The sequence below is a fragment of the Somniosus microcephalus genome, unplaced genomic scaffold (genome assembly GCF_052327205.1).
Source record: "Somniosus microcephalus isolate GS21.2 unplaced genomic scaffold, FLI_Smic_1.0 unresolved_chr4, whole genome shotgun sequence".
In the NCBI taxonomy this organism is placed as follows: domain Eukaryota; kingdom Metazoa; phylum Chordata; class Chondrichthyes; order Squaliformes; family Somniosidae; genus Somniosus; species Somniosus microcephalus.
The window spans coordinates 13,200,381-13,272,469 of record NW_028225182.1 but is presented as its reverse complement, the minus strand read 5'-3'; the positions used below and the strand labels follow the sequence as shown (position 1 = coordinate 13,272,469).

The following is a 72,089-nucleotide window of genomic DNA, read 5'->3' as shown; positions in this document are numbered from 1 at the left end:
TGTCTGTCGATACAGTTTATATGAACAATCAAAGGAAACCTGTGGATATGGTTGGAATGAAGAAAGGTTAAATTGTACCATGGAAGTGACAGGCCCCTCAGATTTAAGAACTAGAACAGTCTACATATGGGAAGGGAGGTATTGTTTTACCACTTTAGAAAACTCCTATATTCATGGAACACTTGAATGTTCAATAACCCCAGGGACCTACCATATTACCCCTACAGAGTCTACGGTAATAGGAAGAAGAATTCGCCTAGTATTAGTATCACATGGCCAACCATTACTGCAAGTGGAAGGTGACTTAAAAATAAATCTGGAGGATTATATCACAAGATTCGATATGACATCCCTGAGTTAACTGAAGCATTAACCGAGCTAATAATGCAAGTGAGCACCTCTCAACGCCATTATGACACGTTGGTGCAAGGAAATAAAGATATAGTGGAGGAAATTCCAGACATCGAGATTCAGAGCCACTGGTGGGCTATAGGAACAAATATGGAAATTCCTCCTTGGATTAGAATAATTTCCCATGCACTGGTCATAGCCCAACACATAGTACTAATATGCTTACTCCAATACACCTGCTACCTGAGACACCTGATGTCAAATACCCAATCACGTTTAAGTACGATCACAACCCAAAATACCTTAGAGTTACACAAAAGAAAGAGAACTAATCCATATGTAAGAGTTTAGTTTTGAGGGGTCAGCAAATGCCTCGCCCTCAAGGTAGGGTTTTATAGGATAGGGTGTATCTGTATAATTTAGTAAACATTATTAAGATTCTAAAATCATTTTTGGGTAACTATAATATGTGAAATTGTATGTTAAAAACCTAAATGCCTGTATAAAATGGCGAGTGGCTGAGAACAAGGCAGGATGGGACAATTATGCCAACCTGACTAAAAACCTCTGTTTTCAATGACTGAAGAAATGAAATGTGGTGCTAAGTCTACGGAGACTGTCAGGGACGTGGTATTCGGTAATGTTGTGAAAAGAGATAAGAGTTACAGAAGAGAGATAGGGTTTGGAGGCATCCCTCTGTGATAACACAATAAGATGGATAGACTGTTTAGACAAAGTCTTGAGAAGCGGTCTTGGAAAAGAGAACATCTAAAGATAAGGGCACTTTGAAATGCACAGAGGGAGACCTAGTGGAATCAATAAGGTCATAAAATGTCAGGAGTTGACTGACGAGGAAAGGAGGGACATTTACGAGGTGACAGAGAGCTGATTGCTGTCACGTAGGCAAAAGGGAGCGAAAGGGTATAAAGATGCAGGTATTGAACACTGAAAGCAGCGCGCACCACGTAATCAGAGTTGGAGGAGCTTCAGTCAACAGAACACAGCAAGAACCCAGAGAAGCGAGCTTCAGTCAATGGAACACAGCAAGAGAATCAAGGGAACACGCCACAGTCACACGGAAGGAACGCCGAGGCTCAAATGAACAGAATGTGACTATTTCCTTGTTAAGTATTACTTCCTTTTACTGGATGTTTAATGTTTAATAAACCTGTTTTACTGATACACAATATACCAGGACCCTGAGTGCTTTGTTTAGTCATGGACTGTTTTACTGATACACAATATACCTGGACCCTGAGTGGTTTGTGTAGTCACAGACTGTTTTACTGATACACAATATACCTGGGCCCAGAGTGATGTTTGTAGTCACAGACTGTTTTACTGATACACAATATACCTGGACACAGAGTGGTTTGTGTAGTCACAGACTGTTTTACTGATACACAATATACCTGGACCCAGAGCGGTTTGTGTAGTCACAGACTGTTTTACTGATACACAATATACCTGGACCCAGAGTGGTTTGTGTAGTCACAGACTGTTTTACTGATACACAATATACCTGGACCCAGAGTGATGTTTGTAGTCACAGACTGTTTTACTGATACACAATATACCTGGACCCAGAGTGATGTTTGTAGTCACAGACTGTTTTACTGATACACAATATACCTGGGCCCAGAGTGATGTTTGTAGTCACGGACTGTTTTACTGATACACAATATACCTGGGCCCAGAGTGATGTTTGTAGTCACAGACTGTTTTACTGATACACAATATACCTGGACCCAGAGCGGTTTGTGTAGTCACAGACTGTTTTAATGATACACAATATACCTGGACCCAGAGTTGTTTGTCTAGTCACAGACTGTTATATTGATACACAATATACCTGTACCCAGAGTGGTTTGTGTTGTCATGGACTGTTTTACTGATACACAATATACCTGGAACAGAGTGGTTTGTGTAGTCACAGACTGTTTTACTGATACACAATATACCTGGACGCAGAGTGCTTTGTGAAGTCACAGACTGCTTTACATATACACAAAATGCCTGGACCCAGAGTGCTTTGTGTGGTCACAGACCGTTTTACTGATACACAATACACCTGGATCCAGAGTGGTTTGTGTAGTCACGGACTGTTTTACTTATACACAATATACCTGGACCCTGAGTGCTTTGTGTAGTCACAGGCTGTCTTAATTATACACAATATACCTGGATCCAAATTGCTTTGTGTAGTCACGGACTGTTTCACTGATACACAATATACCTGGACACCGAGTGCTTTATGTAGTCACGGACTGTTTCACTGATACACAATATACCTGGACCCAGAGTGGTTTGTGTAGTCACGGACTATTTTACTGATACACAATATACCTGGACCCAGAGTGCTTTGTGTAGTCACGGACTGTTTTACTGATACACAATTTACCTGGACCCAGAGTGTTTTGTGTAGTCACGGACAAATGATTACAAGAGATTTTTGAAGCTACACCGCCATCCCAGGAATCAATCACGTGAACATTTGTTGCACTCCCTCTATGGCATGTGTATCCTTCCTGAGGTAAGGCGACCAAATTTGTACACAGTACTCCAGCTGTGGTCTCACCAAGGCCCTATGCAATTGGAGTAAAACTTCTTTACTCCTGTACTCAAATCCTCTTGCAATGAAGGCCAGCATACCATTTGACTTCCTAATCGCTTCCTGCACCTGCACATTCACTTTCAGTGACTCATGTTTCAAGTACTCATGTACAAGAGCATCTGCATTCCGCAATCTTTCACCATATAGAAAATACTCTGCCTTTCTGTTTTTTCTACCAAATTAGATAACTTCACATTTATCCACACTATTTTCCAGCTACCATGTTCTCGCCCACTCACTGAGCCTATCGAGGTCCACTTGAAGCCTCTTTACATCCTCTTCGCAATTGACACTGCCATTTAGCTTTGGATCAACAGCAAATTTGGAAATGTTAGATTAATCAGCTCATCCAAATTATTGATACAAATTGTGAAGCACCGATCTTTGTGGTACCCCGCTAGTAACAGCCTGCCATCCTGAAAAAGACTCGTTTATCCCTACACTTTGTTTTCTGTCTGTTAACCAATTCTCAATCCATGCTAAGCACGGAATATTTAAAACTATTGTACCGACTGCTCATTACCGTTCCTGGTGGTGTAGTGGATAGGATTCGGCGCTTTCACTGCCATGGCCCACATTCGTATACTGGTCAGTGATACCATTTTGACTGAACAGTTGACCAAAATAATTCAACTCTGTCTGACACTTAAAAATGTGTTTAACCATCATTAAAAAACCCACAATTTTTGTTGCACACTGAACCAAATGCCTCTGCCCTGGCTTGCTCCATAGGTGGAGCATGAGACTCTTAAACGCCGGGTCATCGGTTTGAGCGAATATATTTGCTAAACTTTAATGTTGCTTTCCCCGCGTATTCTGGAGCCTACATTCGCTGCTTTCCACTGGAATTGAAAGAAAAATAAAGGCTTGCATTTACATCACGTCTTCCATGAACACCGGACGTCTCAAAGAGTTTTACAGCCAATTAAGTACTTTTTGAAGTGCAGTAACTGTTGCAACGTGGGAAACACGGCAGCCAATTAGCGCACAGCAAGCTCCCACAAACAGCAATGTGATAACGACCAAATAATCAGTTTACATGTTGCTTGAGCGACACTGAGGATGATTGGAGAATGCAGGGCCGTAATGTTGCTGCTTAAATGACAGCATTTAATGATCTCAGTAAATGGCGGACAGGCTCGAGGGGCCGAATGGTGTACTCCTGCTCCTATCTTCTATGTTACTATGTTTCTATGTTTCTATGGTAAAGTATGATTACTGAGAGACTGTCGAAACTTCAGTCATTTAATTTCCTCTTGCATGTGCTGAACTTTTAACCCATATCTCATTTTATACACCAGATTTCAGGAGAATGATTTAAAATGTTCATTGCTTGTGAAAGCAGGCTGCTGGGGCAACTTTTGTTAAATTCAACAGGACCGGCTGTTTCACAGAAGCAAAATATTCTCTGACATATTGTTTTCAGACCATAGACTGACCGATTTTTCTTAGACCCAAAGTGGATGATCTGACACTTGCCCACGTTGAACTCCATTACTCGATGTTCAGGGGAGATCTTATAGAATTGTTCAAAATTATGGGGGAAACAGTTTCCACTGGCAGCAGGGTCAGCAGGGCTATGGGGGAAGAGCAGCACTGTGGGACTAATTGGATAGTCCTTTCAAAGATACTGCATCAATTGTTCACTTTAATCTGTGATTGATAGATTTTTGTTAACCACAGATATTAAGGGATAATTCAAGTCAATGAGACTCTTTATAATTGTTTCAATCGTCAGTAATCAATCCACAACATTGTGTTGCTCACTGCAGGACTTTCTAACACGCTTACTGGGTGACAGAAAAACTGTCACAACTTAATATAGAATCATAGGATCATACAGCACAGAAGGAGGCCATTCGGCCCATAGTGCCTGTGCCGGCTCTTTGAAAGAGCGATCCAATTATTCCCACTCCCCTGCTCTTTTCCCAAAGCTCTTCAAGTGTTTTTTATTCAATTTCATACCCTTTTGAAAGTTAATATTGAATATTCTTCCACAACCCTGTCAGGCAGAAAAATATTGATATTGATGTTATCCCAGTCCCATTTCACACAGTACTTTCCCTGCTTTGCATGTCATGAATTTTTTCCCTTCTCATTCTACTTTCGGAGTTTGCTTAAAAATGTTCGGTGCTTGTGACATCAGCCATTTTTAGATTTAAAGGATTGCAGCCCCTTTCCTTGGGAATCTCTACCCCAAAGTGCTGTTGATGCTCAGTCGTTGAATATATTCAAGGCTGAGGTGCATAGATTTTTGGACTGTAGTGGAATCAAGGGGTATGTGGATAGGCAGGAAAGTGGAGTTGAGGTCGACGATCAGCCATTATTTGACTGAATAGAGGAGCAGGCTCGGGGGGGGGGGCATATGGCCTACTCCTGCTGCTAATTCTTTCGTTCTTCTGTTCTTATGTTTTTTCACATAAGAGCAAATACGCCCCTGGAGCTGCATGAGGAGCAAGTTCCAACTAAATGTTTCCACGACTGTGATAGCTCCTACACTGTGGAAACGTCTCCTCTTTCAGCACCAGGTCAGATGGAAATGATCAGCGAGCAGGGGAACCGCTGAATCCCACTTTTAAGGGATGTCTCAAAGCGTTTCACAGTGGCATCAAAAGAAAAGTGTTGCACTTAGTAATTAAATATAGGGAATGCCAGATTTGCGATTCTAACCCACGGCTTTCAGAGGAGATTGACAATTATGACTAGAACACCTTAGAACAATATGCTATCCTGACTGGTTAATATCAGTTTTAAAACTCATCGCTTTAGCAATTAGAAAGTTTCAGTCCGTGTGCTTGTTGAATTCTGCTTGAAATCTCAGTGACCGGGATATTTTGCTCTTGGAGGGTATGTAGCTGTCCTTGCATATTACTCCATGCTTTGTTGGAAACCACAATATGGGGATATTTAACTGGGGACACAATCACGTCTGGAAACCTTACTCCAATTAACCCCAACTCAATTATCCTGTGACATAAGATACATAAGAATCAGGAGCAGGAGTAGGCCATTCGGCCCTTTGAATCAGTACCTCCATTCAATAAGACCATGGCTGATCTTTGACCTATACTCCATTTTGTTGCCCGATCCCCATATCCCTTGATTCCCTTAGAAATCAAAAGTCCCGTACAATTGCAGCAAGACTGCTTTACGCTTGTACTCCAACCCACTTTGCAATAAAAGGCAACATGTCATTCGCCTTCCGAATTGTTTGTAGTACCTGCATGTTAACTTTCTGTGTTTCGTGTACAAGGACACCTAAATCACTGAATATACTCAATGACTGAGCATCCCGAACCCTCTGGGGTAGACAATTCCAAAGATTCACAATCCTCTGAGCGAAGAAATTTCTCCTCATCTCAGTCTTAAATGGCCGACCCCTTATCCCACGAGTATGCCTCTTAGTTCTAGACACTCCAGCCAGGGGAGCCTGCAGGCTCTCAGCAGCTACCCTGTCAAACCCAGTTAGAATTTTGTATCATTCAATGAGATCACCTCTCGTTCTACTAAACTCCAGAGATTATAGGCCCAATCTACTCAATCTCTTCTCATTGGTCAACTCTATCATCGCAGAAATCAAGCTAGTTGAACCTTCTTTGCACTACCTCTCAGGCAAGTATATCCTTCCTTAGGTAAGGTGACCAAAATTGAAATGCGGCTTAGATCAGTTGGTATGAAGCGAGGCAAAGGACAGGGAGATGTTGCATTTTGCTCAAGTTTCCCCTGCTGGTCTAGTGGCTCGGATTCGGCGCTTTCACCGCTGACCCAGCTTTGATTCCCAGTCAGGGAATTCAGTTCTGACAAAAATAGTTCAAGTCTGAGAGACACTTAATAATTGTTTTAATCAACCCACAACTTTTTTTGCACACTGAAGGAAATGCTAGCACATTTGCCGGGTGATAGTGAAACTTTAATAACTTTTTTATTGAATTATAGGTTCAGTGTAGAACGTGGCTATTTAGCACAGCGTATCGATGTTTATCAGGTTCACTTAACACGCAGAGAATATCTAATTCGAAAGCTGGCTGAAACATTTTGAAAATGTATTCAATTAAATAGAAGAAAAATTGAACAATTCGCATTTGTGATTCAATGTACAAAGTCCTGTTACATTTGTAGATTCTCTGTACATTTCTGTACAGATCAAACCTCCAGAGTGTCGCTCGCTTTCTCCCGTTTCCAGCCCTGACGGTGCAGAAAGCCCGTCTCAAACCTGCACATTCCGGTGCTTTCAGTTGATTTGTGAGAGATTATTAGAGGATCCTACAGCACTGCCTCGGTTCACAACAGCAGATCGAAGCTGCATTTCTGCAAACTATGAAGCATGTTCTCCAGAATTCTAAGGTTACTAAGGAAATCAAGCAACAAGATGTGGGCATCAGGCGCTTCTGTGCAGAACACTGCAGAAACAGTGAGACAGACCTTAGAGCAATGTCTGGTTACTGTATCCCCATCCTCAATGGTGGCGGAGTCCAGTGCGTCAGTGCAAATGCCAAGGTTAAAGAGTTTGCAACCAGCTTTTGCCAGAAATGCCGAATTGTTCTTCTTCTTGGGCAGCAGCGGGAGCGACGGACCTGCGAGGGAGCAGCGGCTGTGTGAGCAAATAAAGGTCGGTGGTTTTCCGTCACAGTAAAGAACGTGACACCAGCACAGGGGAAGAAGCTGATTGGTGATTACTGGGTGAGCGCTTTTTGTTTCAATTTTCAGTTTATTTCTTTTAAGGTAGTTCATAGTTATGGTAGTTCAGGAGTGCGAGAATGCGAGAGATTAAATTTGAGGTAAAAGTTTTTTAATTAAAAGTATGGCCGAGAATCTCAGTGCCATGCATTGCACGGCCTGCAGCATGTGGGAATTCCTAGACGCTTCTTGCAGTCAGGATAACCACATGTGCAGTAAGTGCCAACGGTTTGGCCAACTAGAGATCCGGTTTTTGGAGCTCGAGCATCAGCTGGAGGCACTGCGGTGAATCGGCGAGGTTGGGAGTTACGTGGAAAGCATTTTTTTGGACGTGGTCACCACGCGGCTTAAGAAAGTGCAGTCAATGGGTGACCACCAGTCAGAAGATGGGGGGCAGACATGTAGGCAGGAAAGCCCCAGAGTGCATCTCACTCAATAGCTGTTTTTTTGTGTTGGAAAACGGTGAAAATGACGGTTCCTCTGGGGAGTGCAGCCAGAGCCAAGTTCCCGGCACAATGGATGGCTCAGCTGCACAAGGAGGAAGGAGTAACAGTGGGAGGGCAATAGTGGTAGGATAGTGGGGGGTCCAGACAGGTGTTTCTGTGGTCGCATACGTCGCTTCAGGATGGTGTGTTGCCTCCCTGATACCTGGCTCAAGGATGTCATTGAACTGCTGCATGGAATTCTGAAGGGGGAGGGCGAACAGTCAGAGGTCGTGGTTCACATTTGTACCAACGACAAGGGTAGAAAGCGGGATGAGGTCCTGCAACAAGAATTTAGGGAGCTAGGTAGCAGATTAAAAAGCAGGACCTCAGAGGTTGTAATGTCTGGATTACTCCCGGTGCCACGTGCTAGTGAATATAGGAATAGGAGGATAGAGCAGATGAATGCGTGGTGAAAGAGTTGGTGCAGAAGGGAGTGCTTTAGATTCCTGGATCACTGAGCCGGTTTCTGGGGAAGGTGGGACCTGTACAAGTCGGACGGGTTGCACTTGAACGGACTGTGACCAACATCCTTGCGGGGAGGTTTGCTAGTGCTGTTGGGGGGCTGTGGGGGGGGTTACTAAATTGGCAGGGCGATGGGATTCAGAGTGGTACTACAGTAGACGGTGATGCACAGTCAAATATAGAGGACAAAACATGTCAGTCTGAACGGCAGAGCAAATATATATCGGCACAAGGGAGTATGGCAAGGCTGGATGGCATTTGTTTTATTGCAGTGAGTCTTACGAGTAAGGCAGATGAATTGAAGGTGTTGATGAACACATGGGAGTATGATATTATTGCTATCACAGAGACATGGTTGAGGGAGGGGCAGGACTGGCAGCTCAATATTCCGGGGTTAGAATCATCAGGCGAGACAGAGGGGGGTGTAAATGAGGAGGGGGTGTCGCAATATTAATCAAGGAGTCAATTACTCCTGTAAGGAGGGATGATATCTTGGCAGGTTCCTCTAATGAGGACATATGGATAGAACCTAAAAACAAAAAGCGAGCAAGCAGTTTGCTGGGCCTGCACTATAGGCCCCCAAACAGTCATACGGAGATAGAAGAACAGATACGTAGGCAAATCTCAGAGAAGTGTAGAAATAATAGGGTAATAATAGTCGGGTATTTCAACTTACCCAATATTAACTGGGATAGTCAGAGTGTGAAAGACTTAGAACGTGCAGAATTCTTGAAGTGCATCCAAGAGAGCTTTTTGAGCCAGCATGTAGAAAGTCCTAACAGAGAGGGGGCGGTATTGGACCTAATTCTAGGGTATGTAGCCAGGCAAGTGGTAGAAGTGTCAGCAGGAGAGCATTTTGGTGACATTGACCATAATTCGGTGAGATTTAAGGTAGTCATGGAAAAGGACAAAGATGGCCCGCAAATAAAGGTTCTAAATTGGGGGAAGACCAATTTTAATATGATAAGGCAGGATCTGGCCAAAGTGGACTGGGATCAGCTACTTGTAGGAAAATCCACATCAGAGCAGTGGGAGTCTTTCAGAAAGGGAATAGAAAGAGTACAACGCCAACATGTTCCCGTAAAGGTCAAAAGTGGGACCAACATGCCCAGGGAACCCTGGATGTTAAGGAATATACAAGAATGGATTAGGAAAAAAAGGGAGGCATTTGGCAGATACAAAGGACTAAAAACAATGGAAGTGCTGGAGGAGTATAGAAAGAGCAGGGGGGCACTTAAAAAAGAAATTAGGCGAGCGAAGTGGGGGCATGAAAAAAAACTGGCGGGCAAAATAAAGGAAAATCCCAAGGTGTTTTATACGTATATTAAGGGCAAGAGGATAACCAGGGAAAGAGTAGGGCCGATTAGGGACCAAAGTGGCAATCTTTGTGTAGAGCCGGAAGATATAGGTGAGGTTTCAAATGAATATTGTGCACCTGTGTTCACTATGGAGAAGGATGATGTAGGCATGGAAATCAGGCCGGGGATTGCGATATACTTGAACAAATTAGTATTGAGAGGGATGAATTACTAGCGGTTTAACGGGCTTAAACGTGGATAAATCCCCAGGCCAAGACGAGATGTATCCCAGGCTGCTGTGTGAGGCAAGGGAGGAGATTGCAGGTGCTCTGACACAAATATTCAGAACTTTTCTGGCCACAGGATAGGGGCCAGAGGACTGGAGAACAGCTAACGTAGTACCATTATTGAAGAAAGATAGTAGGGATAAACCAGGGAATTAAAGGCCAGTGGGCTTAACATCAGTGGTAGGGAAATTATTGGAAACAATTCCGAGGGACAGAATTAGTCTCCACTTGGACAGGCAAGGATTAATCAAGTATAGTCAGCAAGGCTTTGTCAGGTGGAGATCCTGTCTAACCAATTCGATTGAATTTTTCGAGGGGGTGACTAGGTGTGTGGATGAGGGTAGTGCAGTTGATGTAGTCTACATGGACTTCAGTAAGGCTTTTGACAAAGTCCCGCGTGGGAGACTGGTCAAGAAGGTAAGAGCCCATGGGTTGCAGGCCAATTTAACATATTGGATCCAAAATTGGCTTAGTGGCAGGAAGCAGAGTGTGATGGTCGAAGGTTGTTTCTGTGACGGGAAGACTGTGTCTACTGGAGTACCACAGGGATTGGTGCTGGGTCCTTTGCTGTTTGTAGTATACATTAATGATTTAGATGCGAAAGTAGGAGGTATGATCAGTAAGTTCGAAGATGACACAAAAATTGGTGGGGTGGTCAATAGCGAGGAGGGAAGCCTCAGGCCTCAGGACGATATAGACGGGATGGTTAGATAGGCAGAACAGTGGCAAATGTAATTTAACCCTGAAAAGTGTGAGGTGATGCATTTTAGGAGGACTAACAAGGCAAGGGAATACAGAAAGAATGGTAGGACCCTAGGAAGGACAGAGGATCAGAGGGACCTTGGTGTGCATGTGCATACATCAATGAACGCAGCAGGACAAGTAGATAAGTTGGTTAAAAAGGCATATGGAATACTTGCCTTCATTAGCCGAAGCATAGAATATAAGAGCAGGGAGGTTATGATGGAGCTGTACAAAATGCTATTTAGGCCATAGCTGGAATACTGTGTGCAGTTCTGTACACCACACTACAGGAAGGATGTGATTGTATTGGAGAGGGTGCAGAGGAAATTCACCAGGATGCTACCTGGGATGGAGTGCTTCAGCTATGAAGAGACTGGACAGGCTGGGATTGTTTTCCATTGAGCAGAGAAGGCAGAGGGGGGACCTGATTGAGGCGTGGAATATTATGAGGGGCATAGGTAGGGTAGATAGAAAGGAACGTTTCCCCTTAGTAGAGGGGGGCAATATCCAAGGGGCATAGTTTCAAGTTAAGGGGCAGGAGGTTTAGAAAGGATTTGAGGAAAACATTTTCACCCAGAGGGTGGTTGGAATCTTGAACTCACTGCCTGAAAGGGTGGTAGAGGCAGGAACCCTCAGAACATTCAAGAAGCATTTAGATGTGCATTTGAAACGGCATAGCATACAAGGCTACGGGCCAATTGCTGGAAAATGGGATTGGAATAGACAGGGCTTGATGGCAGGCACGGACACGATGTGCTGAAGGGCCTCTTTCTGTGCTGTATAACTCTATGACTCGATGATTCTATTTTGCCCGGTATGAGAACTATATCAAGCAGGTTATAGTCCCTCAACATGTCAAGGAAATCTAATATAATTAGTCATGCATCTCGTCAGAAGTCAATTCAAAGTGAATATGTGTCATATACACGTGTGTATATAAAAATCAATTTAATATTTACTTGATAGATGTTCCAAGCCCAGCAAAACTCGCAACAATCAGCATAACAGCATGAGATCACGGGGCGACCTTAACTTACATTATTTCGTAGTTAACCCATCCTGGGGACACGGCCATCCAAAATCTTTCTCTCTATTTCTGTCTGGAGGTTGGCTTCAGCTCACAGCCTGAGCGCCGGCTCTCTCCCCATATACCCTTTCTTATGACTGTGTTGTGACAGTCAGAATCCTGCTCCAGCTGCAACTTGGAATAATAAAAACTTACAGCACAGAAGGAGGCCATTCAGCACATCGTGCCTGTGCCAGCTCTCCTTAGTCAGTCCCACGGAAACGAGAATGACTTGCTTCCACGTTACAAATTATTTCTCAGGCGACTGGAGAGTCCAGTGCGGGTCTTATAGTCACTGTTACAGGTGGGGCAGATGGCGGTTGAAGGGGAGGGTGGATGGGGTGCTTTGGTTGATGTGTGCTCCTTGCGCTGCTTGTGCTTGGCTTCTGCTTGCTCCCGGTGAAGAGACTCGAGGTCTTTGGCGCCTTTCGTGATGCTTCTCCTCCACTTTGCGCGGTCTTGGGCCAGGGATTCCCAGGTATCAGGGGGGATGTTGGCCTGAGCGAGAACACTGAAGTTGGTGCGGCTATCCTGTCAATGGATTTGCAGGAACGTGTGGAGGCAGCGTTTGAAACAGCTATCCAATTTCTCCCACTCCTCTGCTCCATCCTCATAGCCCTGCAGTTTCCTAACCTTCAATTATTTATTCAAATCTCATTTGAAGTTTATTATTGTATCTGCTTCCACCACCCTTTCAGGCAGTGCATTCCAATCCATAAAAACTTGCTGCATAAAACAATTCTCCTCATCTCACCTCTGGTTTTTTTGCCAATTACTTTAAATCGGTGGCCTTTCCTTACCGGCCCTCTTGCCAGTGGCAACAATTACTTCTTTTTAATCAATCAGAATCCTTCATGATTTTGAAAACTTATCTCAAATCTCCCCTTAACCATCCCTGCTCTAAGTAGAACAATCCCAGCTTTTCTCCAGACTGTCCTCATAACTGAGGTCCCTCAACCCTGTTCGCATTGTAATAATGCTCCTGTGCACTCCCTCCAAGGCCAATATATTCTTCCTAAGGTGTGGTGCCGAGAACTAAATACAATACTTCAGCTGAGGCCTAACCAGGGCTTTGATTGGCTGCAGCATAACTTCTACCCCCTTGTATTCTAGTCCTCTAGTTATAAAGGCCAGCATTCCATTAGCCTTCTTGATTATTTCTGTACCTGTCCATGATATTTTAATGATTTGTATACATAGACCCCCAAGTCTCTTTGGACAGCAAAGGGATGCAAAGAACGTTGTAGAAAGGGAATACATGAATAAACCTGCAAAAAGTTTTTACAAGTATATTATGATAAAGAGGGAGGCTAAGGATAATATGGGCTCCTTAAAGACAGAAGCATGTGAAACTGTAATTGAAAATATTGACATGGCAGACATGCTACATTAATATTTTGTATTGGTCTTCATAGTAGAGGAAGGGGATAAACTACCAGAGACACGAGGAAAATGAGAACTGAATCAAGAGGAGGGATTTTTTGATTTAGTACATTGTCTTCTAGAAGGCATTTGGTAAGTTTTCACTGCAGAGACTGTTGGCAAAAAATTTATATTACATTACATGAGTAACTTAATAATATATTACATTAATAAATTTAATGAGGTACATCTTAGTCTTAATTTTCTGTAAAGTTAGTTAATAGTCGAATAAATAAAGGCAAAGCAGGGTCGCTGTGTGCCATGGAATGTGCATCCTGTGCCATGTGGGAAATCCAGGCCGCTTCCCATGTCCTGGACAACCATGTGTGCAGGAAGTGTCATCAGCTGAAGGAGCGCAAACTCTGGGTTTCGGAGCTTGAACAGCAGCTGGCGTCACTGGAGTGCATTCATGAGGCTGAGCACTACGTGGACAGCACGTTTCAGTGGGTGGTCACCTGCTGCAAATGGGTGTGCAGAGAGGGAGGGAATGGATGACCAGCAGACAGAAGAGTAGGACAGACATGACTCCAGGATGGAATGTCCCCTCCCTGGTGCCAGGGTCAAGGCTGTCACTGAGCAGCTGCAGAATATTCTGATGGGGGAAGGTCAACAACCAGAGGTCGAGGTCTATATCGGTGCCAACGACATAGGTAGAAAGAGTGATCCGATTCCTGGGGCATTGGAGCCGGTTCTGGGAGTGGTGGGTCCAGTAAAGGCCGGACGGGTTGCAGCCCAACAGAGCCGGTATCAATATCCCCACGGGAAGGTTTGCTAGTGCTGTTGGGGAGGGTTAAAATTAAGTTGACATGGATACGGGCACCAGGATGTACCAACAGAAAGAAGAAACAAGGTGCACAACGGATTTGGAGAGAGGGATAGCACTAAATTAAGAAATGGAAGATATTAGGCGGGGACAGACTAAGAGAGAACACAGGATGTTCTAAGAAAAGTCTACAGTGCATGTATGTGAACGCCCGAAGCACATAAACAAGGTTGCTGAGCTGCAGACACAAATAGCCACGTGGGAATATGACGTTATCGCAATAACTGAGGCCTGGCTCAAAAAAGGGCAGGATTGGATATTAAATATTCCTGGATAGTAGGTGTTCAAGAAAGTTAGGGAAGGAAATATAGGAGGTGGTGTGGCAGTATTGGTTAAGGAGAATCTCACAGTGCTGGATAGATTTCCAGAAGGCTTTCAATTCCATCTGGCATGGCGGTTTATTCCTGAAACTTATCGAAAGCGGGGTAGGGGGAAAAACATATGATGTAATTAAATCAATGTATACAAACAACAAATGTGCAGTTAAAATTGGAGACAAGCAAACAAAATACTTCTCACAGGGGCGGGGGGTGATGCAGGGCTCACCAATCTCACGACACTCTTTAATATTTACATAAATGAATTGGCAAAACTACTTGAACAATCTACAGCACCCGGCATCACCTTACATGAATCCAAGGTTAAATTCCTCCTCTATGCAGACGACCTGGTTCTGCTGTCACCAACTATGGAGGGTCTACAGCAGAACCTGGATCTGCTGGAGTCGTACTGCCAGAATTGGGCCCTGACAATAAATCCCCAAAAATCCAAAGTCCTTGTGTTCCAGCAAAGATCCAGACATCAAGGACCCAAAATAAATTTCACACTAGGAACAACCAAAATTGAACAAACCACTAACCACACCTACTTGGGCTTAAAAATCAGTTCTATGGGAAATTTCAAACTGGCTGTGAATGAACTGAAAGAGAAAGCAAGAAGGGCTTTCTATGCCATTAAAAAATCAATCCAAATAGAAATCCCAATTAGCATTTGGCTCAAAATTTTCAAATCAGTAATTGAACCAATTGCACTCTATGGCAGTGAGGTGTGGGGACCACTAACACAACAAGAATTTGCAAAATGGGACAAACACGCAATTGAGATCCTACATGCAGAATTATGTAAAAGTATCCTCCGGACTCAAAGGAAAACCGTAAACAATGCATGCAGGGCAGAACTAGGACAATATCCATTAATAATCACTATCCAAAAAAGAGCCACCAAATTTTGGAAACACCTAGAAATGAGCAACCCCCAATGCTATCATTACGAAGCCCTGAAATGCCAAGAGAGGACCATAAAGAAGAATACCCTCAGTCAACTAGTCCTGGGATTCAGTGAAGTAACTACTAACACTACTAACAATAACCAGCCCCAGGACAGTGACAGCATAACACAAAGAGTTCGACCCAACACAATCGTCGCTAAGCAAAAGGAAAAATATCTGTAATATTGGGCAGAAACAACAAAAACCCAAAGCAAACTCAATTGCTACTTGGCCCTAAACAGACAATACAACATGGCTGATTACCTGACCATGGTAAAGGATAGCAAACTGAGAAAAACTTTGACAATGTACAGACTTAGTGAACATAACCTGGCGATCGAAAAAGGTAGACACAGGCAGACTCGGCGATCAAGAGAGGACAGGATATGCTCTCACTGCAGTCAGGGAGTGGTGGAGACAGAGATGCACTTCCTCACAGCTTGTAGAAAATATCAGGGCATAAGGGAGAATTTCTACCCAAAATTCACAAAAATATGCCCAGAATTCAGAAATTTGAATGACGACCAAAAACTCCCATACCTACTAGGGGAAGAGAGAAATTGTGTAACACTAGCGGCACACTATGTTACAGCTTGCCATAAACAGAGGGACAACCACTAAATATAAGAAAAGAGTATATATAAATTATATGAAAGTATATTTATACACTCAGGGATATATCTGTTTATACACTGTATGGATAGATCTGTATTTTTGTGAACAAACATGAATGTTTTTCGATGCTTTGGCAACATAAGATGTAACTTGTCATGCCAATAAAGCGATTTGAATTGAATTAAATTGAATTGAATTGAGAGGCCGTCCTAGAGGGGTCAAAGACAGAAACTGTATGGCTAGAGCTAACAAATAACAGAGGGACCATTACACTACTAGGTGTATTCTGTAGGCCAACAACTATTGGGAAAATATGGAGAAGCAAATTTGCAGAAATATTGCAGGGAGATGCAAGAACTGTTCAAGAAAGGGTGTAAGGATGATCCTAGTAACTACAGCCCGGTCTGTTTAACATCAGTGGTGGGTAAAGTTTTAGAAACAATAATCAAGAAAAAAATTACCGGACACTTGGAGAAGTTTAAGCTAATTAAGCAGAGCCAACACGAATTTGTAAAAGGCAGATCATGTTTGACTAATCTGATTGAACTTTTTGACAAAGTAACAAAGAGCATTGATGAAGGGAATGCAATGTATGTTTTCTGCATGGATTTTAGGAAGGCGTTTGACAAAGTGTCACATAGAAGGCTGGTTTACAAAATTGAGGCTCATGCAATAGGTGGGTTAGTAGCAGCTTGGATGAGAAATTGACTTAAGGATAGAAAACAGCGACTTGTGGAAAATGTCTGTTTTTCAGACTGGAGGATGATAGAGAGTGGTATTCCGGTGGTTGTTTAAATTTCCGTGAAATCACTGGTTTAAATCACAAACGAGCCCTGATTTTGCCCGCCACTACTGGATTTGCTGTTGTACCTTATGCAATCAGCATTAAATAACTGATAATCATAATTTACACAATGAAAGAAAGGCGAAGCACACTTAAATAACGCATTTTGCCCTTTGTCTGTGATGAACTGTTACCCATATCAAATTTTCACAATGACCCAGAAATTCGGGTCTCCACGGGTGAGTACGCACGGGGTACTCACCCGTAAGCCCAATGGAAGTGTCGGTTTCATGCATGCACTGCGCATGCGCATGCGCGGGAAACCGGCACTTCCGTTCCCCTGAAAGAAGGGGTTCAGAGTTTGAACATGTGCGCAGGACAGCCTGCGCATGCGCATCGAACTTATGTTTTTTTTGCAGGTTTTTCCACGAGGGCAAGTCTCCAGAAGTTAGGCATGTAAAAAGCAGTCGCAAGGTAAGTCGTGAATTAATTAAAATTAAAACATTTTTCCACAGGTTTATTATTTTTAAATACTTTAAAGAAAGGTAAGTTTATTTTTAGCCCCGTTAGAAAAAGTAGTTAATTTTTCAAAAATTTTAATTATTGGGCCAGAAATTCGCGGCCAAAGGCGTGAGTGCGCTCGGGGTACTCATGCATCTGGTCGTTGGAAATGCCAGCATTCAGCATGAAAAGCGCATGCGGGGAACGCCGGCATTTCCAGACCTCGAGCGCGTGCGACTGCACAGGCAGCGCTTGCGCAGTGAACTTCGTAGATTTCATTCATGAAATCCGTGAGGGTAAGTCCTCAGAATTTACACTTGAAAAAAGCAAATGTAAAGTGGTTCATTGGCTGCGGAGGAATAAACATTTTATCGTGGAGCTTCTGAAATGCAATATTTTTGTTTGGGAAAGGGAGGGAAGTTATTTTAAGAAATTTTAAGTAAGTTTTAAAGTTAAATTTTTTTTTTTTTAAAGGGTTTTCAGAACGGTAGGTAGAAGGAGCAATTGTGGCTGTGTGAATGGAATGTGAGAATGAGTTATGTATGTATGTCCACATATATTCCTTTACGTATATGTATGTATGTTTTATATTCCTTTACTAATGTGTATGAATGTATGTTTTTAATTATGATTTTCCAATAAGTTACTTTCTCTGAAAGTCATAATTAAATAATACATTCATACACATGAGTAAAGGAATATATACATAACACGCAAAGGAATATATACAGACATACATACTTTCAGAAGCTCCACGATAAGAAATATCTTCCTCCGCAGCCTCTGGAGCAACTGTACCCATGCTTTTTTCATGTGTAAGTTGTAAGGACTTGACCTCACTGAAAGCAGTAATGAAAGCGGCGAATTATACTGCGCACGCGCTGCCTGTGCAGTCGCACGCGTTCTGCCTCTGAACCCCTTCGTTCAGAGGACAGGAAATGCCAGTTTTCCCCAAAAGCACTGTGCATGCTGAAAACCGGCATTTCATCCGGCCAGATGCGTAAGTACCCCGACCGTACTCGCGCAGTTGGAAGGGAATTACTGGGCCAACATTTTACATGTCAATAAAATGAAAAATTTAACAATTGCACGACTTGCCCCCTCGCATCTGCGACTGAGGGTCCAAGGAGGTGCATTGCGCAAGAGGTCATCATCGTACGTATCCTCACACTGTTCCCTTTGGGGAACTGTATGAAGTGGTGGAAGGATTTATGGCCGTGATTAACGCTCATTCCGTGACCGTAACCATCTTTGAACCAGCCATTAGGGTGGTTAGTCCTATGGCGGGAGGGTTTTACGGGCTCCCACAACCCATCTGACGGGGGGGGGCCACCAACACCCACGGACGCAAGTATCCCGCTGGATGTCCACCCAGAATTTAAAGTTGGAACTCCGACTCCACTTGCCGGGACTGTCTGGAGTGGGGTTCAAAACCCTACTCCTTCTGGCCCAGCGGCGGGAATGCTTACTGTTACGCAAAAGGCCGACTCCGCACAAAAGGTGACACCCATATGTTTCCTGTGCCTTTTCCCTCCCTGTGACTGGAGCCCTATGTTGCCATTTCACGTTGCTAATCGGATTGGGCCTTTATCATATCGGTAGGATCCCCGCCGCTGGGCCAGATCAGGGTAGGGTTTCGAACCCCGCTCCAGACAGTCCCGGCAAGTGGAGTCGGAGCTCCGGCTCTAAATTCTGGGTTGACATCCAGTGGGATATTTGCGTCCGTGGGTGTGGGTGGCCCCTCCTCCTTGTATAGCTTGTGGGAGCCCGTAAAACCCTCCTGCCATAGGACTAACCGCCCTAATGCCTGGTTCAAAATGGTTACGGTCACGGAATGAGCGTTAACCATGGCCATAAATCCTTCCACCACTTCATACAGTTCCCCAAAGGGAACAGTGTGAAGACTCGTATGACGACGACATTGCTAAATAAATAAATGGAATTTAAAAAATTCTTTTAGGGCTTTTAAAAGTCTTTAAATTGCTTTAATTCTGTTTAAAACTACTTCAGATTACTCAAAATAATGTAAGCATTTTAAAAAGTTTATAAAAGTTACCAAAATCTTCAAAAAACTTCCAAAAACCTATTTAAACTGCTGCTTTGCATGTAAAAATGCTTAGCAGCTTGACAGAAACATTGGGGGCGTGTCCAGTGAAACTGAGACCTCAAGTGGCGTGTCTCACTTGCACTGCACGCTCCTGGCTTCGCGCTGGCTGCACTCCTGGGCGGCGTGACATCATACGCTGCCCGGGATTCTTCTTCTGGAAACACCAATTCCAGGCGTCCCTGGAGCTGATCGGCAGTAGCACGGGGTAAGTGCAGAAACGGGGCTGCAAGCCCCGTTCACCAATTTCTGGCCCATTGTTTAAAATAGTTATTTCATGTAATTTAGACTTTATTTTAAAAATGTGATTTAAAATAAAAAATTATTTGAAGATTTAGTGATGTTTTGGGGCTTATATTATTTATAGGTTTGACAGGTCTTATGAAAGAAGCATTCCCTGCTACCATTGGCTCTCCATGGCCCACGTGATCCCAGGGGACGCTTTGAACTAACTGCGCCCCTGGGATACGCAAGCGCTGCGTGCCGGCTGTTGGAGGAGGCCCAGGAACGGACTCCCACGCGGGCCCACAGCACAACGGCCGGCGCAGTAGAAAAGTGCAGGTCGGGTGCTTGCACCTGCGGGAAGCCTCCAACCTGAATTTCTGCATTTTAGGAGTCTGGTTTAAAATGTTCATTGCTTATGAAATCAGGTATCTGGGGCAACTTTTGTTAAAATTAAGCGGACTGGTCACTGCACAGAATAAAATCCTGACAAATGGAATGTTTCCAACAGGGCTCGAACCAGGGACTTTGCGCATGGGAGGCGAACGTGATAACTGCTACATTATGGAAAACTCTACTTTGCTTACTATAGCGGATATAATCAGTAGTGAACAAAATATCCCATGGTGCTCATTTTCAGATTCAATGCAGTCAACATTTAATCAAGTGAAATAATTTTTCAGTGAAACGATTTGGAAGTATGTGTTACTCGTACTTGTGCCTTTAATTACAGGTTGTTGCGTCTGATTCCCATTCATGTCTCTTCTTCCTCTGTTGAATAAGAAAGGAGGGGCTGACGTTGACCAGACTGCACTACGGCTGATTTTGTGAGCTCATCCTTTATATTGAGTGATGCTGTTTAAGGTGAACCAATCAGCACAGTGGGAGTTCACTGATCAATTCCTCTGTGTTGAAGGGATACCCCTAGCCGTTCCCATAGTGTAGTGGTTATACTTTCACTTTACACGCGAAAAGTCACTGGATCGATCGCTGGCGGGAACATTGGGCCAGAAATTCAGGTCCAAATGCGTGAGTACGGTCTGGGTACTCACGCATCTGGCCGGTGGAAATGCCGGCGTTCAGCATGCACAGAGCATGCGGGGAATGCCGGCATGTCCAGTCCTCTGAACGAAGGGGTTCAGAGGCACAGCGCGTGCGGCTGCACAGGCAGCGCTTGCGCAGTGAACTTCGTCGATTTCATTCATGGATTCAGTGAGGGTAAGTCCTTACAAGTTACACTTGAAAAAAGCATGTGTAAAGTTGTTCCAAGGCTGCGGAGGAAGATATATTTTATCGTGGAGCTTCTGAAAGGCAATATTTTTGTTTGGGAAAGGGAGGGAAGTTATTTTAAGAAATTTTAAGTACGTTTTAAAGTTTAATTTTTTTTTTTTTATACGGGTTTTCAGAACGGTAGGTAGAAGGAGCAATTGTGGCTGTGTGAATGGAATGTGAAAATGAGTGTTCTAAAATGAGTAATGTAACATTTCCAGCACTTTTAAGAAAGAAACTTTTCATCAGTAATAAGTAATTATGTATGTATGTCCGCATATATTCCTTTACGTATATGTATGTATGTTTTATATTCCTTTACTTATGTGTATGAATGTATGTTTTTAATTATGATTTTCCAATAAGTTACTTTCTCTGAAAGTCATAATTAAATAATACATTCATACACATAAGTAAAGGAATATATACATAACATGAAAAGGAATATATACAGACATACATACTTTCAGAAGCTCCACGATAAGAAATATCTTCCTCCGCAGCCTCTGGAGCAACTGTACCCATGCTTTTTTCATGTGTAAGTTGTAAGGACTTGACCTCACTGAAGGCATGAATAAAAGCGGCGAATTTTACTGCGCACGCGCTGCCTGTGCAGTCGCACGTGTTCTGCCTCTGAACCCCTTCGTTCAGAGGACAGGAAATGCCAGTTTTCCCCACATGCACTGTGCATGCTGAAAACCGGCATTTCCTCCGGCCAGACGCGTAAGTACCCAACCGTACTCGCGCATTTGGAAGGGAATTACTGGGCCAACATTTTACATGTCAATAAAATGAAAAATTTAACAATTGCACGATTTGCCCCCTCGCATCTGCGACTGACGGTCCAAGGAAGTGCATTGTGCAGGAGGCCATCGTCGTACATATCCTCACACTGTTCCCTTTCGGGAACTGTATGAAGTGGTGGAAGGATTTATGGCCGTGATTAACGCTCATTCCGTGACCGTAACCATCTTTGAACCAACCATTAGGGTGGTTAGTCCTATGGCGTGAGGGTTTTACGGGCTCCCACAACACATCTGAGGGGGGGGGCCACCCACAACACATCTGAGGGGGGGGGCCACCCACACCCACAGACGCAAGTATCCCGCTGGATGTCCACCCAGAATTTATAGCTGGAGCTCCGACTCCACTTGCCGGGACTGTCTGGAGTGGGGTTCGAAACCCTACTCCTTCTGGCCCAGCGGCAGGGATGCTTACTGCTACGCAAAAGGCCCACTCTGCACAAAAGGTGACACCCATACGTTTCCTGCGCCTTTTCCCTCCCCGTGACTGGAGCCCTATGCTGCCACTTGAAAGACCAAGCTATCATCTGCCCTTTTTGCAGCGCCTTTGACTTCTCATTACGAATGATGAGCAGGTGCTGTGCCTCCACCTCCTTGAGGAGATTGCTGAGGTCATCATCAGTTCAATTGTGAGTTCTTTTAATGCCGTGAATTGTGCTCATTCCAGCCATTTCACTTTGCTAATTGGATTGGGCCTTTGGCATAGGGGTAGGATCCCCGCCACTGGGCGAGAGTCAGCGTAGGATTTCAAACCCCGCTCCAGACAGTCCCGGCAAGTGGAGTTGGAGCTCCGGCTCTAAATTCTCGGTTGGCATCCAGTGGGATATTTGCGTCCATGGGTGTGGGTGGCCCTCCCTCCTTGTATAGCTTGTGGGAGCCCGTAAAACCCTCCTGCCATAGGACTAACCGCCCTAATGGCTGGTTCAAAGATGGCTACGGTCACGGAATGAGCGTTAATCATGGCCATAAACCCTTCCACCACTTCATTACAGTTCCCCAAAGGGAACAGTGTGAAGACACGTATGACGACGACATTACTAAGTAAATAAATGGAATTTAAAAAATGCTTTTAGGGCTTTTAAAAGTCTTTAAATTGCTTTAATTCTGTTTAAAACTACTTCAGATTCTTCAAAATAATGTAAAAGTTTATAAAAGTTACCAAAATCTTCAAAAAACTTCCAAAAACCTATTTAAACTGCTGCTTTGCATGTAAAAATGCTTAGCAGCTTGGCAGAAACATTGGGGGCGCGTCCTGTTAAACTGAAACCTCAAGGGGCGTGTCTCAGTTGCACAGCGCGCTACAGGCTTCGCGCTGGCTGCACTGCTGGGCGGCGTGACGTCATACGCTGCCCGGGATTCTTCTTTTTCAAAATCGAATTCCAGGCGTCCCTGGAGGTCAACGGCCAGCGCGTCGGGTAAGTGCATATACGGGGTTGCACGCGCGGCAAGCCCCCGATCTGAATTTCTGGCCCATTATGTTTAAACTTGCTATGGATGAACAACACTTGCTTATTCCAAATGGCAAAAGAAAATTACTGCAAATCTGAAACAGAAATGGAAAATGCTGGAAATTCTCAAGAGGTCAGGCAGTATCTGTGGATAAAGAAACAGAGTGAACGTTTCAAGTCGATTACCCTTCAGAGCTGGGAGACGTGAGAGATGTAGGGCGAGTTTATTGTCCTGTCAATAGGGCTACAGCGGCTTCTCAATTGCTCTTTATTTCACATCACTAAATAGATAATTTTGAATGAGAATGAACGGATCCACAGAGACGCCCATTAATGTTTTGTTCCCTTTTAAACCCTGGAATCTCCGAAGTCCCGAAGTTCAGAAATGTAATTCATTAATCTGCAGGGTGGCTGTCAGTAAGAAGCCTTTTCTGTCTGGATCAAGATTTTCTGGCCAGTATGTCCTCTCCTTGGGTATTATGCTATCCTTAATTTCCGTTGTTAACCACGGTTGAGTCACCTTTTTTGTTTGATTTTTATGTCACCTGGGATGAACAAATTCTGTAGTTCATCCATGCGACCTTTGAATGTTTGGCATTGCCGATCCACCGTCAACCCTTTGAGTGACTTTCCCCAATCAATCCTACCCAACTCGCGCATGATGACAGGACATCAGCCTGAACCATTAACTGTGTTTCTCTCGCCACAGATGCTGCCTGACCTGCTGAGCATTTCCGAGATTTTCTGTTTTTGTTTCGGTTTCCCAGCATCCGCGGTATTGTGCGTCTATTGTCTGTAAAGTTGTCGGCTGCAGGTTTAATGTTTGCTATTCATCCACTTGCACGGGGAAAATTGCATTTTAAACTGAGAGTGATTTTTCTACCCGCGTTGTTGTTTTACTTTTTCTGTCCCTCGTTACTTCGCACACTGCCTCCATTTTTCTCTCATAATTTCTCTCTCTCTTTCTCTGTTTCTCCCTCTGTTTCTTTCTCTTCGTATTTCTCTTTCCCTGTCGCTCTCTCGTTCAGTCTCAATATCTCTCTGTCTATGTCTATCTCTCTGTCTTTCTGTCTCTGCGTGTCCGCCTTTCTCTACTGGTCCGTCTTTTATTCCCTCTTGCTCTCCTATCGAATGGTCTCTCCCTTTCTTCCTCACACTGTGCCAGTGTCTTGTTTGTTTAATGGAATCATGTCTTTGAAAAACTAACATAACCGTTTCGAGATTTCCATGACTTTTTCACTGCAACTGCTAATGCTACGTAAGTTTATCAACGTTTCATTCCATGATCCCTGCCAGAACACAGAAACAGATCTGTCACCTACACCCGTATAACATTGAACTAAAAGTGTTTGAAATGTGCTTCGGCTGCTAGAATGGCCGATTGTTTAAGGCGTTGAACTGTAAAATCCAATGGGCATGTGCCTGCTGTAGGTTCGACCCCAGCTCCTGGGTAACGTTCCAATTTAATCTTTATCTCTCCCACTACCACCACATTTTGCTTTGCACCATCATCCATTTTGTCGTTTAATCACTCCTGCCCCTCCACACAATCACAGATTCCGATAACTTCCTCACCCGCACACTTTTCCTCGGCTCTGCACTGCCTTATAAAATGTTAAATCTCTAGCTTATTCCATTTCTGACGAAAGGTCAACGACCTTAAAGGTGAACTCGGTTTCGCTCTCCACAGAAGCTGCCATGACCTGCTGAGCGTTTTCCAGGTTTTTCTGTTTTTATTTGGATTTCCAGCATCCACAGTAGTTTGCTTCTATTTAAGCAGCAGCTTGACTTTCACTTTCTTTATGCTCTTAGCCTCCCGTTCCTTTTCCAATTGCCCCGACTGGATTACCGCCCCAGAAATGGGTGACGCTGTTGAAGCTGAATCTGAAGGAAGAATGTTGTGATGTGAACAGATGGATCGACAATGAGGCAGATCAGCAGATAAGCCTCCCCTGGAAGGTGTGAAACTTTAAAATAAAAGTTAAAACTGATATACCTGATGACAATTCACACTATTCTTTCCATAAAGGATGGGCTCCCAAATAACAGGCGCAGTGCAGTCTGGTCAACGTCAAACCCTCCTTTCTTATTCAACAGAGGAAGAAGCGACATGAACGAGAATCAGACGCCACAAACTTTAATAAAGGCACAAATACGAGTAACACATACTTCCAAATCGTTTCACTGAAAAATTCTTTCACTTGTTGTAAAAGCTGACTGCGTTGAATCTGAAAATGAGCATCATGAGATATTTTGTTCACTATTGATTCTATTCTCTATGAGCAGTGAAGCAGAGGTTTCCGTAGTGCAGCAGTTATCACGTTTCCCTTACACATGAAAGGTCCCTGATTCGAGCCCAGCGGAAACATTCCATTTCTCAGGATTTTATTCTGTGCAGTGACCAGTCCTGTTAATTTTAACAAAAGTTGCCCCGGATTTCTGCTTTCATAAGCAATGAACATTTTAAACAAGACTACCAAAATAAGTTGTGTAAAATGAGATATAGGTAACAGATCATCAATTACAAAGGGCAAAATGCGTTATTGAAGTGTGTTTCGCCTTTCTTACATTCTGTAAATTATGGTAATCGTTTATTTAATGGTGATGGTAAAAAATTCAACTGCAAGTCCAATAGTGGCGGCAAAATGAGGGCTCGTTTGTGATTTGAACTGCGGATTTCTCGGAAATTTAAACAACCACCCAAGCGAAAATCGGACGCCGAGAACGCCAGTTCAAACCTAGCCGAGTGAGGAGGTAACCATTGTAAAACCATTTAGTATGTGGCTATTCTAAATGAGCTGTTAGGACGTTAATGTATCCGGGCTGCAGGAGGCCACCCCAGGCGCCACAGTGGAGTCTCTGCATTAGTTCTGCGAGGAAACAGTATTTTCCCTACTCTCATCCTCTTCTCTATATCCCTGTGTTTTGATTTCTATAGTTATTCCCCCTGTCTCAGTTTCCTGAATCATAACACGGTGCTGTCATTTTTGGAGACGCACTTACTTTGTTACTTATTGAAAGGACACCCAGACGGACCGATTGAAACAAATATTTTGAATCCTGTCGCTGCCCCTGTGTCTTCTGATTAATCTGTGTTGTTCTGCGTCCAAATTCTTAATGACAAAGTTCTGAGCCTCAATGTTTAAATAAAGTAAGTCCCACCGCTTCAAATAGTGACACGCGAGCGGGAGATTCCCTAAATCAGTGACACATTTCCCCAAATCCTCCTTACAGTACCGTAAGCCAAACTGTGTCCTATATGGGAAATATCATTGAGAATGACTTCACGCAATGTAACGCTGCCATTTGAATGGCATAATTCACCTGATAATGCCCATTTTATTTATATTAACAAACATGCAAATTATTCCAGTTTTCATATTTACTAATCTTGAATGGGGAAAAGATATTAAATTGCCTCTACCCACTTTCGAACCGTTGAGATTCCGTGTGCTGGTGGAATGCGATAACCACCACACACCAGAAATCCTCCAGCACTCGGTGCATTCCATTGCAGCGACTCCATAGGAACAGGAAGAGTCCATTCAGCCCCTCGATCCTGCTCCGGCATTCAATTAGATCCGGTCTCGTCTGTTTCTTCAGTCCATCTACGCGCTTTGTTTCCGTAACCCGTAATCACCTTACCCAACAAAAATCTATCGACACTAGCGGCAACCTTGAGCCTGAAACCAGCTGCACTCCCGGATCCAGCGAGAAAAGGCTTGTTACTGACGGCCACCCTGCAGATCAATGAATTACATTTCTGAACTTCAGGGCTTCAGAGATTCCAGGGTTTAAAAGGGAACAAAAGATGAAATGGGCTTCACTGTGGATCACTTTACTCTCACTCAAAGGTATCTGATTAGTGAAGTGAAATAAAGAACAATTAAAAAGCCGCTGTAGCCCTATTAACAAGAGAATAAACTACCCTTACATCTCTCTCGGTTCCCAGTTCTATAGAAGGATAATTGACTTGAAACGTACACTCTGTTTCTTTATCCACAGATACTGCCTGAACTCTTGAGAATTTGCAATAACTTTCTTCTATCATTTGGAATGAACCAGCTGGTTGTTCATCCAATTTCAATTTCAATTTCAATTTTATTTGTCACATAACCAAATAAAGCAAGTGAAATCCAGTCAGTGAAATGCTTTTTTCTTAACGAGCCGAGCGCACCAAGCAGCAAAGGACACTTAGCTGCCTGGTACGCACGGAGCCCGCAAGGACGGCAGCCATCTTTATCGGTGCCATCACAATAGGGTCCGCTCTCGCCCCGCTCCGCCTTTCCCACACTCCTGCCCGACAATCTTCAGATGCCGTGGTACCGACGTCCCGGGGCCTGCTTCTCCCTGGCTCTCCTTCTACCCAGTCTGACCTCCGAGCCTCCCGCGGTGTCCGACCTTCCAGGGCCTGCTTTTCCCGCCCTTGGTCCGCTGGCCGCCTCCCCTCCTACCGGTTCGACCTCCGAGCCTCCCGCTGAGGAGCTGCCGGCCGCCGTGCTACAGCGGGTCGTCGTGGCCCCCGTCGCTGCTTCTGCTGCCTCCCCCCGACCTCATCAGCGCCGATGCACAGCGTCTGACTGCACTTCAAAAAGTGCTTAATTAACTGTAAAGCGCTTTGGAACTTTCTGAGGTCGTGAAAGTCGCTATATAGCAAGTTTAATCAATAATGTTCCCACCCGGGATCGAGGCGGGAATTTTTCACGTGTAAACCGAACGTGATATCCATTTCACTACAGGAACCGCTTTGCGCACCCCTTCTACACAGGGGAACTGACCAGTGAACCCCCTCTGTGCTGATTGGTTCACCTTAAACATCATCACTCAATATAAAGGAAGCGCTCAAAAATATCAGGCGCAGTGCAGTCTGGTCAACGACAGCCCTTCTTTCTTTATCAACAGAGGAAGAACAGACATCAACGGGAGTCAGACGCCACAACATTTAATTAGAGGCACAAATACGAGTAACACATACTTCCACATCATTTCACAAAAAAATTATTTCACTTCGATGTAAACGTTGACTGCATTTTCTCTGAAAATGAGCACCGTGTGATATTTTGTTCACTATTGATTCTATTCTCTGCGAGCAGTGACGCAGAGTTTTTCGTAGTGTAGCGGTTGTCACGTTCACGTCAGAAGCGACAAGTACCCGGTTCGACTGCTGGCGGAAAAGTTACATTCGCCAGCAGTTTATGCTGTGCATTGACCAATTCTGTTAATTTTTTTTAAAGTTGCCCCAGATTTCTGATTTGATAAGCAATGAATATTTTAAACGAGGTTCCTAAAATACAATGTGCAAAATGAAATATGGTAAACAGTTCATTAATTACAAAGGGCAAAATGCGTTATTGAAGTGTGTTTCGCCTTTCTTTCATTCTGTAAATTATGGTAATCGGTTATTTAATGGTGATTGCAAAAGATTCAACTTCCAATAGTGGCGGCAAAACGAGCGCTCCTTTGTGATTTGAACCGCGGACTTCTCGGAAATTTAAACAACCACCGAAGTGAAAATCGGACCCCGAGAACGCTGGTTCAAACCTAGCCGAGTGAGGATCCAACCATTGATAAAAGAATTTGTGTGTGTGGCTATTCTTCATGATCAGAGCATTGAGACGAGAAAGTGACTTTGCCTTTTCGACCTGTCTTCTGAAGCGCCGCCCGGTCCCACTCCTGCAGTTAATGAGCTGTTAGGACGTTAATGTATCCGGGCTGCAGGAGGCCGCCCCAGGCGCAGCAGAGGGGTCCCGGCATTAGTTCTGCGTGGAAACAGTATTTTCCCCTTCTCTCTTCCTCTTCTCTATATCCATGTGCTTTTATTTCTCTATTTCTACTCCCGCCTCAGTTTCCTGAATCATAACATGGCGGGGACATTTTTACAGACGCGCTTTTATATTACTTATTGAAAGGACACACAGTTGGAACGATTGAAACTCCAATTTGAATCCTGTCGCTGACCTTGTGTTTTCCTATTAATCTTTATTGTTCTGCTTCCACATTCTCAATGAGAAACTTCTCAGCCTCAATTTTTAAATAAAATATGACCGACCTCTTCAGTCAGCGACACGCGATGGGAGATTCCCTAAATCATCGCCAACTTTCCCCAAATCCTCCTTAAAGTCCCGCTATCTGTGTCCTATATGGGAAATATCATTGAGAATTACTTCACTCACTGTAACGCTGCCATTTGAAAGGTATAAGTCGCCTGTCAATGCGTATTTTATTTATACTGAACCAAGCATTCAAATTACTACAGTTTTCATATTTACTAAACTTGAATGGAGAAAAGGCATTAAATTGCCTCCACCCACTTTCGAACCGTTGAGTTTTCATGTGCTAGCGGAATGCGATAACCACTGCACACCGGAAACACTCCAGCACTCGGGTGCATTGCATCGACTCCATAGGAACAGGAGGAGGCCATTCAGCCCCTCGAGCCTGTTGCGCCATTCAATTAGATCAGGACTGGGCCGTATCATCACTACATTTACCCGCTTTGTTTCCGTAACCCTTAATAAACTTATTCACAAAAATCTATCGACAGTAGCAGCAATCTTGAGCCTAAACGCGCTCCTCTCCCGGATCCAGACAGAAAAGGTTTCTTACTGACGGCCACCCTGCAGATTAATGAATTACATTTCTGAACTTCAGGGCATCAGAGATTCCAGGGATTAAAAGGGAACAAAAGATGAAATGGGCCTCACTGTGGGTCAGTTTTCGCTCACTCAAATGTATCTGATTAGTGAAGTAAAGAAAAATTAAAGAATAAGAGGGAAGCCGCTTAGCCCTATTGACAAGAGAATAATCTCACCATGCATCTCTTCCGTTCCCAGTTCGAACGATGGTTAATTGACCTGAAAGTTTCACTCTGTATTTTTATCCACAGATACTGAGTGACCTCCTGATAATTTCCAGCATTTTCCGTTTCTATTTCAGATTTACAACAATTTTCTTTTGTCATTCGGAACAAACCCGCTGGCTGTTCATCCACAGAAAGTTTAAACATAATGTTCCCGCCCGGTCTCGAACCGGGGACCTTTCGCGTGTAAAGCGAACGTGATAACCACTACACTACGGGAACCGCTGTACAAATACGGTCAACACAGGGGAACTGACCAGTGAACACCCTCTGTGCTGATTGGTTCACCTTAAATAGCATCACTCAATATAAAGGATGAGCTCACAAAATCAGCCGCAGTGCAGTCTGGTCAACGAATGCCCTCCTTTCTTTATCAACAGAGGAAGAACAGACATGAACGGGAGTCAAACGCCACAACATTTAATTAGAGGCACAAATACGAGTAACACATACTTCCAGATCATTTCACTAAAACATTATTTCACTTGATGTAAACGTTGACTGCATTGTATCTGAGAATGAGCACCGTGTGATGTTTTGTTCACTACTGATTCTATTCTCTGCGAGCAGTGACGCAGAGTTTTTCGTAGTGTAGCGGTTGTCACGTTCACGTCAGAAGCGACAAGTACCCGGTTCGACTGCTGGCGGAAAAGTTACATTCGCCAGCAGTTTATGCTGTGCATTGACCAATCCTATTAATTTAAAAAAAAGTTGCCCCAGATTTCTGCTTTCATAAGCAATGAATATTTTAAACGAGGTTCCGAAAATACAATGTGCAAAATGAAATATGGTAAACAGTTCATTAGTTTACAAAGGGCAAAATGCGTTATTGAAGTGTGTTTCGCCTTTCTTTCATTCTGTAAATTATGGTAAACGGTTATTTAATGATGATTGCAAAAGATTCAACGTCCAATAGTGGCGGCAAAACGAGCGCTCCTTTGTGATTTGAATCGCGGAATTCTCGGAAATTTAAACAACCACCGAAGTGAAAATCGGACCCCGAGAACGCTGGTTCAAACCTAGCCGAGTGAGGATCAAACCATTGATGAAATAATTTGTGTGTGTGGCTATTCTTCATGATCAGAGCATTGAGACGAGAAAGTGTCTTTGCCTTTTCGACCTGTCTTCTGAAGCGCCGCCCGGTCCCACTCCTACAGTTAATGAGCTGTTAGGACGTTAATGTATCCGGGCTGCAGGAGGCCACCCCAGGCGCAGCAGAGGAGTCCCGGCATTATTCTGCGTGGAAACAGTATTTTCCCCTTCTCTCTTCCTCTTCTCTATATCCATGTGCTTTTATTTCTCTATTTCTACTCCCGTCTCAGTTTCCTGAATCATAACATGGTGCGGACATTTTTACAGACGCGCTTTTATGTTACTTATTGAAAGGACACACAGTTGGAACGATTGAAACTGCAATTTGAATCCTGTCGCTGACCTTGTGTTTTCCTATTAATCTTTATTGTTCTGCTTACACATTCTCAATGAAAAACTTCTCAACCGCAATTTTTAAATAAAATATGACCGACCTCTTTAGTCAGCGACACGCGAGGGGAGATTCCATAAATCAGCGCCAACTTTCCCCAAATCCTCCTTAAAGTCCCGCTATCTATGTCCTATATGGGAAATATCATTGAGAATTACTTCACTCACTGTAACGCTGCCATTTTAAAGGTATGAGTCGCCTGTCAATGCGTATTTTATTTATACTGAACCAAGCATGCAAATTATTCCAGTTTTCATATTTACTAAACTTGAATGCAGAAACGGCATTAAATTGCCTCCACCCACTTTGGAACCGTTGAGTTTTCGTGTGTTAGCGGAATGCGATAACCACGACACACCTCCATCGACTCCACAGGAACAGGAGGAGGCCATTCAGCCCCTCGAGCCTGTTGCGCCATTCAATTAGATCAGTACTGGGCTGTATCATCACATCATTTACCCGCTTTTTTTCCGTAACCCTTAATACCCTTATCCACAAAAATCTATCGACAGTAGCAGCAATCTTGAGCCTAAACGCGCCCCTCTCCCGGATCCAGACAGAAAACGCTTCTTACTGACGGCCACCCTGCAGATTAATGAATTACATTTCTGAACTTCAGGGCATCAGAGATTCCAGGGATTAAAAGGGAACAAAAGATGAAATGGGCCTCACTGTGGGTCAGTTTTCGCTCACTCAAATGTATCTGATTAGTGAAGTGAAATAAAGAAAAATTAACGAATAAGAGAGAAGCCGCTTAACCCTATTGACAGGAGAATAATCTCACCATACATCTCTCCCGTTCCCAGTTCTAACGATGGGTAATTGACCTGAAAGGTTCACTCTGTATTTTTATCCACAGATACTGCCTGACCGCCTGATAATTTCCAGCATTTTCCGTTTCTATTTCAGATTTACAGCAATTTTCTTTTGTCATTCGGAATAAACCCGCTGGCTGTTCATTTACAGCAAGTTTAAACATAATGCTCCCGCCCGGGCTCGAACCGAGTACTTTTTCGCGTGCAAAGTGAACGTGATAACCACTACACTACGGGTACCGCTGCACACAAGCCTTCCACACAGGGGAACTGACCTGTGAACACCCTCTGTGCTGATTGGTTCACCTTAAACAGCATCACTCAATATAAAGGATGAGCTCACAAAACCAGCCGCAGTGCAGTCTGGTCAACGAATGCCCTCCTTTCTTTATCAACAGAGGAAGAACAGACATGAACCGGAGTCAGACGCCACAACATTTAATTAGACGCACAAATAGGAGAAACACATACTTCCACATCATTTCACTAAAACATTATTTCACTTGATGTAAACGTTGACTGCATTGTATCTGAAAATGAGCACCGTGTGATATTTTGTTCACTATTGATTATATTCTCTGCGAGCAGTGTCGCAGAGTTTTTCGTAGTGTAGCGGTTGTCATGTTCACGTCAGAGGAGACTGAAATGGCCGGGGTTGTTGCGGTGTGTGAAATATGGTGACGATCTATGGTTATTATCCAAGACGACGCTGCAGGATCTTTTAAAGATCTCCCGCGGATCAACTGAAACCAGCCGAATGTGCAGCTTTGAGAGGGGCTTTCTGCACCGTCAGGGCAGGAAACGGGAGTGAGGGAGGGACACTGTCGGTATCTGTGCTGAGTGTGAGTCTGTGCAGAATTGTACAGAGAAAATATACGGGTTCTTCGAGATTTTTATCTTTATTGAAATATAACCACATGATCAGTTGTTCCTTTTTTATATATTAATTAAATTTAATGGGGAACGTTTTCAAAATGTTTCCGCCCGGTTTCAAACGGGGGAATTTTCGCGTGTTGTGCGAACGTGATAACCACTACACTACGGAAACTCTGCCATTGGTTGGGCCAAGAACATCACAGAAGAGAACTGCGATCTGCAAACGCAGGTCCTGGAATAACTTTTGCATTAATACACTTTATTATCTGAATTTGACAAAGCTCAATAAACTCTGCAAAAAGATGAACAATTCTTCTAATTGATGAATCAACTTTCTGTTTCAGACTGAAGGAAATCCTAACGTGGTCACAGAGTGAAGGGCAAAACTTTCATAAGTGTTTTGTCTTTTGTTTGTGATGAATTGTCATCAGTTCTCATTTTACAGCCGGTATGTGACGAGTTGGTTAAAACTGTTCAGTGTTTGTCACACCGGGAATCTGGTGCAGCCGTTGTTCAGTTTAACAGGGACCGACAATTGTCGCCGCTTTTACACAGGGGGAGAAACTGACCCCTGGAGGTTCACCTGGAGCAAGTTCCAAAATCATTCATCCCGCCCTGGAGCGGAACCGGGGGCATTTCGCGTGTAAGGCGAGCGTGATAATTGTTACAGTCCCGAAACCTCTGCTCAGTTTGTCAGCCGCGAGTCAGAAGGATGTGTTAAGGGAGAAGGTGACCCGCTGACTCACCTCTCTCTGCTCTGATTGAAATTGTGTCGCTTCTCCGTCAAACAACATCACTTCTGTCCCACACTAAAAGCTCTCAATACTTCTCCTCCGCTACCTTTCTATTCAAGTAATTGGACAATGAGTCAGTAATAAGGTTCCCTCGGGCTTTTGCTGGTGGATTTACTGATAAACCGGGGAATTGAGAGGAAACTGGAGCACAGGCAGGGTCCTTGCGACAGACCAGTCCGGCTAGCCCAGTCGGTGGAGTGTCGGATACTTCATCCCCACGGCGGGGAGTTTGCGTTTTAAATTTTGGGCTGATTTTAAAGGCGATTCCCAGCTCGGTCAATGAGTGTTTGATGTAAAGGCGGTTCAACAAAATAAGAAAATGTCTCCTTGATTCCGGAACCGTGTCTCTCTCCAGCCGCCCGCTGCTAAAGATTGAACTGATTTTAATTTCACCTTGGCTCGGGGTCAGTGCGGCTCAGTGGGACTTCGGCCCGTCTCTCCCTTCACAACCCATCAGGGCCGAGAAAACAACGGGGGATTTTACACACGTGTTCTGTTCAGTAACTTTTTAATCACTTCAGTGTATTTCACTCTGTGTCCAACACTGTGAGGTCTTTCCCTGGTGTGTCAGTTTCCGGTGTTTATAAACACTTCAGATTTCCTGATAATGTTGTTGAATCACATTTTTTGAAAGAGTCATTGACCGACAGGTGCCGGGGGTTTAGAGCTGGGGATCGCCTGTGAAACCAGCCCCATAATTTGAAACACAAACCGCCCCTGAGATTAAGAGTTTCAGGCTCTACCGACTGAGCTAGCCGGGCCGGTCTGACCCCGCGCACTGCTTGTGTTACAAACCATGAACCAGTTTCCCCTCAATTCCCAGCTTTACCAGTAAATCGGCCAACAAAAGCCCGAGAGAACCTTATTACTGATACTTTATCCAATCACTTTAATATGTGTTTTCTGGTTAGCAACACTTCTGCCGCTGGAAAATGTTCTCCTTATTTACTTTATTAAAACTCTTCATGATATTGAACACGTCGACAAAATTTCCCCTTATCTTCTCTGCTCTGAGGAGAACAGCCTCTTCTTCTCCACTACTCCACGGAACTGAAGTCCCGCATCCGTCCTAAAGCGCAGTGCCCGAATTACACACAATACTCCAAAGGTTTGGTATAACTTCCTTCCTTTTGCCCTCTATGCCTCTGTCTGTAAAGCCCAGGATCCCGTTTGTTTTTCTAACACAAGACAAAATGCTGCGGATGCTGGAAGTTTGAATAAAAACAGAATTCGCTGGAAATACTCAGCAGCTGTGAATGGCAGGTGAGTTGGAATAAAGCGAATTGGCTTCTAAATAGTGTCTGAGGGCTCCATGGTGTAATGGTGAGCACTCTGGACTTTGTCTCCAACAATCCGAATTCAAATTTCGGTGGAACCTGGCTCCCTCTTGTCCCAGCTGTTGTAAAAGTAATTTTGATGGCAGCTGTGTGATTGGCTGCTCAGCAGCGGCAAAGTGTAGACGCTGAAGGTGTGGATGAGAAAAGGCCGGGCCAAAATGGAATGGTGGAGTTCAAATTGTCCAGTTCTTCCAATATTGCTGCTGGACGGGGTTTACAAGTAGCCTTGAGAGGGCAGTGATGTATCGCCATTGCGGTGCTGGTCCCCGCCACAAACTCCGTTCCCGAGCCTCCGACTTCATCCCAATCCCTGGCCACTGAGACTGAACCAGACAGCTTGCAACCTTGGTATTTGACCCCGAGATGAGCTTCTGCCCAAGACGGTCTGCTTCCACCTCCGTAACATCGCCCGACTCCGCCTCTGCCTCAGCTGATCTGCTGCTGAAACCCTCATCCTTGCCTTTGTCACCTCCAGACTTGACGATTCTAATGTACTCCTGGAAGGCCTCCCATCATCCTCCCTCCATAAACTTCAGCTCATCCAATCCTCTGCTGCCCGTATCCTAACTCGCACCATGTCCCGTTCACCCATCACCCCGGGTCTCACTCACCTGCATTGGCTCCCTTCAGGCGACAGTTCAGTTTTCAAATTCTCGTCCTTGTTTTCAAATCCCTCCATGGACTCGCCTCCCCCTATCTCTGTAACATTCTCCAGCCCTACACCCTCTGTGATCTCTGCGCTCCTCCAATTCTGGGCTCTTACACATCACCGATTTTACTCCTTCCACCATCTGCCGTGGTGGGATTGTGAGCTCAGGTCTCCAGATCATCATGAAGTCGGCGGCTGAGGAACAGTTTGTGGCGGGACCAGCACTGCAATGGCGATTCATCGCTGCCCCCTCAAGGCAAGCCTCTCCAGCAGCGAGCACTGGACAATTTTCTCCCCACCATTCCACCTTTCCTCTGGATTACTGGTCGAGTAACATAATCACTGTGCCGCCCTACCTCATAAATAATTGATTGAAGAATCATTAATGAGCAGCGCAGAATCTGAACCACGAAGAGTCAGTGAGAACAGTGAATTCAATGTCCAATCAGGCACAGAAAGAGAAATAAAGAGAGGAAAATAAATGTTGGATTAAGAGAGTGAAAAGAAAGAGAAAAGTAAAAACATTTTTATAATATAAAAAATCTTCAACAACAATTTATATCTGAAGGAATGAGAATCCACACTTATAAAAGTTAATTTTCAGTGCTAGGGAGGTTATTTGGTGGAAATTAAGACGACTTCGACTGAAATGGACGGGGTTGATGCGGTGTGTGAAATATGGTGACGATCTATGGTTATTATGATTATTATCCGAGATGACGCTGCAGGATCCTTTAAAGATCTCCCGCGGATCCCCTAAAACCAGTCGAATGTGCAGCTTTGAGAGGGGCTTTCTGCACCGTCAGGGCAGGAAACGGGAGTGATCGAGGGACACTGTCGGTATCTGTGCTGAGGTTGAGTCTGTGAAGAATGGTCCGGGATCAGATAATGTACAGCCTCTATGAAATATTTTATTTTATTCATATTTAATTACAATATGATTTCTTCCATTGTTCATATTTATTAAATTGCAATAGGAAAGGTTTATATTCAGTTTGAGCCGGGCACCATTTCTAGAACATAATGTTTCCCCCCAGGATCGAGCCCGAGACTTTTCGCCTGTGAGGTGAACATGATAAACCGCTACACTATGGAAACCTCTGCTTAGCTAAACATCCAGAAAGAACTGTTCAGCGAGAAGGTGAAATGCTGAATTCCAGATTCTGGATTTATTTCCTTTCACTAACATTTCTCTGACCGAAACTGCACAAGTCAAAAATGTTCCTTTCAAAGTCATTAAACTCTCGAATTTCCACGTTGCCCCCGAATCTTCTGAATCAGATGCCTCCAGTCTTCCCACTCAATCAATATCCCTTTGCAATTTTCTGCTCCTATCCTCACTAATTATTGTGCCACTGTCAGACTTGGTTTACGGCTATCGATCGTAGGATCTGGAATGCACTGCCTGAAAGGGTGCTGGAGGCAGATTCAATCGTGATTTTCAAAAGGCAGTTGCATAAGTAGCTGTATGATTGTATGATTCACTGAGATCACCTCTCGTTCTTCTAAACCCCAGGGAGTATAGGCCCAATCTACTCAATCGCTCCTCATAGGACCGCCCTCTCATTGCAGGAATCCGTCTAGTGAACCTTCTCACACCCCATCTAAGGCAAGTATATCCTTCAACAGGTAAGGTGACCAAAACTAAAATACAGTTTGATCTGCTGGTAGTAAGCGAGCAAGGATCTGCGAGATATTGCAGTTTGTACAAGTGTTCCCTGGTGGTCTAGTGGTTAGGATTCGGCGCTCTCATCGCCGCGACCCCTTGGTTCATACAGAACTGTTTAATAAAATAATTCAAGTCTGTTAGACACTTAATAATTCTCTTAATCGACCCACTGCTTTTTGTTGCACACTGAAGGGAATGCTAACATGTTTTCCAGGTGAGAGTCAAACTTTAGTAACATTTTTGTAGAATCAAACAGCACAGAAGGATCCCATTAAGCCCCATCGTGCCTGTGCCGGCTCTTTGAAAGAACTATTCAATGAGTCCCACTGCCCTGCTCTTTCCCCATAGCCCTGCAAGTGTTTCTGTTTCAACTACATTTCCCTTTTGAAAGTTAATGTTGAATCTATGATTCTATGACACTGTTTTTATTTTTACACGGCCTGGTTCACAGTTCTGAATATTGTCCATACGCTGCAAGTTTAATTGTTGTTCAGAAGCTGCTCGACCTGTTGTGTATTTTGAGCAGTTTCCCAGTTTATTTCCCTGTGATGTGATGATTGTGGGGGCTCGGTGTGTGTAACTGGATTTGCTGCAGTCCGCCGGCAGCAGGTGGTGAAAGCGGGCGTGAGACGGTGACTGACAGGTGAGCTAGATTTCCTTACACACCTTGGAATTCAGGAGAACCTGATTCATGGTTTACAGAGCAAACTGCTAAAATAAAGTGTGTAAAATGAGAAGGGAAAAAATTCATGACATGAAATTACTGTGTGAAATGGGCCTCGGATAATATTAATGTCAATATTTTTCTGCCTGACGTGGTGGTGCAAGCAGATTCAATATTAACTTTCAAAGGGAGAGCAAATTGAAAAAGAAAAACTTGCAGGGCTTTGGGAAAAGAGCAGGGCAGTGGGAATAATTGGATCGCTCTTTCAAAGAGGCACAGGCACGATGGGCTGAATGGCCTCCTTCTGTGCTGTCTGATTCTATGATTCTATAATAAGTTATCGCAGTTTGTCTGTCACCCAATAAACTTGTTATTAATTCCTGCAGTGTGCTACACAATGTTGTGGGTTGATTAATGATGATTGAAACAATTATAAAGGGTCTCACTGACTTGAATTATCCCTAAATACCTTCGGTTAACAAAAATCTCTTCCCCCATAGCCCTGCTGACACTCCTGCCAGTGGAAACTGTTTCCCCCATAATTTTGAACAACTCTCTTAAATCTCCCCTGAAATGTGATTAATGGAGGTCACTGTGGGCAAATGTCAGTCATCCACTAAGAAAGATCGGTCAGTCTATGATCAGAAAACATTGGCAGAAAATATTTTTTTTCTGTGAAATAGCCGGTCCTGTTTAATTTAACCGAAGTTGCCCCAGATCCCTGCTCTCACAAGCAATGAACATTTGAAAGCATTCTCCTAAAATATGATGTGTAAAATGAGATATGGGTTAAAAGTTCAGCACATGCAAGAGCAAAATAATTCACTGTATTTCGACTGTCCCTCAGTAACCATATTTTAACGTATTTCATTCTGCAAAAGAAAGTTATTGGTTCAATAATGGTTATTAAATCAATTCTTATTTTATCACATTAGATGCATGTAATTAATTTAATAAAATTACTTCGCATTAATTAATTAAAAACGGTGATAACAGAATTAGTTCCCTAACCGGGAATCGAACCCGGGTCGCAGTATTGAAAGGAATCGGTTCCGATTCGTTTCATGTTGTCCTAGAAAAATTTCACACTGCTAAATTAAAATCGCGGTTACAATGTGTTTCGATGTAACAGGGGATTGAAACTGACAATACAAACGCTAGGCAGCGCCCGCGGTAAGACAAAGGACGAGCTCACAGATATCAGGGCCCGTGAAGTCTGGTCAACGTCAAGCCCCTCCTTTCTTATTCAGAGACGTGAAAGGGAGTCAGACGCCACAAACTTTAATTAAAAGCACAAATACGAGTAACACTTACTTCCAAATCTTTTCACTGTAAAATTATTTCACTTTATTTCAAAGCTGATCGCGTTGAATCTGAAATTCAGTACAATGGGATTTTATGTTCACTACTGATTCTACTTTCTGTGCACGGTAAAAATAACCGGTCTTCTTAAATTTGACCAAAGCTCCCCAGATTCCTGGTGTCATCAGCAATGACCATTTTTAAACCAGACTCCTAAAGTACAGTGTGTATAATGAGATATGGGCAACGGTACAAATTATTGAACGATCGTCTCTACCTCAGTTAGCAATTCTTTCATTGTGCAAAAGAAGATTATTGGTTAATTAATGATGCTTTCCCGTGAAAGCAATATAAAAGTTTAACAAAATGCTTTCGCCCAACGTGGGGCTCGAACTAACGAACACTGAAATTAAGAGTCTAACAATCTGACGACTGAGCTCGCCGGGTCTGATCACTTTGAACGTCTTTGTCGCTGATTGCAGCCAGGCGCCTGGTGGCTCCGCTCCAGGGGTTTAACTTCTTCTGCAAACCACGAACCAGGTTCTCCTGAATTCCAAGGTGTGTAAGAAAATCAAGCATCAAAAGCCCTTTCATTAACCACAGGGCTTCAGGCAATGTTCTGATCGCAAAGCGCTTTTAGACACAAAACTACGGCATCTTTCCAGCAATCTGAGAAGCAGAGTTGTCATCTTCAGTTTCTTCAGGTAATCCACTCCCCAGGTCATTACCTTCTTTATTCAGGGCTATGGGTAGAACCAAGTGCCGAGAGAGGACAGGTGGGCTGGCAATATCAGCAATCTTTATAAACCCAGTATATCCAGCTCTGTGTTGATAGTTTTTGGGACAGGCTCCAGTTCTTCATCAATGATGACAGGTTCTAGTCTCGGAAACATCTGCTTGTCAATATCTCTTGCCTATTTCCCGGTGTTTCCCGATTCTATCTGTCTCTCTGGCTCTGTTTATTCTGTGTGTGGCCACCTGCAGGTTGATTTTGAACGAATAACTGTATTTGTGAATATTAAAATTAAATACATGAGGGCATCAGGCGCTTCTCTCCCTGACACTGGGGAAACAGTGAGACAGACTTTAGAGCAAGGATCTGGTTATTGTGAAACAGCAAAGAAAATATTAACTGCGGGATTATCCAAAAGGACAGTGACCTTGACGTGATTTAAACTCGCTGCTTTCTGATCTGGAGTCAGACGCGCTACCGTTGCGCCACGAGGTCTGCAATATAAGCAGTGATGTTTGTATATATAGACGTTCCTCAAACACTGTTTCATTTCTCCTGCCTTGGAGTAATGAACGGGCTTTAAATCCCCGCCCACTCGAGTCCCCCGGGTGTCAGACAGCATCAGAAGCAGCGCTCACCTGTCACTCACCGTCTCACGCCCGCTTTCACCGCCTGCTGCCGGCGGACTGCAGCAAATCCAATTACACACACCGAGCCCCCACAATCATCACATCACAGGGAAATAAACTGGGAAACTGCTCCAAATACACAACTGGTCGAGCAGCTTCTGAAAAACAATTAAACTTGCGGCGGGAAACAATATTCGGAACTGCAAACAAGGCTGTGTAAAAATATAAACTGTGTGTGTGAGCCGAGGCCCTAAGCTCTGGAATTCCCTCCCTAAACATCTCCGCCTCTCTTTCCTCCTTTAAGACGCTCCTTAAAATCTACCACTTTGACCAAGCTTTTGGTCACCTGTCCTAATATCTCCTTATGTGGCTCGGTGTCAAATTCTGTCTGATAATCGCTCCTGTGAAGCGCCTTGGAACGTTTTACTACTTTAAAGGCGCTACATAAATGCAAGTTGTTGTTGTTATGTATATAGGTCTGGTGTTTATATATAAAATGGGTGTTTATAGAATGAGTACGATGCTGTGCACGTGTGTCAGTTGTAAATAGTGGTGAACGGTTATTTTTCAGACTGGGGGGAAGTATACAGTGCTGTTCCCCAGGGATCGGTATTAGGACCAATGCTCTTTCTGATATACATTAATTACCTGGACTTGGGTATACTGGGCAGAATATCAAAGTCTGCAGATGACAGGAAACTCAGAACTATAGTAAATAATGAGACGGAAAGTAACAGACTTCATGAGGACATCTACAGAGTGGTGAAATGGGCAGAGACACAGCAGATGTAATTTAACAGAGAAGTGTGAAGTGATCCATTTTGGTGGGATGATTGAACTGAGGCAATATAAACTAAATGATACAATTTTAAATCGGATGCAGGAACAGGGAGACCTGAGGGGTGTAATTATCTATCTCTGAAGGTGGCGGGACAAGTTAAGAAGGCTGTTAAAAAGCACACGGGATCCTTGGTTTTATTAATAGAGCCAGAGATGACAAAAGCAAGGAAGTAATACTGAGCCATTATATAGCATTGGTTAGGCCTTAGCTGCAGTAATCGGGGCACAACATTTCAGGAAGGATGTGAAGGCTGTAGTGTATGTACCTTTAAGAGCCCGAATGTACTGTAATACCGGTAGTGACCACTCGGGTATATAAGCCTGTATAGCGTCTTGTATCTTTTAGTTCACCTCCAGACTTTGTTCAGTAAACACCTGTTAAACCAACTCCTGCATTCCGTGTCTCCATTAACACATGGATACAACAGTGGTGACGAATTGGAAACGGACTTACCTGCAATTCGGCAGCACCTCAAGCAGATCGATTCCTCAGATGAAGGTCGAAGAAGAAAAAAAAGAAACTGTGAGTTCACCAGCTGGTGGCAGGTACTGCACTAATCCTTCCTGGGTGGCGGGCTGGGGCTCGATCGGATGGCTCTGCAGCAGGGCCGAGCAATGAGTCGGAAGGCGGAGGCAAACAGAGATGGAGGGTGGAGCACTCGGAAGACGGCTGGCGCTGCAAAGCAGGTGGGCGTTCGGACAAAGGAGAGGGAGGGAAAAGTCCCAGAGAGTCCGGCGGGAATGAGTCTCCAACAATTAAAAATATCTGTGTAAATAAAAACCGCGGAGAACAGCGTTGTCAGCAGCGGCAGCGGTGGGAAAGCGCGGGAGGCGCCATTTCTTTCTCGGCAGGGAAGAAAGGAAAGTGCGGGAGGCGCCATTTTTGATTTTCAGGATGCCTAAGACTGGCAATATTACTGCTTTCGATAGTGATATAGAGGATTGGACCACATATGTGGAAAGAGTGGAGGTATATTGCACAGCGAATGAAGTAGAGGATGATAAAAAGGCATCGGTACTTCTAAATCTGATGGGCGCAAGGACATACGGGCTGTTACGAAACTTAATCACTCCAGCCAAACCGATGGACAAGAATTTTAAGGAGATTGTTGATACCCTACAGGAGCACTTAAACCCAACACCGCTGCTGATAGCAGAACGATTCAAATTCTTCAGGAGGAATCAGTACAAGAATGAAAGTAACGCTGATTACCTCACCGAATTAAGAAAGCTGTCAAAGCACTGCCAATTCGAGGCAGGACTGGCAGATTCTCTACGAGACAAATTTGTCTGCGGTCTTCTAAGTGAAGGAACACAGAAAAGGCTACTTTCTGAGAAAGATTTGACACTGGACAAGGCTTTCAGTGTGGCTGTATCATACGAAGCAGCAGCAAGAGGAGCTGCAGAGATACAGCAAAAGCCACAGGACTTCGGCACCCATGAAATTACACGGGGTTTCGAGAGATGTTATCGCTGCGGCAGTTCCACCCATGACCAGAGGGACTGCTGGTTCAAGGACAAAGCATGCAGGCAATGCGGAAAGATGGGACACATTGCACGTGTATGCCGATCTGGAAACAAAAAATCCACTGACAGAAAAAATATCAATGAGGAAAAGTACAGAAAGGTACAAATGATGACAGACAGTAGCTCCGAAGACCAGAAGAGCAATAGCGACTCCAGAAACAAGAGAGTAAGCTGTCTCAAATTACATAATGTAATTGCCAAAGAAGATTACCAGACCATTTGGGTTACCCTCATGATAGCGGGGTCCCGAGTTAAAATGGAGCTAGATAAAGGATCAGCTCTGACCGTCATAAGTCGACGGGATTACGAGTGGCTATTTCCGCATATACCTTTGAAAGACACATCCATTATCTTGAAGACATATACAGGGCAGAAAGTATACCTCAGAGGGAAAATAAGGGTGCCTGTTGTACACAACAGCAAGGAAATACAGAAGTTGTATTTATACATTCTGCAAGATGGTGGTCCACCGCTGTTGGGACATGAATGGATCAGGAAGATACGTTTAGACTGGCACTCCATTCAGGCACTGACGGTGACCAGTAAGAAAAAAAATGATGATGACGTCATACCTGAATGATTAAAAGACATCTTGGCCAACGCCAAAGAAGTGTTTCAACAGGAACTAGGAACCTTGAAAGGCGTCACCACCTCAATAAAAGTAGAAGATGCGGCAATTCCCAAGTTCTTTAAGGCAAGGCTGGTGCCATACGCAATTCGTCCAGCAGTCAAGGCAGAGCTGGAGAATTTGGAAAGGGCCGGCGTGTTATCCAACGTAGATTGGAGCGAGTGGGCAACACCCATCATTCCGGTCATGAAGAAAACGTTGAATAATGAAAATCTGAAGAACAGAGAAAAATTCGCATCTGTGGGGACTTCAAGGTGACTGTAAACCCGGTCCTTCACACGGTACAGTATCCTCTTCCGAGGATAGAAGATATTTTCACCTCGCTATCTGGAGGGAAACGTTTCACCAAAATTGACTTGGCACAGGCATATCTGCAGATGGAGGTTGAGGAGGCCTCTAAAAATTATCTCATGATAAACACACACAAAGGCCTGTACCAGTACAATCGACTGGTTTTCGGAGTAGCATCAGCTCCAGCTATCCGGCAAAGAGCTATGAAGCAAGTCCTGCAAGGGATTCCGGGGACTCAATGCTACCTAGACGACATCCTTGTAACAGGAGAAAACAACAACGTGCACCTTGCCAATTTGGAGCAGGTGCTCAATAGGCTGAGAGAACGGGGCCAACGAGCAAATCGCCCCAAGTGCGAATTCTTCCAGAAACAAATATCATATTGTGGCCATATAATTAACGAAGAAGGGTTTAATAAGTCACCTGAAAAAATTGAAGCGGTCATAAAAGCCCCAGCACCTGAAAATGTCTCACAATTAAGGTCGTTCCTGGGATTGATAAATTACTATCATAAATTTTTACTGAACTTGTCAACTGTTCTGCACCCTCTTAACGCGCTGCTACAAACGGGAGTAATTTGGAAATGGAGCGAAGACTGTAAACGTGCCTTCCATAAATGCAAAGGCTTGATCACGTCCAAGGAAGTGTTGGCTCATTACAACCCATCACTGCCAATCAGACTGGCGTGCGATGCATCCCCTTACGGTGTAGGAGTGGTATTATCGCCTAGATTCCCTGATGGCTCGGAACGGCCGATAGCTTTTGAGTCACGCTCATTGAACTCAGCTGAGCGTAACTATGCCCAGATCGACAGGGAAGCACTCAGCCTGGTGTGGGGAGTGAAGAAATTCAACCATTACCTACACGGACAAAAATTTACCTTGTTGACTGACCATCAACACCTCGTCTCCATATTCAACCCTAAAAAGGGCGTTCCCATTATGACAGCGCAAAGGCTACAGAGGTGGTCCCCTTTCCTAGGGGCACACCAATATGACATAGAATACAAAGGATCAAAACAGCATGGGAATGCTGATGGTTTATTGCGCCTACCTTTGCCAACGGTAGAACAGGCACCTACAGTGGACCCAGTGGAGATGTTCCACTCAACCACAGTGGAATGTCTACCAGTAACAAATTCTACCATTGAAAAGGAAACGAGAAATGGCCCGACTCTCTCATGTGTCTACGATTTAACGGTGAAGGGATGGCCAGCATATGGTGAACCACTGTTACCAGCATTCTCGCAAAGTAGAGAACAGCTGTCAGTGTGCCGAGGAACCTTGATGTGTGGATCCAGAGTGGTGATTCCACCCAAACTCCAGGATTAAGTGCTAAAGCAGCTTCACGAGGGGCATCTGGGTGGAGTGAAAATGAATAACCTAGCCAGAGCGTTTGTGTGGTGGCCAGGTATCGATGGAGACATCGAAGAAATGACCAAGAGCTGTCTAGGATGCCAGAAGGTCCAAAACGCCCCACCACAAGCCCCTCTACATCCATGGGAGTGTCCCTCATCTCCATGGCAAAGGGTACATATCGACTTTGCTGGTCCATTTATGGACTCAATGTTCTTAATCGCGGTTGATGCACACTCCAAGTGGCCGGAGGTAATAAAGATGTCCTCCATCAGCATGGAAAAAAACATCACAGTATTAAGGACAATATTTGCAAGGAATGGGCTGCCTGAACAGATCTGTTCTGATAATGGACCGCAATTTGTCTCCGAAGAATTCAGGAAGTTCTTAAAAAACAATGGGGTTAAGCACTACACGTCTGCCCCATACCATCCCGCCACCAATGGATTAGCTGAAAGGTTTGTCCAGACCTTCAAGAAGGCCAGAAAGGCCATGGGTAATGAAGACATAAATCTACAGCATAAGGTAGATAATTTCTTGTTTGCATACAGGAATGCAACACATGTCGTTACAAACCAAACTCCTGCCATGATGTTTTTCAATAGAAGACTAAGATGCTGGCTGGATTTGATCAAGCCAAACATCAGAAGGGACATAGAGAACCGGCAATTTCAAGGCATGAATGAAAGGCCAACTAGAACCTTCCAGATAGGTCAACAAGTTTTGGCCCGGGACTACTGTACCGAGAAATGGCAGCCTGGAACTATTTGCACATGACTAGGACCGCTGATGTATACCGCGGACATTGGAGAAAGCATAATAAGGTGCCATGCTGACCAGATCATAGAGTCATCCGAAAAGGGACAACCTACACCACAACTCTATACGCCTAATGATGAAGCAGAGATACCCATAGTATTTACCTCCGATCCGGTGATACTGGAACCAGATGAACCCGACACTGGCATTCAAGCCGAATCGGCCTTGCCAAAAGAACCTACAACATCACCGAAAACTACTACACCACCGAGGCGTTATCCGGACCGAGTCAGGAAGCCTCCAGAGAGACTGACTTACAATTGATTAACTGCAGCAAATGTGTAGATTATTGCTCCTGTAAACATGTTAATTAATGATTACTTAAAATGTTATGTACTAATTATCTAAAAGGGGAGGAATTGTAGTGTATGTACCTTTAAGAGCCCCTGTTTACTGTAATACCGGTAGTGACCACTCGGGTATATAAGCCTTTGTAGCGTCTTGTATCTTTTAGTTCACCTCCAGACTTTGTTCAGTAAACACCTGTTAAACCAATTCCTGCATTCCGTGTCTCCATTAACACACGGATACAACAAAGGCAGAAAAGATTTACAAGCTTGTTTTGGGGGATGAGGGACTTCAGTTAGCTGTATAGATTGAGACGTTTTCGTTGTTCTCCTCAGAGTAGAGAAGATTGCAATGAGATTTGATAGAGGTGTTCAAAATCAGGAGGGGTCTAGCATGGGCAAGGAAACCTCCTGCTGATAACCACCTACCGCCCTCCCTCAGCTGATGAATCAGTACTCCTCCATGTTGAACATAGATACATAGAAGATAGGAGCAGGAGTAGGCCATTCGGCCCCTCGAGCCCGCTCCACCATTTAATGAGATCATGGCTGATCATTCAAATTCAGTAACCTGTCCCTGATTTATCCCCATATCTCTTGATCCCATTAGCCTCAAGAAATATATCCAACTCCTTCTTGAATATATTTAATGAATTGGCCTCAACTTCCCTGTTTGGCAGAGAATTCCACTGTTCCAACAATCTCTGGGTGAAGAAATTCCTCCTCATCTCAGTCGTAAATGGCTTAGCCCTTATCCTGAGACTGTGACCCCTGGTTCTGGACTCCCCCGCCATCGGGAACATCCTACCTGCATCTAGTCTGTCTAGTCCTGTTAGAATTTTATAAGTTTCAATGAGATCCCCTCTCATTCTTCTAAACACTAGCGAATATATGCCTAATCGATCCAATCACTCCTCATATATCAGTCCTGCCATCCCAGCTATCAGTCTGGTGAATCTTCACTGTATTCTCTACATGGCAAGAACATCCTTCCTCAGAAAAGGCGACCAAAACTGCACACAATACTCAAGGTGTGGTCTCACCAAGGTCCTGAACAACTGCAACAAGACATCCTTGCTCCTGTACTCAAATCCTCTCGCTATGAAGGCCAACATACCATTTGCCTTCTTAACCGCCTGCTGCACCTGCATGCTTACCTTCATGACTGGTGCACAAGGGCACCCACGTCTCCTTGCAATTCCCCTTCTCCCAATCTATTGCCGTTCTGATAATAATCTGTCTTCCTGTTTTTGCCACCGAAGTGGATAACCTCGCATTTATCCACAATATACTGCAATTGTCATGCATCTGCCCAATCACCTAACCTGTCTAAATCATACTGGAGTTTCTCTGCATCCTCCACACAGCAGAGACACCCACCCAGATTTGTGTCGTCTGCAAACTTGGAGATATTACATCTACTTCCCTTGTCTATTTCATTTATATATACTGTGAATAGCTGGGGTCCTAGCACTGATCCCTGCGGTACCCCACTATTCACTGCCTGCCACTCAGAAAAAGACTCGTTTATTCCAACTTTTTGCTTCCTTTCTGCCAACCAGTTATCTATCCAAGTCAGTACCTTACCCCCAATCCCAGCTGCTTTAAATTTACACGCTAATCTCTTAGGCGGGATCTTATCAAAAGCCTTCTGAAAGTCCAAATACACAACATCCTCTGGTTCTCCCTTATCTATTCTACCAGTTACATCCTCAAAAAATTCCACTGGATTAGTCAAGCATGATTTACCTTTTGTAAATCGATGTTGACTTTGTCAGTGTTTTCCAAGTGCTCTGCTATTACATCTTTTATAATTGACTCTAGTATTTTCCCCACTACCGATGTCAGGCATACCGTTCTATAATTCCCTGTTTTTTCTCTACCATGCTTTTTAAATAGTGGGGTTACATTAGCTATCCTCTAATCCATGGGAACTGTTCCACAGTCCATAGAATTTTGGAAGATGACCAGCAATGCATCTACTATTTCTAGGGCCACTTCCTTAAGTATACTAGGATGTAGATTATCAGGCCCTGGGGATTTATTGGCCTTCAATCCCATCAATTTTGCTAACACCATTTCCCTACAAATACTGATTTCAGTCAATTTCTCCATCTCATTAGACCCTATGTTGCCTGACATCTCTGGGAGGGTAATTGTGTTCTCCTTTGTGAAGACAGAACAAAAGTATGTATTTAGTTGGTCACCCATTTCCTTGTTCCCCATTATACATTCCCCTGATTCTGACTGCAAGGGACCTATGCTTGACTTCACCAATCTTTTTCTCTTGACTTATCTATAGAAGCTTTTACAGTCAGTTTTTATGTTCCCTGCAAGCTTACTCTCATAATCTATACTCCCCCTATTAATTAATCCATTTCTCCTCCTTTGCTGAATCCTAAACTGCTCCTAATCCTCAGGTTTGCTGCTTTTTCTGGCCAAAATATATGAACACCACTTGGAGGAAGAACTGAGAGTACAAGGGCACAGAATGTACTCTGGGTGGAGGACTTCAATGTCCAACAACAAGAGTGGCTCAGCAGCACCACTACTGACGGAGCTGGCCGAGACCTGAAGGATATAATTGCCAGTCTGGGACTGTGACAGATGTGAGGGAAAAACCTCCTTGACCTCTTCCTCTCCAATCTACCTGTCGCTGATGCATCTGACCATGACAGCATTGGCAGCAGTGACCACCGCAAAAACACTGTGGATACGAAGTCCCGTCTTCACACTGAGAACACCCACCTTGGTGTTGTGTGGCACTACCACTGTGCTAAATGGTATAGGTTCAGAACAGACTAGCAGCTCAAATCTGAGCATCCAGGAGTCGCTATGGGCCATCAGAAGCAACAGAATTGTATTCCACCACCATCTGTAATCACATGGCTAGGCATATCACTCATTCTACAATTACCACCAAGCCAGGGGACCAACCCTGATTCAACAACGAGTGTAGAAGAGCATGCCAGGAGCAGCACCAGGCGTACCTAAGAATGAAGTGCCAACCTGGGGAATCTGCAAAACAGGACTTAATACCAGACGCAGCATGCAATAGACTGGGCTAAGCGATCCCACAATCAACAGATCAGATCAAAACTCTGCAGTTCTACCACACCCAGTCGTGAATGTTGGTGGACCATTAAACAACTAACGGGAGGAGGAGGCTCCAAGAATATCCCCATCCTCAATGATCGTGAAGCCAAGCACGTGAGTGCAAAAGACAAGGCTGAAGCATTTGCAAACAACTTCAGCCAGAAGTGCCAAGTGGTTGATCCATATCGGCCTACTCCCGAGATCCACACCATCACAGAAGCCAGTCATCAGCCAATTCGATTCATGCCACGAGATATCAAGAAACGGCTGAGCGCACTGGATACAGCAAAGGATATGGGCCCAGACAACATCCCGGCTATAGTGCTGAAGGCTTGTGCTCCAGAACTAGCCGCGCATCTGGCCAAGCTGTTCCAGTACAGCTACAACACTGGTATCTATCCCACAATGTGGAAAACTGCCCACAAAATTTAGGACAAATCCAACCCGGCCTTTTACCGCCCCTTCAGTCTATTCTCAATCATCAACAACATGAAGGAAGGTGTCATCGACAGTGCTATTAAGCGGCACTTACTCACCAATAATATTCTCATAGTTGCCCAGTTTGGGTTCCGCCAGGAACACTCGGCTCCAGATCTCATTACAGCCTGTGTCCAAACATGAACAAAGGAGCTGAATTCCAGAGGTGAGGTGAGACTGACTGCTAGACATCAAGGCAGCATTTGACCGAGTCTGACATCAAGAAGCCCTAGTAAAACTGAAGTCAATGAAAATCAGGGGGAAAACGCTCCACTGGCTGAAGTTATACCTAGCACAAAAGAAGATGGTTGCGGTGGTTGAAGGTCAATCATCACAGCCCCGGAACATTCCTGCAGGAGTTCCTCAGGGCCGTGTCCTAGGCCCAGCCATCTTCAGCTGCTTCATCAATGACCTTCCCTCCAACATAAGGTGAGAACTGGGGATGTTCCCTGATGACTGCACAGTGTTCAGCGACATTCACAACCCCTCAGATAATGAAGCCGTCCATGCCCACATGCAAAACTACCTGGACGACGTTCAGGCTTGGGCTGATAAGTGGCAGGTAACATTCGCGCCACAGAAGTGCCAAGCAATGACTATCTCCAAGAAGCGAGATTCTAACCTCCTCCCCTTGACATTTAATGGCATTACCATCGCCGAATCCTCCACTATCAACATCTCGGTGTCCCTATTAACCAAAAACTTAACTGGACCAGCCACATAAATACTGTGGCAACAAGAGCAGGTCAGAGGCTGGGTATTCTGTGGCGAGTTTATCACCTCGTGACTGCTCAAAGCCTTTCCACCATGTACAAGGCGCAAGTAAGGAATGTGATGGAATAAACTCCAATTGCTTGGATGAGTGCAGCTCCAACAGCACTCAAGATGCTCGACACCACCCAGGACAAAGCAGCCCGCTTGATTGGTACCCCATCCACCACCTTAAACATTCACTCCCACCACCACTGGTGTACCGAGGCTGCAGTGTGTACCATCTACAAGATATACTGCAGCAACTCGCAAATACTTCTTCGGCAGCACCTCTCAAACCCACGATCTCTTCCACCTAGAATGACAAGGGCAGCAGGCACATGAGAACACCACCACTTCCAAGTTCCCCTCCAAGGCACAAACCATCCTAACGTAGAAGTATTTCGTCGATATTTCATTGTTACTGGGTCAAAAACCTGGAACTCCCGACTGAACAGCACTGTGGGAGCACCATCACCATACGGACTGCAGCGGTTCAAGAATGTGGCTCACCACCACCATCTGAAGGGCAACTAGGGGTGGGCAATAAATGCTGGCCTTGCCAGCGACGACCAGATCCCATAAACGCTTAAAAAAAAAGAAAGGCAGTGTGCTAGGACCAACCATCTTCAAATGCTTCATCAATGACCATCCATCCAAATTAAGGACAGAAATGGGGATGTTCCCTGAAGACTGCACAGAAGGGAATGCAATGGATGTTGTTCACAGGGATTTTAGGAAGGTGTTTGACAAAGTACCACATAGAAGGCTGGTTAACAAAATTGATGCTCATGGAATAGGTGGTCAGTGGCAGCTTGGATAAGGAACTGGCTTAAGGACAGAAAACAGCAAGTTGTGGTAAAAACTGTTTTTTCACACTGGAGGAGGTTCCCCAAAGTTCAGTGCTGGGGCCATTACTTTTGTGATATTTATAAATGACCTGCATATTGGAATAAAGAGTAGAATTTCTAAATTTCCCGACGACGCCAAACGTGGATGTGTAGGAAAAAGTGAGGATGATACCAATCGACTGCAGCAGGAAATAGAAAGCCTAGCTGAATGGGGAGACAAGTGGCAGATGGAATTTAATACAGAGAAGCGTGAGGTGATGTATTTTGGCAGAAGGAACAGTGAGAGGCAATATACACTTAATGGCACAGTTTTAAGTGTGTGCAGGGACAGAGGAGCCTGGGAGTTAATGTGCATAGGTCCTTGAAGGTGGCAGGACATATGGAGAGAGTGGTTAAAAAAACATATGGGATCTTGGGCTTCATAAATAGATGTAATGAGTACAAAGTTAGCGAAGTTATGTGGAACCTTTATAAAGCACTGGTTAGGCTACAACTGGAGTACTGCATCCAGATCTGGTCACTGCACTTTAGGAAGGATGTGAAGGCCCTTGACAGGGAGCAGAGCAGATTTACCAGAATGGTCACGGTGATGGGGGATCTTAGCTACAAGGACAGTTTGGAGAAGCTGCATTTGTTTTCATTATAACAACAAAAACGTGTATTTATATAGCACCTTTCATGTAGGAAATCGTCCCAAGGCGCTGCACAGGAGTATTTAAAGACAAAGGCGGTTATGGGGTGATTTGATAGAGGTGGACAAGATTATGATGAGCTTGGATAGGTTAGATGGGGAAAGGCTGTTCCCACTAGTTCATGTTAATGGACTCGGGGACACAGATTTAAGGTATTGGGTAAGAGATACAGGGGGACGTTAAGTAAAAAATTTTTACGCAGTGAGTGGTGAGGACCTGGCATTCGCTGCCGACGGAACTGGTGGAAACGGAGATACTCAAGGTTTTCAAGGGGAGACTGGATAGTGAATTGAGAGAAATACATGTACCGGGGTATGGGGATAGAGTGGGGGAATGGGACTGACTGGATTGCTCCACAGAGAGCCGGAACAGAATTGATGGTCCGAATGGCCTCCTTCTGTGCCGTTATGACTCTATGACTATAAACTATAGAGCAGTGATAATGGGGGCTTCAACTACCCTAATATATCTGAGACTCAGGCTAAATATAGAAAGTTCAGAGGAGAAGTGAAAAGGAAAGTAAGGGGGAAAAGACAGGGTATGAGAATAGAATGACAACTAACATTAAAGGTAATCCAAAAGTCTTCTATATGCATATATTACCAAGTTTAACGACACTAAGATACTGGCAGAGTAAGTAGTGCGGATGGGAGCAGGAAATTGCAAAGGGACATAAATTGAGTGGGTAAAATCAGAGGCATCTGATTCAGAAGATTCGGGGGGAAGGAATTTAGGGACTTTAATAAGTTTGAAAGGAACATTTTTGACTTATGCAGTTTTGTTCAGAAAAATGTTAGTGAAGGGAAATTAATCCAGAATCTGGGATTCAGCATTTCACCTTCTCGCTGAACAGATCTTTCTGGAGGAGCTGTTTATCAGTTGTTTCCGTAGGTTAGCGATTATCACGTTTGCCTTATAAGCGAAAAATACCCGGTTCGGACCCAAGTGGAAACATTATGCTCGAGAGTATTATTTATGTGAAATTAATTAATATATAGTGTGTAAAATCAGTTAGGTGATAAAACTTCACCAATGAATAAATTTTCGCAAATTATTAAAGTTAAGTTATTGAAGTTTCGACTGTCCCTTGGTGTGAGCATTCTTTCATTCTGCAAAAACAAAGCTATCGGTTAATGAATGGTGATTAAAACAATTAATCCAGTAAACTACCAGAAAACACTTTAAAGAGTTTATCACAATTACTGACAATTCTTATCTTTTTTCTTGTGTTTTTTCAGCTCCTGACTGCGGATATTCCTCTGATTAAACGTGAACAAAATGCAATATCTCACAGCCCAGGCCTCGGTTAACACCAACAGATCTAAGCCACATTTCAGACGTGGAAACAAACCCATTAATTATTCGCACTTCCCCAGCTCCAGAGCTCAGATTGTTATTGTCCATCCCAGTGACCCGGGCCAAACCTTCCCATACACCGAACACAGGCTCAGGAAAACCGCGGGGGAGATGATAACCCGGTCACTGAGCCTCCGAGCAGCATTAAACAAGCACCCGGACTGAAACATTTTAAATGCGGAAGTGAGAACTTGCACGCGAGTTTTCTAGCATTGAGGAGCGGTCTAAGGCGACTGCGTTTAGGTCGCAGTCTCTTCTGGTAGGCGTGTGTTTAAATCCCACTTCTGACATTGTGCATATTTAATTACTAAGTGCAACTCGTTTCTTTTGACGCCACTGTGAAGCACTTTGGGACATCCCTCAAAAATGGGATTCAGCGGTTCACCTGCTCGCTGAACATTCCCATCTGACCTGGTACTGAAAGTGCAGATGTTTCCGCAGTGTAGGAGCTATCACGTACGCAGAAACATTTCATTGGATCTTGCTCCTCATGCATGTCCAGGGGCGAGTTTGCTCTCCTGTGAAAGAACATAAGAACGGAAGAATTAGGAGCAGGAGTAGGCCATATGGCCTCTCGATCAGATAATGTCTGATCATCGACATTAACACCACTTTCCTGCCTATCTCCATATCCTTTGATTCCACTACAGTCCAAAAATCTATCGAACTCAGCCTTGAACATATTCAAAGACTGAGCCTCAACAGCACTTTGGGGCAGAGATTTCCAAGGAAAGGGGCTGCAATATTTTAAATCTAACAATGGCTGATGTCACAAGCACCGAACATTTTTAAGCAAACTCCTAAAATAGAGTGTGTAAAATCAGAAGTGATAAAAGTTCATGACATGCAAAGCATGGAAATCACTGTGTGAAATGGGACTTGGATAACATTAATATCAATATTTTTCTGCCTGACATGGTGGTGGAAGCAGATTCAATGTTAACTTTCAAAAGGGAAAGAAATTGAAAAAGAAACACTTGCAGGGCTTTGGGAAAAGAGCGGGGAATAATTGGATCGCTCTTTCAAAAAGCCGGCACAGGCACTATGGGCCGGATGGCCTCCTTCTGTGCTGTCTGATTCTATGATTCTATATTAAGTTATTACAGTTTATCTGTCACCCAGTAAACTTGTTAGCAATTCCTGTAGTGAGCAACATAATGTTGTGGGTTGATTAATGATGATTGAAACAATTATAAAGAGTCTCACTGACTTGAATCATCCCTTTGGTTAACAAAAATCTCTCAATCGCAGATTAAAATGAACAATAGATGTAACATCTGTGAAAGAGCTATCCAATTAGTCCCACTCCGCTGCTCTTCCCCCATAGCCTCGCTGACACTCCTGCCAGTGGAAACTGTTTCCCCCATAATTTTGAACAACTCTATTAAATCTCCCCTGAACTGTGATTAATGGAGTTCAATGTGGGGACGTGTCAGATCATTCACTTTGGGTCTAAGAAAGATCGGTCAGTGTCTGGTCTGAAAAATCTATGTCAGAGAATATTTTTTCTGTGAAAAAAACGGTCCTGTTTAGTTTAACAAAAGTTTCCCCAGATCCCTGCTCTCACAAGCAATGAATATTTTAAACTATTCTCCTAAATTACAATGTGTAAAATGAGATATGGGTTAACAGTTCAGCACATGTAAAGAGCAAAATAAATGATTGAAGTTTCGACTGACACTCAGTCACCATATTATAGTATGTTTCATTCGCAAAAGAAGGCTGCCGGTTAATTAATGGTGATTAAAACATTTCTTATTTTTTCACATTAGTTGCATGTTATTTATTTACTTAAATTTCTTCGCTTTAATTAATTGAAACCGGTGATGTCAAAGTTACTTCCCTAACCGGGAATCGAACCCAGTCATACTTACGGATCAGAATAGCTTATTGAATCATGTAAAGGTGCCCTCGAAAAATATCACTCTGCTAAATTAAAATCACGGCTGCAATTTGTTTCGGTGTAAAATAAGGGGATTGAAAATGACAAAAAAAAACGCCAGGCAGCGCCCGCGGTGAAACAGGGCTCGAACTTAGAATTCAAGTTGGCGCGAAGTAACCGCTGAGCTAAAGCTGACGCCAAGCAAAGAGCGAAAAACCGCTCAATATAAAGGATGAGCTCACAGATATCAGGCGCAGTGCAGTCAAATGTCAAATCCCTTGTTTCTTATTCAACAGAGGAAGAAGAGACATGAACGGGAATCAGAAGCCACAAACTTTAATTAAAGGCACAAATACTTACTGACAAATCTTTTCACTGTAAAATTCTTTGACTTTATTTCAACGCTGACTGTGTTTAATCTGAATGTCAGCACCATGGGATTTTAAGTTCAGAACTGTTTCTATTTTGTGCGCATGGTAGAAATAACCGGTCCTGTTCAATTTGACCAAAGTTCCCCAGATTCCTGGTGTCATCAGCAATGACCATTTTAAACCAGACTCCTAAAGTACAGTGTGTAAAATGAGATATGGGTAACAGTACAAATTATTGAATTGTCGACTCTCACTCAGTTAGTATTTCTTTCATTGTGACAAAGAAAATTATCGGTTAATTCATGAGGCTTTACCGTTAAAGCAACAAACAAAAAGTTTAACAAAAACCTTCAACCAACGTGGACACGAACCCAGGAGCCTGCTACCGACTGAGCTCGCATGGCCTGATCACTTTGATTATCTATTATCATTGATCGACAGTGGCACAGTAATTAGCGTGGATGGGAATGGGGAATTGCAAAGGGACATTGATTGAATGGAAAAACTGGAGGCATCTGATTCAGAAGATTCGGGGGTGACGCGGAAATTCGAGAGTTTAATGACTTTGAAAGGAACATTTTTGACTTGTGCAGTTTCGGTCAGAGAAATGTTACTGAAAGGTAATGAATCCAGAATCTGGGATCCAGCATTTCACCTTCTCGCTGAACAGTTCTTTCTGGATATTTAGCTAAACAGAGGTTTCCATATTGTCGTGGTTATCACGTTCGCCTCACAAGTGCAAAGTCCCCGATTCAATCCCGGGCACAAGCATTATGTTCGATAAATGGTCGCCGGTTCAAAACTGGGAAGAAACCTTCCCCATTAATATTGAATAAATATGAAAATGGAAGAATTCATATTGTAATTAAATATCAATAAAATAAAATATCTCATAGAGCCCGTATATTATCTGAGCCCACACCATTCTTCACAGTCTCGAACTCAGCACAGATACCGACAGTGTCCCTCCCTCACTCCCGTTTCCTGCCCTGATGGTGCAGAAAGCCCCTCTCAAAGCTGCACATTCGACTGGTTTCAGTGGATCCGCAGGAGATTTTAATATAATCCTGCAGCGTCGCCTCTGCTAATAATGATAGATCGTCACCATATTTCACACATCGCCGCAACTCCGACCAGTTCAGTCTAAGTCCCCTTTTTAACAGTCATAATTACCGCCAAATAACCTCTCTGGCACTGAAAATATATTTTATAAGTGTGGAATCTCATTCCTTCAGATATAAATTGTTGTTGAATATTTTTTATATAATAAAAATGCTTTATATTTTTCTATTTTTTTCTCTCTCTCTTAATCCAACCTTTATTTCCCTCTCTTTATTTCGCTTTCTGTGCCTGATTTGACATTGAATTCACTGTTCTAACAGATCCTGGTTCAGACTACGCTTCTCATTAACGAATCTCAATCAATTATTTATGAGGTAGGGCGGCACAGTGAGTTTGTTAATCGACCAGTATTCCAGAGGAAAGGTGGAATGGTGGGGAGAAAATTGTCCAGTGCTTGCTGGTGGAGAGGTTTGCCTTGAGGGGGCAGCGATGAATCGCCATTGCAGTGCTGGTCCCGCCACAAACTGTTCCTCAGCCGCAGACTTCATGATGATCTGGAGACCTGAGCTTACAATCCCACCACGGCAGATGGTGGAAGGATTAAAATCGGGGATGTGTAAGAGCCCAGAATTGGAGGAGTGCAGAGATCTCAGAGGGTGTAGGGCTGGAGAAGGTTAGAGAGATAGGGGGAGGCGAGTCCATGGAGGGATTTGAAAACAAGGACGAGAATTTGAAAACTGAATTGTCGCCTGAAGGGAGCCAATGTAGGTGAGTGAGACCCGGGGTGATGGGTGAACGGGACATGGTGCGAGTTAGGATACGGGCAGCAGAGGATTGGATGAGCTGAAGTTTATGGAGGGAGGAAGATGGGAGGCCTTCCAGGAGTACATTAGAATCGTCAAGTCTGGAGGTGACAAAGGCAAGGATGAGGGTTTCAGCAGCAGATCAGCTGAGGCAACGGCGGAGTCGGGCGATGTTACGGAGGTGGAAGTAGACCGTCTTGGGCAGAAGCTCATCTCGGGGTCACATACCAAGGTTGCAAGCTGTCTGGTTCAGTCTCAGTGGCCAGGGAATGGGATGAAGTCGGTGGCTCGAGAAAGGAGTTCGTGGCGGGGACCAGCACTGCAATGGCGATACATCACTGCCCTCTCAAGGCTACTTGTAAACCCCGTCCAGCAGCAATATTGGAAGAACTGGACAATTTTAACTCCACCATTCCATTATGGCCCGGCCTTTTCTCATCCACACCTTCAGCTTCTACACTTTCCCGCTGCTGAGCAGCCAATCACACAGTTGCTCTCAACATTTAATTTTATTTGTCCCCAGCTGGGACAAGAAGAAACCTGGTTCCACCGAGACTCAGATCGCTTGATTCATAGTCCAGAATGCTCGCCATTACACCATGAAACCCTTATACAGCATTTTTGAGGCCAATTCGCTTTTTTCCAACTCACCTACCATTCACAGCTGCTGAGTATTTCCAGCGAATTCTGTTTTTATTTCAAACTTCCAGCATCCGCAGCATTTTGTCCTGTCTTAGAAAAGCAAACGGGATCCTGGGCTTTACAGACAGAGGCATAGAGGGCAAAAGGAAGGAAGTTATACCAAACCTTTGGGGTATTGTGTGTAATTCGGGCACTGCGCTTTAGGACGGATGCGAGACTTCAGTTCCGTGGAGTAGTGGAAAAGAAGAGGCTGTTCTCCTCAGAGCAGAGAAGATAAGGGGAGATTTTGTCGATGTGTTCAATATCATGAAGAGTTTTAATAAAGTAAATAAGGAGAACATTTTCCAGCGGCAGAAGTGTTGCTAACCAGAAAACACATGTTAAAGTGATTGGATAAAGTATCAGTAATAAGGTTCTCTCGGGCTTTTGTTGGCCGATTTACTGGTAAAGCTGGGAATTGAGGGGAAACTGGTTCATGGTTTGTAACACAAGCAGTGCGCGGGGTCAGACCGGCCCGGCTAGCTCAGTCGGTAGAGCCTGAGACTCTTAATCTCAGGGGCGGTTTGTGTTTCAAATTATTGGGCTGGTTTCACCGGCGATCCCCAGCTCTAAATCCCCCGGCACCTCTCGGTCAATCATTATTTCAAAAAATGCGATTCAACAACATTATCAGGAAATCTGAAGTGTTTATAAACACCGGAAGCTGACACACCAGGGAAGACCTCACAGTGTTGGACACAGAGTGAAATACACTGAAGTGTTTATAAAAAGTTACAGAACACAACACGTGTGTAAAATTCCCCGTTGTTTTCTCGGCCCTGATGGGTTGTGAAGGGAGAGACGGGCCGAAGTCCCACTGAGCCGCACTGACCCCGAGCCAAGGTGAAATTAAAGTCAGTTCAATCTTTAGCAGCGAGCGGCTGAAGAGAGACAAGATTCCGGAATCAAGGAGAGATTTTCTTATTTTGTTGAACCGCATTTATATGAAACACTCATTGACCGAGCTGGGAATCGCCTTTAAAATGAGCCCAGAAATTTTAAGCGCAAACTCCCCACCGTGGGGATGAAGTATCCGACATTCCACCGACTGGGCTAGCCGGACTGGTCTGTCGCAAGGACCCTGCCTGTGCTCCAGTTTCCTCTCAATTCCCCGGTTTATCAGTAAATCCACCAGCAAAAGCCCGAGGGAACCTTATTACTGATTCATTGTCCAATTACTTGAATAGAAAGCGAGCGGAGGAGAAGGATTGAGAGTTTTTAGTGTGGGACAGAAGTGATGTTGTTTGACGGAGAAGCGACACAATCTCAATCAGTGCAGAGAGAGGTGAGTCAGCGGGTCACCTTCTCCCTTAACACATCCTTCTGACTCGCGGCTGACAAACTGAGCAGAGGTTTCGGGACTGTACCAATTATCCCGCTCGCCTTACACGCGAAATGCCCGCGGTTCCGCTCCAGGGCGGGATGAATGATTTTGGAACTTGCTCCAGGTGAACCTCCAGGGGCGAGTTTCTTCCGCTGTGTAAAAGCGGTGACAATTGTCGGTCCCTGTTAAACTGAACAACGGCTGCACCAGATTCCCGGTGTGATAAACACTGAACATTTTTAATCAACTCCTCAAATATCGTCTGTAAAATGAGAACTGATGAAAATTCATCACAAGCAAAAGACAAAACACTTATGAAAGTTTTGCCTGTCACTCGGTGACCATGTTAGGATTTCCTTCAGTCTGAAACAGAAAGTTGATTCATCAATTATAACAATTGTTCATCTTTTCACAGAGTTTAATGAGTTTTGTGAAATTCAGATAATAAAGTGCATGAATACAAAAGTTAATCCCGGACCTGCATTTGTAAACCACAGTTCTCTTCTGTGATGTTCTTGCTGCAATCAACGGCGGTCGAGTTTCTGCAGTGTAGTGACTGTCACATTCCCCTCGCGCACGAAATAGTCCCCGGTTCGATACCGGGCGGAAACATTATGAAAACCTTCCCCATTAAAGTTGAATTAATATAAAAAATGGAAGAACTGATTTTGTGGTTAAATATCAATACAAGTAAAAATCACAACGAACTCGTATATTTCTGCACAGACTCACACTCAGCACAGATACCGACAGTGTACCCCCCTCGCTCCCGTTTCCTGCCCTGACGGTGCAGAAAGCCCCTCTCAAAGCTGCGCATTCGGCTGGTTTCAGTGGATCCGCGGGTGATCTTTAAAGGATCCTGCAGCGTCGCCTCGGATAATAACCATAGATCGTCACCATATTTCACTCACCGCAGCAACCCCGTCCATTTCAGTCTAAATCCCCATTTTAACTCTTTCGCCCCAGGCAAACTGTTTGTACAAAATGACATTTTAGGTGAGAACACAAAAGATATGTTCACGCAACCACAGCACCAAGTGCGGGTAGGCATCCACTTGAAATGCACAGTGAGGTGCAATATTCCACAAGCTCCTGATGTACATGTTTCCATGTCTGCAATGCACGCACCGAACAATGCAGCTCCTGGGAAAACTGCAAATCCACGCAGGGCTGTCCTGCATCATTTGAAACAACAGTCAGACACAAGATTCTGCCAGTTTCCAATGTCTTCTCCTTCTGCTCCTGTCACTTCTTTCCCTCCAGCTTCCTCTGCTCCTCCAGCCTGCAGCTGAATTCGATGCTTGATGTAAACGCAGCGGGTTCATGACACAAACCCTTCCCTTTCCCTCCGAGAGGATGACGCACTGTAGTTTGCTCCGTAGCCGCAATAGCTCAGTTGGGAGGAGCGAGTTGAAGATTTATAAAAGTACAAAAGCAAAATACTGCGGATGCTGGAAATTTGAAATAAAAACAGAAACTGCTGGAAATACTCAGCAGGTCAGGCAGCATCTGTAGAGAGAAGCAGAGTTAACGTCAGACGGACGGTCATCGACCTGAAACGTTAACTCTTTTTTTTCTCTACAAATTTAATAATGGTCCCGGATTCAATCCCGGGATTCGGCAGTTTTCAATTCATTTGAGTTTCTTTCCGCTGCCATTCTCGAACTGAACGATTTAAACTGGAATTATTTCTCCGGCACTGAAAGTTTGGCGATTGAATAGAGAGACATCAAGCACGGGAAATATTTATAACGTTTTAGATTGATCGATTTCCTTCTGTGCTTTTCTCTGGATGTTGTCTCTCTCGGTGCCGGCGAACATTTCATTGATGCATTTGTCCTGAACTGAAGGCCTTTTGCCCATCTCGCGGGGTCAGAGCCGCTCTGTCTGTCTCTCACCTGCTTGTGACCATTATCGGGAACAGGCCGCCTGTTCAACGTTCATCAGCAAACCCAGAAACACAAATAAACAGAAAGATGTGTCTCTCAGCCCCGGTGGCAAAGGTGCAATGGATGTTAATCCAAATAAAGCCCCCGTGAGATTCTGTGTGGATTGGTTTACTTATAAAGTTTGTATTTTAAATATTGAGAAATAGCGTAAAATAATGAAAACATCCTGATGGTTTATACGGGGATCGAACCCGCGAGTTTGGCGCTATTAGCACCACGCTCTCACCAACTGAGCTAACCGGCCACAAAGCGCCCATTGGCCAGGCTTGAACCCAGGCTGGGGAATTATCGTTCAGGCTCACACTGGGTGACCGAGTTACTGCAGAAACATTGAACACACCACATCGCTTAAACATTGTTAACTGTTCGTATATACAACTGGGCAGAGTGTAAATCGAAAGTAACAGAAAAAGAGCTCTTTAGTTTAACAAACCTCATTCTAAAAATTATTATCGCACCGGCGGGACCCCGACTGGATTCCAACCCCCAGCCGGCGGCTGGAGCCGAATTAGGCTCAAATGTGGTTTTACGCTCATTCCTTTAGGAAACGCGGGTTCAGGTGCGAAAAATCTCTCCTGATTCGCTCATCTTATACTGAAGGAGACAAAAAGTAACTAAAACCTGCCGAATCCGGGATCGTCAATCTAACGCTCGCCCAACTAAGCTGTTTCGGCTTTACGGGCTGTGGCAGGTTCGATGTTATCATTCAGTTTCTACTGACCCCCATATAGAGCAGACAGGGCAGAATCCCATCATTGCCATGTGCTCTGGTTCCCAGGGCACACAGTGAAGCGACCACGTGTATATCTGATCTCCACATTGATGAACAAATACAACAGCAAAAGGACTCGTGGGAAGATTCCAACAGTTGTGAGAAACCCAGACACCATGTTAATATCTCACCGTCACCATTGGTCGATGAATCGATCTAATGGCTCAAAGCGGGTTTTCACATCAATTTGTTTAACGGATTTTCTTTCAGCGACTATTTCCATGTTCCGACAATAAATGTTACATTTCTTTAATTTGGACAAGTAAACGGAGACTGGACAGTCGTTATCTTGCTCTCTGTGACCTGAGATTTTATCTCGGTAATCTCTGGCTTTAGTATATGTTGTAATTAATTTTCCAACAGGTCCCTGTGGCGCAATCGGTCAGCGCGTTCGGCTGTTAACCGAAAGGTTGGTGGTTCGAGCCCACCCAGGGACGGTGTTTTAACATTTCCAGGTTTTCTAAATGTGTATTTTGGCTGCAAGATCATGGGATGTACTGGGTACAATGTCGGTGAGTATGAGATCATCCACTGGGATCCGAGAAAACCGTTTCATAACATTCTCTTATTGGTGACAGACTAATAGGAACAAGTGGAGGGCATTCAACCCCTCAGCCCTGTTCCTTCATTCAATTAGATCCTAGATAATCTGTATCTCAGCTGCATTGGCCCGCCTTGGTTCCAGAACCAGCTTCACCAGTTTGGAATGGTCTCATTTTTAGGTGCGCCTGGTGCCGCTCCTGGCCTGCTCTTCTACACCTCTCAATGAACCAGGTCTGGTCCCCTGGTTTGACGGTAATGGTAGAGTGAGGGATCTGCCGGGCTAGGAGGCTACAGATTGTGGTTGAATACAATTCTACTGCTGCTGATGGTCCAGATTTGTACAGAGAAAATACACGTGTTTTATGAGATATTTTATTTTACTGATATTTAATCACAAAATTATTTCAACTTTTTCAAATTGATTCAATTTTAATGAGGAATATTTTACAAAATGTTTCCGCCCGGTTTCTAACGGGCCGTTTCGTGTGTTAGGTGAATGTGATAACCACTACACTGCGGAAACTCTGCTCCGTGAGCTGTCGTTAGAACATCACAGAAGTGAACCGCAGTCTACAAATGCAGGTAATAGAATCATAGAGTCACAGAGTCACACGGCACAGAAGGAGGGCATTCGGCCCATCGAGTCCGTGCTGGCTCTCTGTAGAGCAATCCAAGCAGCCCCATTCCCCCGCTCTATCCCAGTATCCCTGCAAGTTTATTTCCCTCAAGTGCCTATCCAGCCTTCCCTTGAAAACTGAGTGTCTCCGCTTCCACTACTTCCGTCGGCAGTGAATTCCAGGTCCTCACCACTCGCTGCGTAAAAAAGTTTCCCCTCACATCCCCCCGATATCTCTTGCCCAAAATCTTAAATCTGTGTCCCCTATTCATTTTTTCTGTTAACTATTCCAAGGAGCATCCCAAAGGTTTTAAATTGGGGATGTTAAAAAGCATCCTTTCCATCGGGGAATATGAAGCCCGGTCTCTCTCATGACAGGCAAAGATACTCACAACTCTACTAAGGAGAACTAACAAATACAAGTACAAAATCTGTCAGAGCAACAGTCGAGCTGTGAACAGTTTGAGAAGGAGACAGAAGAGACGGACATAGAGAGAGAAAGAGACAAACAGAGAGACAGAGACAAAGAGAGAGAGACGGACACGCAGAGCGAGATCCTCAGTTTGACGTCTCACAGAGTGGGCCCAGGGATGAGGGACTTCAGATATATGGAGAGAATGGAGAAGCTGGGATTCTTTTCCTCAGAAGGTTAAGAGGGAATTTAATGGAGGTTTTCAAAATAAGGAGAATCCAGTGGCAGGAGGGTCGGTAACCAGAGGACACTAATTGAAGATAACCGGCAAAAGAACCAGAGGGGAGATGAGGAGAATTTTTTTACGCTGCGAGTTATTGTGATTGGGAATGTGCTGCCTGAAAGGGCAGTGGAAGCAGATTCAATAGTAACTTCCAAAAGGGAATTGGTTTACTATTGAAAAGGAGAAATTTCCAGGGCTGTGGGGAAAGAGCAGGGGAGTGGGACTGATTGGAGAGCTCTTTCAATGTGCCAGCGCTGACTTGATTGGCCGAATGGCCTCCTTCTGTGCCGTATCTATCTATAATTCCATGGTCTATGAGTCTCTCCGCCCCGGGGTCGAAGGTGCACTGGATGTTCATCTAAATAATTCCCCATTGAGATTCGGTGTGGATTTGTTTCCTTATAAAGTTTGTATTTTAAATTTCATGACAAACCGTAAATTGCTGAAAATATTCTAATGACCCGGACGGGGATCGAACCCACGTCCTTGGCATTATTAGCACCAGACTCTCAGCAATTGAGGTAACCATCAACAAAGTGCCCCTTGGATGGGTTCGAGCCCAGGCTGGATGATTGTATTTCAGGCTCACACTGGGTGACAGATTTACTGCACAAACAATCAACACACCACATCGCTTAAACATTGTTAACTGTTCGTACATAAAACTGGGCAGAGTGTAAATCGAAAGTAACAGAAAAAGAGCTCTTTAATCTATTAAACTTAATTCTGAAAGTTATTATCACACCACCGCTGAACAGTCCCTCCCTCAAACACTGTCCCAATATAAAACTAGCTGGCGTGACCCTGAGCCGCTGTCACCACAACCGGACTCGAACCCGCAACCGGCGGCTGAAGCCGGATCCAGAGGGTCAGATGTGGTTTACATATAAGAACATAAGAAATAGGAACAGGAGTAGTCCATTTGGCCCTTCAAACCTGTTCCGCCATTCAATAAGATCATGGCTGATCTTCTATCTCATCTCCACTTTCCTGCACTATCCCCATATCATAAGAACATAATTGATTCCTTTAATATTCAAAAAATCTATCGATCTCTGTCTTGAATATAGTCAACAACTGAGCTTCCACAGCCCCCTGAGGTAGAGAATTCCAAAGATTCACCACCCTCTGAGTGAAGAAATGTCTCCTCATCTCAGTCCTATATGGCCAACCCCTTACTCTGAGACTGTTACCCCTGGTTCTAGACTCCCCCAGCTAGGGGAATCATCCTCACTGCATCCAACCAGTCAAGCCCTGTAAGAATTTTGTATGTTTCAATGAGATCACCTCTCATTCTTATAAATTTTGGAGGATATATGTTTATACACTGTATGGATAGATCTGTATTTTTGTGTACAACCATGAATGTTTTTCGATGCTTTGGCAACATAAGATGTACCTTGTCATGCCAATAAAGCGATTTGAAATGAATTGAATTGAATTGAATATAGGCCTAGTCTACTCAATCTCTCCTCATAGGACAATACACCCAGCCCAGGAACCAGTCTGGTGAACCTTCGTTGCACTCCCTCTATGGCAAGTATATCCTTCTTGAGGTAAGGAGATCAAAACTGTGCACAATACTTCAGGTATGGTCTCACCAGTGTCCTATATAATTGCAGTAAGATGTCTTTACTCTTATACTCAAATCCTCTTGTAATAAAGGCCAACATACCATTTGCTTTCCTAATTACTTGCTTAACTTTCCATGATTCGTTTACAAGGACACCCAGGTCCCTCTGAACAACAACATTTCCCAATCTCTCACCATTTCAAAAATACTCTGCTTTTCTGTTTTTCCTACCAAAGTGGATAACTTCACATTTCTCTAGATTATATTCATTTGCCATGTTCTTGCCCACTCACTTAGCCTCTTTATATCCCCCTGAAGCCGACTTGCATCCTCCTAACAACTTTGTATCATCAGCTTACATACAACTTACATTCCCATCCAGCTTTGTATACAACATTTGGTCCCCTCATCCTATTGGTCTGGGAGGCGCGAGTTCAAGATCGGAAAATCTCTCCTGATTCTCGCCCTTTATGGTGAAGGAGAAACAAATTAAACAAAATTGGCGAGACCCTGGATTGAACCAGGGACCTTTAGATCTTCATTCTAACGCTCTCGAATTTAATTGTAGCCGTGCAGCAATGGCGGACTGCAACTCCCACAATGCCGAGCGACAGGGAAAGGGCCCTATCGCTGTGACACAGGCCGCACTGCACTCTGGGGGCTGAGCTCGCACATGCGCACCTGAGGCACCCGATGTGCCGCCGCTTTCTCTCTGCGGCGCGGAACAAACTTTCAGTCTCTCCGTTAACAGTGAGCGGTGATTTTGCTGGAAATTGACGACACTTTCCCTTTTAATCGCGCGGTTGTATGGCCGTAAAGAGCGCGCATGCGCAGTGAGCTGGATCACAGCAAGATGGCGACCGGGCAGCGAGTGACGCCACAATGCTGGCTGACGTCAGAAGGCCGCTGATTGGCGGTTTGCTCCGGGGCCGAGGGTCAGGGGTGAGGCGGCGGCTCCAGTCTCCGGCCAGAGAGCGGGCAGGCGGGCGGGCGGGCGCTGAGATTAGAGGGAGCCCGGGGCAACCTGCATTTCCCCAGCGCCTTTCACAGCCTCAGCCCGGCCCAGAGCCGCGCACACAATGGGGGCTCACTCCAGGAAATGCGGCAGGCACTGTGGGCACAGCAAGATCCCAGACACAGCACTGTGGGCACGGCAAGATCCCAGACACAGCACTGTGGGCACAGCAAGATCCCAGACACAGCACTGTGGGCACAGCAAGATCCCACACACAGCACTGTGGGCACAGCAAGATCCCACACACAGCACTGTGGGCACAGCAAGATCCCACACACAGCACTGTGGGCACAGCAAGATCCCACACACAGCACTGTGGCCAATGGCCAAATAATCCACTTTAGTGATGTTGATCCCGGGGAGAACTCTGCCACTCTTCTTAGAAATGGTGCCGGGGGATTTTTTACGTCCACCTGAGAGGCCAGTCAGTGCTTCGGGTTAATGTCCCATCCAATAGACGGCAGCTGCGACAGTGCGGCACTCCCTCAGCACCACACTGCAATGTCAGCCTGGATTTTGTGCTGAACTCTCTGGAGAGGGGCTTGAACACACAACCTTTATGATTCTAGAAGCGGGAGAGTGTTACCAATGAGCCAAGGCCGACACCGAGTACTTCAGAACGGTCCTTAATTGTTCTGTCCCCTAACCCAATGTCTCTTTTTTCCACAGGAGAAGTCGTGCTGGAACTTCCAGGAATTTTGAGAAGGGATTTTCACCGGTGTTGAAGAAATGTTCTGGAAAATACTTAATTCCGACTGGAAACCGCTTTGGATGATCACATGGCCAGGAGGCACCGAGACAATTCCATGAGACTGTGAAGGACATAAAGTGAAATCAGGGACATGGCGAACAACGGTGTTCAGTTAACTGGGGATCCCCGGGGTAATGGCCACTCTGTTCAGGTAACTGGGGATCCCCGGGGTAATGGCCACTCTGTTCAGGTAACTGGGGATCCCCGGGGTAATGGCCACTCTGTTCAGGTAACTGGGGATCCCCGGGGTAATGGCCACTCTGTTCAGGTAACTGGGGATCCCCGGGGTAATGGTCACTCTGTTCAGGTGGGCAGTTTAAAAGGAAGTGGAACAGTGCGGGGAGAAAGTTGGCTGAGGATCGGAAACAGAGGCTCAGTGTTAATGGGAGTTGCTGAGATTGGTGAAGGGTTGGAAGTGGTTACCCCAGGGCTCAGTGCTGGGCCCACTTTTCTTCTCCCTATACAGAGACTGTTTGGATTTTCACAATCTCAACATTTGCTGATTGAACAAAAGTAGGAGGTTTGACAAACAGTAATGAGACTGTAAATGTGTTCAGGAAGACATTGTGTAGAAAAGGAAAAATCAACCTGGCAGTTAATTATTTTGGTCTTAAATTGATATCCTCTGGTTACCGACTCACTAACCAGCGGTGATAATTTTTTATCAGTAACTTGATCAAAACACCCCTCAAAATTTTGAACCCCATTATCTGACCCCTTTTCAACTTCTCTTCTCATAAGAAAAGTTCTGTGAAGATTCCTGTCCTTGGGATCATCTCAGTGAATCTCTTCTGCACCTCTCCATGGCCCCGACATTCTTACTAAAGTAATGCACCAAAATCGGGGGACAATATTCTGACTGTGGACCAACCCATGATGTGTCCAGGTGCAGCATTAACTCTCCATTTATACTCTGTGCCCTTATTTATAAATCCTCGGATTCCATGTGGAATTATGTAAAACAGCTTTATCAACTTGCCTCCCACTTTTAAAGATTTGTGTATCTGAATCCCTGAATCTCTCAGCTCCTCCTTTTACAGTTTTACCGTATAGTGTCTATTTCCTCTCCTTATTCTGCTCACCTCACATCTCTGCATTAATTTCCATCTGACATCGACCTGTCCAATCTGCTCACCTGTCTCTCTCCTCCTGAAGTTGTCCACAGTCCTCTTCATGGTTAACCTCACTCCTTATCTTTGTGGAAGCTGCAATGTTTGATATTGTGCTCCAAACACCCAAATTCAGGTCAATCATATCCACATATATTGAGAAAAGCTATGGTGCCCACACTGACCCCTGGGGATCACCACTGTTTAAATCCTTCCAGTGCAAAAAACAGCTGTTAACCACGACTCAGTTTTTTGTTATTTCCCCATTCTGTTTCTCTCTCTCTCCCTCTCCCTCTCCCTCCTATCCAACCTCTCACGTTCTTTAGCACTTAGTTCTCGGAAACAAACAAACACTCTTCCCCTTTTCTCTGTCCTTAATTAAAACTGTTTCCCCCCTTTGTCGCCCCCAGTCTCGCTCCTTCTCACTCTTGTATCCACACCATCTCTCGCACTCCCTCCCTTTCCGATCCTCCCTCATTCAGATGCTTACTCTCACACACTGTCTCGCTCAGACTCTCTCACAAACTGTCTCTCGCAGACTCACTCTCTCACACACTGTCTCTCTCAGACTCACTCTTTCACACACTGTCTCTCTCTGACTCACTCTCTCACACACTGTCTCTCTCAGACTCTCTCTCACACACTGTCTCTCTCAGACTCACTCTTTCACACACTGTCTCTCTCTGACTCACTCTCTCACACACTGTCTCTCTCAGACTCACTCTCTCACACACTGTCTCTCTCAGACTCACTCTTTCACTCACTGTCTCTCTCTGACTCACTCTCTCACACACTGTCTCTCAGACTCACTCTGTCACACACTGTCTCTCAGACTCTCTCTCACACACACTGTCTCTCAGACTCTCTCTCACGCACTGTCTCTCTCAGACTCACTCTCTCACACACTGTCTCTCAGACACACTCTCTCACACACGGTCTCTCTCAGACTCACTCTCTCACACAGTCTCTCAGACACACTCTCTCACACACTTTCTCTCTCAGACTCACTCTCTCACACACTGTCTCTCTCAGACTCTCTCTCTCACAAACTGTCTCTCTCAGACTCACTCTCTCACAAACTGTCTCTCTCAGACTCACTCTCTCACACACTGTCTCTCTCAGACTCACCCTCTCACACACTGTCTCTCAGACTCACTCTCAGACACTGTCTCTCTCAGACTCACTCTCACACACTGTCTCTCAGACTCACTCTCTCACACACGGTCTCTCTCAGACGCTCTCTCACATACTCTCTCACACTCTGTCTCTCTCAGACTCACTCTCTCACACACTGTCTCTCTCAGACTCACTCTCTCACACTCTGTCTCTCTCAGACTCACTCTCTCACACACTGTCTCTCAGACTCTCTCTCTCAAACACTGTCTCTCTCAGACTCACTCTCTCACACACTGTCTCTCTCAGACTCACTCTCTCACACACTGTCCCTCTCAGACTCACTCTCTCACACACTGTCTCTCTCAGACTCACTCTCTCACACTGTCTCTCTCAGACTCACGCTCTCACACGCTGTCCCTCTCAGACTCACTCTCTCACACACTGTCTCTCTCAGACTCACGCTCTCACACGCTGTCCCTCTCAGACTCACTCTCTCACACACTGTCTCTCTTAGACTCACTCTCTCATACAATGTCACTCTCAGACTCACTCTCGCACACGGTCTCTCTCAGACTCACTCTCACACACGGTCTCTCTCAGACTCACTCTCTCACACACTCCCTCTCAGACTCACTCTCTCTCACACACTCTCTCTCACACACTCTCTCACACACTCACTCACTGTCTCTCTCAGACTCACTCTCTCACACACTGTCTCTCTCAGACTCACTCTCTCACACACTGTCTCTCAGACTCTCTCTCTCAGACTCACTCTCTCACACACTGTCACTCTCAGACTCGCGCTCTCACACACTGTCTCTCTCAGACTCACCCTCTCACACACTGTGTCAGACTCACTCTCTCACACACGGTCTCTCTCAGACTCACTCTCTCACACACGGTCTCTCTCAGACTCACTCTCTCTCAGACTCACTCTCTCTCAGACACTGTCTCTATCAGACACTGTCTCTATCAGACACTGTCTCTCTCCGACTCACTCTCTCTCCGACTCACTCTCTCTCCGACTCACTCTCTCACACACTGTCTCTCTCAGACTCGTTCTCTCACACTCTGTCTCTCTGAGACTCACTCTCACACACTGTCTCTCTCAGACTCACTCTCACACACTGTCTCTCTCAGACTCACTCTCTCACACACTGTCACTCTCAGACTCACTCTCTCAAACACTGTCACTCTCAGACTCACTCTCTCACACACTGTCTCTCTCACACTGTCTCTCTCAGACTCACTCTCTCACACACTGTCTCTCTCACACTGTCTCTCTCAGACTCAGACTCACTCTCTCACACACTGTCTCTCTCACACTGTCTCTCTCAGACTCACTCTCTCACACACTGTCTCTCAGACTCAATCTCAGACACTGTCTCTCTCAGACTCACTCTCTCACACACGGTCTCTCTCAGACGCTCTCGCACACACTGTCTCTCTCAGACTCACGCTCTCACACACTGTCTCTCTCAGACTCACTCTCACACACTGTCTCTCTCAGACTCACTCTCTCCCACACTGTCTCTTTCAGACTCACTCTCTCAAACACTGTCTCTCGCCGACTCACTCTCTCACACAATGTCACTCTCAGACACGTTCTCTCACACTCTGTCTCTCGGAGACTCACTCTCACACACTCTCTTTCAGACTCACTCTCTCTCGCAGTCTCTCTCAGACTCACTCTCTCACACACGGTCTCTCTCAGACTCACTCTCTCACACAGTCTCACTCAGACTCACTCTCTCACACACTGTATCTCAGACTCACTCTCTCACACGGTCTCTCTCAGACTCACTC

At 44.6% G+C, this 72,089-nt stretch overlaps 2 non-coding genes across 2 annotated transcripts; one reads left to right on the top strand and one right to left on the bottom strand.

Moving 5' to 3' along the window:
* Window positions 1-30,250: 30,250 nt before the first annotated feature.
* trnav-uac (transfer RNA valine (anticodon UAC)) lies at window positions 30,251-30,323 on the bottom strand. Its single transcript has one exon. It is a non-coding gene; the product is annotated as a tRNA-Val (tRNA).
* Window positions 30,324-63,228: 32,905 nt separating this feature from the next.
* trnan-guu (transfer RNA asparagine (anticodon GUU)) lies at window positions 63,229-63,302 on the top strand. Its single transcript has one exon. It is a non-coding gene; the product is annotated as a tRNA-Asn (tRNA).
* Window positions 63,303-72,089: the final 8,787 nt, after the last annotated feature.